The sequence below is a fragment of the Lactuca serriola genome, chromosome 6, assembly GCF_051521515.1.
Source record: "Lactuca serriola cultivar US96UC23 chromosome 6, Lser_US96UC23_V15, whole genome shotgun sequence".
Classification (NCBI taxonomy): domain Eukaryota; kingdom Viridiplantae; phylum Streptophyta; class Magnoliopsida; order Asterales; family Asteraceae; genus Lactuca; species Lactuca serriola.
In genome coordinates, this window is record NC_136413.1 from 106,005,616 (window position 1) to 106,077,704 (window position 72,089).

Below are 72,089 nucleotides of genomic sequence, written 5' to 3' on the forward strand. Positions count from 1 at the left end.
TATGATTATGGTTATGACAAATTCGCATGGATAGGAACACATGCACCATAAAATCTAAGTGTCATAAGGTTTCTCTCCTTCATGAAAACGATTGTGAGGAAACGCTTTCACTAAGAGAGATTTTAAGGAGATAGCGATTATGTAAATTACATTCTCAAATTCGATTAGGATTACGACATCCCTCTTTATTGTTCGAATTGTGAGATTTGGCAATTAGTCTGAACATTTGGGACTTAGTAATATAAGTTCTTAATTAGTTTTGTAAGTCCCTAATTTGCCTGTGTATCAATAAGATCAAATAGAAGAGAAGGAGAAGAAGAATAATATGAATCTCTGTATGAATTGATTCGAATTACAGTTCCAGATACAAAAGATTCACACACACAAAATGCTCTCTAGTTTCTCTCTTCTCTCGTTCATCAATCTATTCCTCACACCCTTACACCTATATTTATACATAATAAACATGGGCTTGGTGGACATGGGCCGTAAATGGGTTTACGACCGTAAACACCCACTGATCGTAAACCTGACCGTAAACTCCAAAAATATTACAAAAAAATTCATTTTCCTAGAAAAGTAAAGTATAAACCATATTTCTGACCCAACAATCTCCCCATTGGTTTATAGCTTTCTTTTTCTTAAATGACCCAACAAACTCCCCCTAAAAAGTAGCTGGCTTTTCTTGTTAATCTTCAGTTGGAGATTGGCTTCAGCGTTTATCTTTGATGACTTCACAGCTTCAAGATGAACTTGATGAATCTTCAGTAAATGACTTCATCTTGAGTGGTTGGGCTTTTCTTTAGAATTTGGCTTTGAACGCACGTCGGGTGAGGAGGCTTGATGTACTGATTCTTGAAAGATAGAGCTTTCAGCTTGAGAATCTTCAGAGAGAACAAATCTTCTGGATCGCTTCAGCAGGTTTAAGATAGCAACAGACTGATTGAGGAGGCTTCAATGCAATCCGTCACATAATCTTCAATTTCAGCTTCACCTTGCTTCTGGGGTTGAAAGATTGAATTTGAAAGAATAATCTTCATTTCTTGCTCCTTCAAATGAGAATTCTTCGATGATCACGGATGAAGCATTGGCTCAGAAATCTTCAATACAAACTCCACGAGTCTTATCTATACCTGAAATCACTTTTCAAGACAAAACAAAACTAAAAGAAAACTTAAAACATAAACAAAACAGAAATAACACTGTTTTTGGATTTTTTTAATTTTCTGATTTTTCTTTGATTTTCGAATTTTTCTGTTTTTTTTTTATTTTTATTTTTTTAATTCTCCCCCTAACATTTAAATTAGAAGAAACTATGAACAAATTTAACAAAAATAAAATGATATCTAACTTTAAGAGTGATTTGGGATCAAAGTTTTTAGACAGCCTTTATCCGTTTATCAGTACCTCTCCCTTCATGAATAGATCTGGTCAATCGCCGGTATTGTGGTCCACTTAAACACGAGAGATTGTGACAAAATTAGGACATACTATAAGTGACAAGACAATGTGATCCTAAGTTCCTAAATAATATTCCTTAAGGACCATTCAGCTGACGACGACCAAAGATATTGTTGTCCACCTAAATTGAGCAGCGAGATCTACAAACAATCTGTATGTGTTCAATTTTAGTTGTACTAGAACGTGTTTCCCGCTTCCTGATATGCCCCAGCCATCAAGGACTTCCAGAGTACTCCTTACATCGGGTGAGCAGACAATCATTAGGGGATAGGATAGATTCAGATTGTTATTACTTATAGTTTTAGAGGGATTGAGAAGTAGAAGGTTGCATATGCTATGTTCCAGGTCGGATTGGTAGTCACATAAAGGAGACAGCATATGGCTAACAGATAAGAAGAATTTCATAGATATAATATGCAAAGAAATAGAGTTGCATATGTTACAGTCCAGGTCGGATCTCCCGATCACATAGAGGAGGCAACATATGTCTAACAGATAGAAAGAAAGAAAATAACCTTCTACAGACCTAATTTATCAGAATTCACCAGAATCCGCACATCGAGGAAAAGTAAATCCACAGTTCTAGATACGGGTTATATAATATGACCGGTAGATTCTCATGCATATCTCCCTGCTCAACCTATCCGAGCATCGTATTGTCAGGCTAAACGGATCTAAGTAGTTCAATATTTGTCAAGTCCTTGAATTCCTTAAGTTCAAATCTTCCTAGTCAAGTCCATTTAGAATCTTTCGTGCCTACCGACGCATCGAACACAGAGCCTAGACAATTCAAATTCAGTCCCTTACACAGATTCAGATTGCCTGTTATCACATGATTATATCACTTCCCAAAACATCTCCTGCAAGCACATTCCATAACACCATATTTTTGATTTTCTGATTTTCTAATGTTTTTGGATTTTTTTATTAAAATTTTCTAATTTTTGTTTTGTTTTTATTTCTCCCCCTAAATTTGTGCATAGGAGAGAAACAAAAGTAAATGCGCAAATTTAAACTATCCTAAAACAAAAATTAGTCTTTAAAGCGAATCAGCTTAAGAATAACTCAGGAGTATAGAGAAGAAAACGCAAACCATAATTCACCAATTGAATATGCATTCAGAAGGTCTGAGAATAGCAAGCATAATCTCAGAACAGATCTGAAAATTCTTCATATCATTAAGCACTAACCCCATTTGTGATCTCTACTTTTCTTCCTTTCCCGCAAAAGGACACATACTCTCAATCAAGGTCAAAATGTTGCACAGTTGAGAGATGCCTCCTATCATGTGCCTGGAACAGCCACTATCAACAAACTGAAATATGATGATATGCCTCTATAGCTGCACGGAAACAGAGCGGGATCAGTTGGTTTTTGGAACCTAGTCCATTTTGAAATTGGGCCGACCTTTGTCATCAACGCACGATACCCTCTCCCATGACATATCCTGCTTATCACAAACAGAAAATGTAGAAATATTAGAGTCATTAGTTGATTTGGGAGATTGAGCTTTCGGAACCCATTTGTAGTTGGGTTTGACCCATTTCTTTTTCGATCCGATGGGTGGCTCAGTACTTGATTTTGATCTTGATGTCGGCCGTTGATATGACTTTGATTTTGGCTTCACAGGAGCATCTCTTGGATTTGGCTTCTTGTCCGACATTCCCTTCTTGCCCTTGGGATTCGGATTCTTGGCCTTCTGCGCGTTCCAGTCATCATGGTCTGAACGTGACCTTGAGGGGTTTATTTTGAAGTATCTCCCTCTTGGCGCCTTCTGCCAGCCTTGTGCGTAGTAGGGAACATATGCGCGATTAGGACAATTTCTGGCAATGTGTCCAGGTGTTCCACAGTGAAAACATGTCTTTTTCTTCACTGTGAAGTTGTCTCTTCCTGCCCCTGGTGGCGTATCCTTACCTTGTCTCTGATTTTTCCCACATGCACACTTGCAATAAGCACTTTATTGCGCTGGAATTGGAGGCCTGTATTTCTCAATGACAGGTTTGTTAGGAGTAACATAATTCGAAGCAACATATTCTGAGTTCAAGGAGCCATTGGTTTGTCCAGTAGTGTTCTCCTTGTTCTCATCTTCTGCTACTTTACCTGCACATGAAGTAGAAACATTAGTATTTTCAACATTAATAAATCCTCCTGAAACAAAACCAGATGGATTGCCATAAACCATGAATGGTTCGTTGGCAATCTCCTCTTTAGACAAAGGTTGATACTAATATGTATGATTAAAAGGAGGAGGTACATTATCGTATCCTAAACCTTTTTGTTGGTTTTGTTTGAACTGCAGGCAATGGTCAATCACATTGGAAACTACCTCGCTTGATACATCAAACTTTTTAAAATCAAAATTGGCAGTTTCAAATTTCCCTTTTAATGTATCAAGCTCAGTAAGTAACTCAGCATTCTGTCTCTTGATGTAGTCATAATTTTCACATTTATTACTAGTCTTCCTGAAGTTTCCTAAAGTCCTTAGTTTTTGCTTCTAATTCACCGTTTCAGAGGTTTCTGTCCTTTCCTGAGCTGATATCTTTCATATCTTAGGTCCTCAACTTCTCTTTTTAATAAATCAATTTGTTCCCGAAGAAATTTAATCGTAATTTCACAAGCTGGAGTACATGTAACTTCAGTGACCGGAATGTTTTCAGAACTCATTGTTTTTCTACACTTCAAAGCATCAAGTTCTTGAATTACATCAGCAAGACTAAGATGATTGAGATCTTTTGTCTTCTTGATGATAGCCACATTCATATCCCACGATTTCGGAAGTGAATTCAATAGCTTTTTGTTTATCTCAGATTTGGACAAGAAGATCCCAGCTATATTCATCTCAGTAGTAAGTGTAGTAAATCATTTCAACTGAGTTTCAAGGGTTTCTCTAGGGATATAATCGAAAATGTTGAAATTTTGTCTTAACATATCCTGACGACTCTCTTTCATGTTTTCAACTCCCTCGTAGACCTTAAAATCAATTAAAAAGCACAACTAGAAGCCAAAATCAAACTTAAAAGTCAAACCCTTTGATTATAAACCTCAAAAGTCAACCTTAAAAGTCAAATTTAAAAAGTTAAACTCAAAAGTCAAACCGAAAAGCTAAATTTGAAAATTTAAAAGTTAAACGAAAAAGTCAAAGTTTAAAGTCAAAGGTCAAATTTGGAAGTCAACGTCAAAATTTAAGGTCAAAAGTTAAAAAATAAAAGTCAAAAGTTAAAATTTATTAATTTTAATTTAATTTATTTTATTTATTATTTATTATTATTATTATTATTATTATATATATTAATTATATATATATATATATATATATATATATATTTATATTATTTTTTTATTTTGGATGAAAAAAAGAATTTAAAACTAAAATAAATTGAATTTTGGGCTGAAAGTGACAAATTTGCGAAATAATGAACCGAACAGGACTGTTTTTGAATTAAATTTCGAAGGAGGATATCATCTTGCAGTGTAGTTGAGTTGGATAAGGTGCTGAGTTGATTTGAGGGGAGACCCGGTTTCGAATCCCAGCACCCCCAATTCTGTTTCTATTTTTGAATGCGATGCGAAGCTGGTTGCGATGGCCGAGGTGCAAGGATGAGCTGCGAGGCCGTAAACCACCGAGTCTGAGGCCGCAAACTCCGAGCCGCAAACTCCGAGCCGCAAACTCCGGATCGTGAACCTCGGGTCGTGAACTCCGAAACCCTAGCCGCCGGCCGCAAACTCTGACCAAAAACATCGATTTTTCAACTTTGAAGCTCCAAAACTCGATCAAAAACCCTTTTTATGAAAAACCCGAAGAACAAACCCCCTTTATTTTTCAGAGATCTATCCAAAAACGCAAGAATATTTCGAAAATAAGATCAAATAATGCTCCAAATCTGACAAATTGACTGATACAACCAAGCTCTGATACCAATTGTAAGTCCCTAATTTGCCTGTGTATCAATCATATCAAATAGAAGAGAAGGAGAAGAAGAATAATATGAATCTCTGTATGAATTGATTAGAATTAAAGTTCCAGATACAAAAGATTCACACACACAAAATGCTCTCTAGTTTCTCTCTTCTCTCGTTCATCAATCTATTCCTCACACCCTTACACCTATATTTATACATAATAAACATGGGCTTGGTGGACATGGGCCGTAAATGGGTTTACGGCCGTAAACACCCACTGACCGTAAACCTGACCGTAAACTCCAAAAATAATACAGAAAAATTCATTTGCCTAGAAAAGTAAAGTATAAACCATATTTTAACCCAACAAGTTTAGACACACATGTGAGTTGTATAAGGAAAGGTGTGTGAGTTTGAGAAACTTAGATAAAGGCTTATCGAAGCACATCGTATTGGAAATATGAACTTTGGAAGTCAATAAGTATTGTCTTCTAGAAGTCCAACTGTTTTCTAAATATGTGTCAAAGCTAGTGGGAGTATAAATGTTATGCTGGAATGGATATAATCATCATGTTAGTGGGAGCATGATTATTATTATTTTGTAAGTTCGCAATATTAATTATAGAAAAACAAAAGTTTCACTTTGCAAAGTTGCAGGGGTTAAAAAGTTGTTTTTGCTATAATTAAGGGAGAAAATATTATACTTATTTTCCAATCTAAAAGCTTAGATCGAGAAATTTTAATTGAATTTAGTCAAGGATATATTTATTAATTGCATTCTTAAAGTTCGATTATGATTACGGTATCCCTCTTCATAGTTCGAATTTTGAGAACACGGCAAATAGAAATATTATGACAATATTATAGCAAGAAACTGGTAAAGTATCACATTTTTCATCATGAATTGTATCCATACGTTTCGGGTATAGGATCGATTGCATATGCTGTAATATTCAACAGTTCTAAAATCTTCCAAATGCCTAGGGCATTTAGAGGGAAAAAGGGAATATAACCGGATTTGACTAAAATAATTAAACAACTGTCAAGGACAATCTAAGGTTCTCCAAGGATTGGTCGCTTGCATACAATTTGAAGTATAGTCATGGATGGACCATATTGACATTATTATGAATAGATAAGATTTTATTTAGAATGAGTTGTCATATGGCAAATATGGAAATGTTTCCTTATTGGGAGTTGGACGTTAAGTATCTATGTCTAGATCAGAAACTCTCTTAATTAATAATTTACTTAAATTAAGTATTCATATTATCAAACAACATATTTTATTTGTCATTATCACATAATAACATTGTTCACACGTCCGCACAATAGATGTTAATCCATATTTGAACCTATATATATATATATATATATATATATATATATATATATATATATATATATATCCCTGTTCTATTTAGAGACATAATAGAGTGACACATAGCAAAAGAAAAATAAAATATGCATTAATCATTAGGCCTAATATGATGACACATGTCAAAAGGGGAATAAAACTATTCTTTTATTAGAACAGGGATATATATATATATATATATATATATATAGGTTCAAATATGGATTAACATCTATTGTGCGGACAATGTTATTCTATGATAATGACAAATAAAATATGTTGTTTGATAATATGAATACTTAATTTTAGATAACTATTGTCATTATCACACATTCTCACTAATTAAATCGTCTATAAGGTTATTATAGACTTTTTTATTATTATTCTAATTTTGTCGGAATGTTGTCAGAATGTTTATTGAGTTGTATTCTGTTAGAATGAAAATGAGTGAAAAATGATGTGTAAGAATAAAAATGAATAAAAATTAGTGAGAATGCAAGAAAATGAAGATATTTGTGTAAGGTTGAATGTATTCACATTACTCTACAACTTATTCTTTTAGTAATTCTCATAGAATAATATTGTCCTCATGTCCGCACAATAGTTGTCCATCCACATTATAACCTAGCCCTATATATGTGTGTGTGTGTCTATATATATATATATATATATATATATATATATATATATATATATATATATATATATATATATGATCATTTGAGAACTTATAGTTTCCCGAGAACCCAAGAACTAAACAAGGACCGTTAGATAAAATTAATTGAAGGTTAGGATGCTTTGTGACATTTTTGTAAATACCTAGTTGAAAAAATACACGGGGGCATCTTTTTGAAATCAAACAGGGGAATTTTAGAGATAACATAATCCATACCTCCTTATCAGATTGAATCACGTCACCCTACCATCTCTTTCTTCATCCCGTCTCTCTCTTCCTTTCATCCCACCTCTGACCATCCACACTCTCTAATCTCCAGCTCGTCGACGATGAATCGAAGAAACATCATATTGAAAATATGATTTGGATCGACATTGTCACACCCCGACTGTCGGGGGAAACACCAGGTGGTGTAACGTCATTCCTTGTACATACCTTTATTGATGGTTGAAAGTTACATTATTGTTTTTCTAGTACTTATTACATAATATCCGACTATTGTATACTTCTTAATGAACAGAAAGGGTAATGGTAACCTGTTCGAATAACATACCAGTTTTATCAAGTTCCTGAAAACACATGCATTTTAAAAATACGTCAACATAAAGTTGGTGAGTCCACAGGTTTTGACTCCATATAAAAATAATACATTTTCCAAGTTCAAAAGATAGTTTTGAAAGTATCATTTTGACTCTCTAACGTTTAATAGATGTATTAGGTATAATAGCTTACTTATCAATTAAGTGATATACCTAAAAATTCCATGTACCTAGGGTATAAGTAGGCAGAAACTTATACTTAACATTAATACTTGTATAACGAAAAAGTATAATGTTTCAAACAATTTGCTACCAGAGTCTGTAACCGCTGCTATGACATACAAAAACTCTGATATATCCCACTCATGCTTTTCATGAGGACAACCCACTAATGATTTCCATGAGGATTTCCACAACATATACACAATATCGTACACTTCATCGATGCCAAAATAATAAACAAATAAAAGGACAGTTCGTCGCTCGCTTATGTTGGGTTGTAGCTAGCAACCACGAGTGGGGTTGTCAACCTGTATATTATTCATAAACGACTTCCTCGCTCACACGGGATTAATGGTTACAGGTCAGAGGACTTTCACTAAGATCCCCAATCTTAGTTGATGAATACAATAGCTCATGTAGACTTTGTCGGTTTCCTATAACTCTAACAACAAAAGCATTTTCATGTCTAAAACTATAAGTTACTAGACTATGCTTTTAAACATTACTCCTAAGTTCATAATACTTTAGGCAGTACAACAACTATAACTCGAGGAAAAACCATAGTTTATCTTAACATAAAACCAATAATAACAACATATAACATACCTGGTTTTATCTTGATATAAAACCAACAGTAACAACATACTTATCAATTGGCATATAGAACTTCCGAGTATAATTCTGGAACTATATTGCACACAACATATATATAGAGTCCTAAGTACAACTCAAGATCTACATTAGTATACTTCTATAACAATAGCATGCTAACAAGTTTATGATAGTTGTATAGATACAAAATAATTATATCCTGACTAACGAACATACTATCATATAAATATAGTATTAACTTGTATTCAATATTTAGCATGCGTTTTCCCCTGAAAACATTAAAAAGTGGGGTCGTGAAACTCACCGTAGTAGCGTGATTTTATGTAATCTAACTAGAAATGGTCAGCGGTTCGAGATCGTCGGGCTCGGGATGCAAAATGGCCTCAACAAACGAGAGAGAAGGAAGAGATTTAGGCGTAATAATCCTTGGGGTCGAAATGGCTATTTATAGGATGATTTTTGGCCTCTTACGACATGAACCAAGCATGCTCATGTCGTGAGCTCGATCCTTCTCATTTCGTAGACCTGCCATTTGGTCCCTAGCTTCGGATGGTGTCCCTTTGACTCCTCACGTCGTGAGAAATCCTTGCTCACGTCGTGAGGTTTTGACTTATCACTCCGTAGCCTTGCCATGCATGTTCTAGCCTTGAATAGTGGCGTGTTGACTCCTCACATCATGAGCTCAGTCAGATTAGGGTTTCTGACATGTGTCATGCTCTCAGACAGCTGTATCTTCGGAAGGTCGTAACTTTTGCATACAAACTCTGTTTAGCTAATTCGAATTCTATTTTTAATTCCTCTTATTATATAGATTTATAGTGTTAGGGTTTATCATAACTTCTTCACGCGAAGTCAGATTCAGACGTTCTCTATATTTTTGGAATCTTATGGACGTATTCTTTGAGTTGTATCATAAAGTATGTATGAAAGTTCATATCTGTATTAGATTTTATCATGGACTACATAGTAAGTTTATCACTTTATTAGTTTAACAAAATCACATTACATGATTGGCATAATCACATGTGATTGTTATCTGACCTATTGGACTGGTGTTACAGACATATTGATCAGAAGTATTGTTATGCAATTGAGAGGTGATGAAGAAGATGTTGAAATTGATAAAAGATCGAAAAGTGTTGTTATGAAATCGAGAGATGATGAAGAAGTTGTTGAAATCGATGAGTTTTGCACCTGTGTGATTTTTATGAGAATGTGTCACGATCCTGGAGTATTACCTAATTCAATTACATATGATTTGATGTGGAGAATTACCTAATTCGATCACTCCACGCTCCTTTGTTGGATGTCTATCTTCTTTCTTCTGGTCGTCATGCATTCATCACGTAGATCTCTGTATCTCTCCTCTATCGATCCGGTTTGATGAACACTTCTTCTCCTTCCTCCATATTGAATGCCTGTAAGAGTTTATCTTAAATTTTTATGTGTTTTCAACTATTCTATTTCAAATCAGAATTTAGTTAGTATAGCTTGTATTTTTCTTAGCTAAGGTATCTGTTTATTGATTTCTGATTTCAATTTGTTTTGAGTTTTTTTATCTCATTAAGGTATGTGTTCATGAGTCTATTATAGAATATTTTGCCATGTATTAAAGTGTTCCAGAAGTTATTTCTTGACAATATTGTTATTCTAATTTATAAATCTGATCAACGACTAAAGATGTCAACTATTCAAAATGTGTAATGTAATCAAACTATTCTTGTTTCATTTTTCATTTTGTTTTCATCTACAAGGGTAAAAAATCTTGTTAACAATGTCAAGGCGACTTTACCAAATTGTGATCCTAGCAATCAGTCACAACTGCATGAAACTGTATCAGAAAGCTTAGTTTTGGGAGAACAACTAGGCTGGCTAGATGATCTGTTAGGTGATTATGAACCAGGTTTAAAATTTAAGTCTCATCGTAGGGCATCTAGTGATTTTGGAACTGTTTTGAATGGAGTTGTTGAGTTTGAAAAAGATGATAAAAATGAAAGTCAATCTTCTTTTTCTTCTTCTTCATTGGAATCTGGTTGCATATATAGACCTAACTCACTTAGGAGCAAGGACAAGGTATCATCCATTCAAGAAACTGATGAACTTAATATGGAGGCTAAACCATTTAAAAGGTTAGAATCATTACTTTGTGAATTCTTTTTTATTGTCTTAGCAAATTATTTAAACAGTTAAGCTAAGTTTCTAATACTGATTCTATTAGGCACTCTGCACAAAGGTCACGAGTGCGTAAACTCATGTATATAGCAGAACTAGAAACAATTATTGGAAAAATTCAGGTAAAAGTAAAACCATCATTTAGAATCTATTTTCTTTCAATGTTTTTATATTTATCTTATAATATATTATGATGTAAAATATCGTGTCAGAATTGGGTATTAAAGTTGATTCTCTTGTAAAACAACATGTTTATTTGTCAGTGGAGAACAAGCAACTAAAGCACAAGTTTTCCAGAGAGCAACAAGAAAAATTTCCCATGGAACATAAGTTGTTCATCTTTCATAATTCATGCTTCATCAGTTCATCCTTCATATTTTAGTATGTACATTTTGTCCCCATATCTTGTACTATTTGGCTTTTCTTCAGTGGACTTTCCATCCTTTCATATTCAAAAGCAAAAAAAAATCTACACATTTCGAATTTGGGTTAGATTCCTCACGTTTCTAGTTATTAGTGGCATTATGTACATTCATATTATTACATTTTACTCTACTATACGGGATGGCCCAAACTACCATTTTCGTGAGGTATTTATTATTTAACTTGTATTTTATTTACTTTATTTGTTACTAAATAATAATCATCAAAATATTTAAAAATATAGTTAAATAGAGTATTAATTTCACTCATATGGTTGAAATTTTCTTTCACAATTTCAAGGCTTACATCATGCAACACTGCCTCATCCACATAATCTTCTTGAAGTTTTTGTAATTAGTAAGTTTTATTCTTACTCCTTTTTCGCAAAAGTATATATATTTTTTAAATATCATCTAAACTTACAGTTCGTCGGGGTGTTCTTTATGGCTGTTGTGATTTGATATTCTCATCTCACATGAGCTATTCTCATGTATTTATTAGAACATAAAGATTGACCACTTCTTTGTTATGTATAATAGTTAACTTGAATTACATTGGTTCACACCATAACAACTTTCTAGCATTTGAATTACATGTGCTTCACATGTAAATCACATATGAATTACATGTGATACTCTAGTTTTTTTTTATATAAAAAGTTCAACGTTGTAATTACATGTGATTCACATGTAAATAACATATGAATTACATGTAAATCACATGTAATTCACATATGAATCAAATGTGATTCACATATGAATCAAATGTGATTCACATATGAATTACATGTGATTCACATGTAATTCACATATGAATTACATGTGATTCACATGTAAATTACATGTAATTCACATATGAATCACATGTGATTCACATGTAAATCATATATGAATCACATGTAAATCACATGTCATTCACATATGAATTACATGTGATTCACATATGAATCACATGTAATTCATACATACATGTAATTCAACATATGATTCATATGTAAATCACATATAAATTACATATGATTCACATGTAAAACATGTAATTCACATATGAATCACATGTGATTCACATATAAATAACATGTGATACACATACAAATCACATGTAATTCACATATGAATTACATGTGATTCACATGTAAATCACATATGTAGTTTTGTGAGTGTTTTTGCATCAATCAATTTCTTTTTAATTTTCTTGTATATTTGGAAGAAATTTTGGTGAATAATGAAGAGCTGAAAAATGATAAATTGAAGAAAATATGAAAATATTGACACGAAGAAAACGCTTTGAAATTTGTAGCATTTTTTGTTTTTTATATTTTATTTTGTATCGAAAAAATACTTATTGTATTGTGTTTTATAGATTGGTAAATAAAATGAGTTTTCTTATGATTTCCTTACAAATATTATAGTATAAGAAATATGCACATATGCATTTGAAAAAATATGCATATATGCACCTAAAATGTTGATTTTTTTTGGTTAAAAAAGCTAGAGTTTTTTTTCAAATATTCTAGTTTTTTTGTTAAGTTACTAATTTTTAAATACTTACTTTTTAAAAAAATGCAGTTTTTTTTTTTAAAAAATGCATCTTTTTTTGAAAAAAGTTGCAATTTTTTTAAATGTAGTTTTTTTTGAAAAAATTGCAGTTTTGTTTAAAAATTACAGTTTTGTTTAAAAAATGCAGTTTTGCAGCTTTTTTAAAAAACGTTTTTTTTTCAATTTTATTTAAAAATTCATGTTTTTTGAAAAAGGTAAAAAATCTTCGTTTTTTTTTAAATCCGATATTTGATTTATTATGTTAGTTTTTAGAACATTTTATTAATATTTTCAACAACAAAAAAAAATTAAACATTAAATGAGATCGATAAGATGACGATTCTGCCCTTAATATGTTAATTTTGATCTAACGTTCCACCTTTAATTCTCGGGTTCTCGGGAAACTATGAGTTCTCAGCCGATCTCACCCATATATATATATATATATATATATATATATATATATATATATATATATATATATATAATTTGGAGGTAAGTCGTTGAATAACAATATTGCATTAAAAATAAATGTAAATGTAATAACAAGTTTAATATTAAATCAACTCCTCTTAGATGTCGTTAAAAAAATCCCCAAGATTTCTTTGGACCAATGTCATCAACACTATTAATTTAAGCTTTCATACTTGCAAAAGTGTAATGTCTTCATTCAATAATCAATGTTATATATTATTAATACAAATTAAAATTTTGACATAAATATAACAATGATATGATCCATTCAACCTCATACTCTTTATGATCTTATCCTGATCTTGTTAGGCTATAAATTGATCTAATCAAGACTTTCTTGAATAATTTAACTTTATTCCTAATTTCCAATATAAACTACTACTCCATGCCCAGTAAGATCTTACCAGTTATACTGGAAGCTTATGATCATAAAGGAACGTAACCAAATCTTCATTCCACACATGGTCACATCTCTCTAGCACCTGCATTAAAAAGAAATAGTAGACATATAAAACAACAATTGATCTTCTTAAATACTAAAGAAAAACCACAAAAAAAATCGTCAATGCTTTGAAAGGTTCTTGTTTCCTGAAATAAAACCCTACACCTCATTGAGGCATTTCATCGAATAGGTTAAGTGCAAGTTTTAACAATATAACCGACTTGTGGAAAACATACCTTTAGCATGAGGCTTCCTTCACCATTAATTTCAAACATGTGCAAAAAAAGGAATCTTCGGGTAGTTAGAAAATCTAATCTCAAATTTCAAACTTGTTGGCTTTTAACCAAGAAGAAATTAAAAACTACAAGAAAATAATATGAAGAATGATTCATTTTATCCACCCATTGCATCAAAGACAACAATAAACCACAAATTGGCACCTAATTCTATCAAGGTTTTGGCTACATCTTGTAGTTGTGGATTCATGGAAGCCAATTTCAAAGAAATCTTTCCTTCTTTATCCACCCTTTGCATCAAAGACAACCACAAACTATGCATAATGAATAAGATTTTAAACATTCCTCAAGTCAGTTGGCATATTACTTTTCAAGAGTTCCATCGCGTCAACAAACTGTAGAACCTATACAGAACATGGTTTTAAACCAAAATCTTAGTTAGAACATGTTACTTTACCAATCCACTCATTAATACACAGGAAAAGAAAAAAAAGAAATAGCTACTAATTCACAACTTCCATTAAAAGATGAACATCATTAGAGTTGTGTACACACATATACATGTACTAAATCCTACATATGACTATTACTCAATAAGAACTTGTGAAATAGAGGTAAACCCCCATTTTTTGCAGCATATAATAAAAATTTGAGAGCTTAGATACATGTAAGAAGCGATCTACTCCCCTGTGATACACCTTCTTTTTAGCTCGTGAAGAGGAGATTGACTTCCCCTTTGAAATCCAAGCGGGTGTATGGTTTCATTTAAAATGGAAACAAAAAAAGGCATCTTCTCTAATAAATGAAGGTTTTTTTGCCACTTGTCACACTCTCATTCAGTTTGCCAAATGTCATTTTGTGGCTATTTTGAATTTGTTTTTTTCTACATGTCATTTTATGAGTTTTTCTATTTTATTAAATTCCACATAATATTTTAATGTAATAATTGTAATAAAATTAGTAATAAATAGATATCAATTTCTGAACTTACCTTTTTATTTCAAAATTCCTAAAATTAAAGCTCATTAGTTTCTTTTATTTATTTAAATTATTTGTTTAAATTTAAAAGATAAAAAACATTTTCATTATAATAATTCATTATTTTTCTTATTTTCTTATAAATTCAAAGTTCTCAAATATTTTGACCTTTATGTTTAACTTAAAAAAAAAACAAATTAACCCATGTAATACATGAGTCTCACAACTAGTTTATTTTAAAATTGACTTCCCTTGATACTTTTTGAAACAAGTTTGAACTCCTTAATAGAGGATGTTTGAAGGTGAAATGAAGTGTACATTGAATATATATGATGTTTTCATATGAATGACCAATGTAGAGGAGATTTGAATGTGAAAGATGCCCCTAAAAGTGTGTGTTTGATTGTGAACCATTAATATGTTGAATGTGTGTTTTCACAAATATTACATGGTAGTTCCCGTGGTTGACAGGTATTAAGGTCAACTTCAGCAATCTCAACACCATAAAAACTTGAATTGAATATTTTAATAGATGATTTTGCTTATGATAGTTCATTCTATGAACACGAAAATTACAAAACATATATTCACAAATTAGAAAGACATGGAGACGTATATGAACAAAGAAACACACAGAGGCATTGATTTCACATACTAATGATGGAAGTGTTAATTTCACATATCGACTATGGAAGCGTTGATTTCACAGAGGCATTAATTTCTATTCCCAATTTCAACCCCATGCCTTTTTCCGATAAGACTTAGGAGTCGATTTAGTGAAGACGGTTGCAATACAAAAATCGGCAGGAAATTGAGGATCGATGAGCAACAAGGAAGAGAAATTCATCAAAACGGAGCCCTAATCGAAACATAGAAGGAGATGGAACGGAAAAACAAACAGGAAATCGAGGTTTGATGATTAAGAAGGAAGATAAAAAAATGTGGAAGCTATGAAAAATCGGAGGAGATGGGGGAGGCGACAGACATCAATTTCAAACAACATAAGGAAAAACCAAACGCCAAACATGAAATGCGGTTAGGCTGGGAATGGTTGGTATGGAGCCGGCTCAATACATCATACTGTTCATGACTCCTTTGTCCAAAATTAATATATATTATTAAAATACTAACATCTCCCTACCTAATAAAAGAGTAGCATATTTGCCACATGTCAATCAATTAGAGCTACACATTAATTATTTGTCACTTGTTATTCTAAGGTTTTTCCTCATTAATTAAATTTCAACTAATTCACTCCTCCATTTTACACATATTCAACAAAAAATTTATTTGTAATATCTATTGCCTAATTTATTAAATTATTAATTCTTTTTATCATTCCTCAATAATTACCTTATAATTTAATTAAAATTATTTTTACCTTTCTAATCCGTGGTGCCCACGGGTTATAAACTAGTAAAAATATAAACTATTTAATAGTATATTAAAACAATATTTGATATTAAAAAATCATGATTGAAATTAAATATAATCATATAAATAATTTTGTGTAACGACGTGAAAATTTAAAACAATTTTTCATTTTTAAAAATGTGTACTCTTCATAACGTATTGTATAAAAATCTGTTTTATTTAATTACAAAGCACAACTCCATTATTAATCCAGGATCCTTCTAACTCTTTCTCTGGTGTGTACAATCAAGCCGGTGTCGTCCCACGATCCTGAGAAGAAAACCTGAAACACATAACACATAACACGGTAAGCACGAAGCTTAGTGAGTTCTCCAAAATACCATATACAACACCTATTAGCCACTCGAGGCTATAACTCTGTTTGTGTAACGACCCAATTTTTCACGTCCAAAAATTTCATTTTCGATTAAGTGATTTGCAAAACATTTATAACATAATATCAACCGATCATATCATTTCATAAAAACATGTCTTGTGTCTGAAAACCAAATCGTAAAAACATAATAATGTCAGAGTACAAATCCCAGAATAACTCATAGTGCGGAAAGCAATGTGTGTGTATGATGTGTCGCTACCGCACCAGCTCCTTCCCCTTCGCTGAAGAGGTACCTGAAACCAAATCTATAAACTGTAAGCACGAAGCTTAGTGAGTTCCCCCATCGTACCACATACCATATAATCACATAACATACATACTATCGGGCAATTTTGGGGTGCCGACCTACCCGTACGACAATTATGGGGTGTCGTCCTACCTGTGTCAAGCCATTCTGGGGTGCTGACCTGCCCGTCGGTCCTAACAACCGACCCTCAGGGACTATTCCACCCCCTACTGCTACTATCACATATATCATAACATAAACATATTATTAGACATATCTTAGGTGTCTGACCTACCCTTCGGTCCTAACGACCGAACTCGGGGACTATTCCCCTCCTACTACCACTATCACATATAACATATCATGCCAACATATAAACATATCATCATGTACTGTCAGACATATCTGGGGTGTCTGACCTACCCTTCGGTCCTAACAACCGAACTCTACTACTATCACATATAACATATCATGCCAGCATATAACATATCAGGTAGTAGCAAACCTAGATGAATATCAAAAAGACAATCATCTAACATACGACTCCTACTGGTGGGCCGAAATTGTGGCTGTAGACCCACCACTACTGGAATGTAACTCACCACGTAGTAGCTGCTGAACTGTGTGGGAATCGTCTGACTGCTGCCGCTGCTGCTCCGGAAATCCTCCGGCTATAATTCCCACAAAACACTTAGTCATACACTGCTAACTGTTCTTAGGGTAAAATGACCATTTTACCCCTAACCAAGTCAAAGTCAAAGTCAACTTCCAGTTAACCTGACTCGCCGAGTTGGCTCGCCAAGTCCCTATCCTTCCATTTGTCCTTATACTCGTCTCTACTCGTCGAGTTAGGCGATGACTGAGTTTTCCTTCTAAATGAACATTGACTGAATCCTCATCCGACTCGCTGAGTTGTATGAACAACTCGTCGAGTTCATCTTTAACTGATACACAGGTCATGTCCTTGACTCGCCGAGTTGTATGAACAACTCGTCGAGTTCATCTTTAACTGATACACAGGTCATGTCCTTGACTCGCCGAGTTGTATGAACAACTCGTCGAGTTCATCTTCATCCTTGGAATATTGCCTTGGACTCGTCGAGTCCGTTCATGCACTCGCCGAGTCCCATGAACTTCCAGAACAATGACTTAGTCCAGAACGTTGGGTCACTCCCCGGGACCCTCCGTAAAACCTTTCCACACTCAACTGGGTCCTTTTGACCCTCAACTGATATGGGACAGAACCCTTGGACTCGTTGAGTCGGTCACATCCACTCACTAAATCTTCGATTTCTGATGTACAACTCTTGATCAAAAGATAGATCTATGCTTCTACAATCAATCTAGCACGTAAAGTTACAACCATTACATGCTTGCATGGGACTTTGAGCTCAAAAGGTCCTAAAACGAGCTCTTATAATGCATGGGCCTTCTTTGAGTGCATGTCACGCCCCCGAACCAGACGGCGGAAACGTCCGAGGGCTCTTGTTGTTGGATCAGTGTCAAGTCCATAACTATTTTGGTATGTACTTGACCCGATGGTGCATGGTCCTTTTGGGTTGCCTTCACCAAAGCAACTTGATAAGATGAATTATGGAGAGAAATGATTAATTATGATTTATTAATATATTATGAGAATAATATATTAAAGGAGAAATCGTATTGTTTAATTAATATTAGTCAAGAATTAATAAGAATTAAGTTTGTGGCTAAAAGACATTAATTAAACTTAAGGGACTAGAACTGTCAATTGTGTGATTCTTGAATATTGGGCTAATGGACTCCATATTAGAGGTGTGGACGAATTCTATGGGGAAACCCATTAGAAATCGTCCTAGGCCTCTAAGGAGGGAGTCCATGGGTTGCTTAGGGCCTAAGCATCCAAATTAGGGTTTCCTTGTTAGATAACCCTAATAGCCTCACTATTTAAAGGACCCTTGAGACTAAAAAACGTGGTGAACTTATTCCTTAGGGTTTCCACACGTTTTGGGCAGCCTCCCCTCTCCTTATTCTTCATCCTCTTACTCTTGGTGTTTGTGAATCATTAGAGGAGTGACATTTGTGACTCTAAGCTTTCTAAAATCATTACAAGGAGGATTTGAGATTGTTATTGCTACATAACAATCAAGGTAAGATCTAAAACTCATTCTTATGTTAATATGATTAATTGTATGCTAGATCTAGGGTTTAAAGTCTTGGATGAATAGCAGACAATCCCATTTCAATATAGAAATGTAACAAAGTTGATAGTTCAAACCCATTTCTGAAAATTGAACACAAATCAAACAAAATCAGGGGAATAAGCTTACCATCACCTCCTGGCTACGGATCCACCAGGTCCAGCATTGCTTCTAGCTCATCCACCATCGACCTTTTTGGCAGCCCTAACCATGATATCAGCCCCCTACTACAATCAAAACCATTTCCTCACAAAATACACATTACAAAACTCATCATGTCAATGGTATAAAAATTGCAATTTACCTCAATGGCGTCAACAATAAGAAGCAGCACAATGACCTTCTCAGAGAACTTTTGCCTCTCCTCTGCATCGACAACACGTACTGCACCTGAATGACAAAAAAAACATCACTTAAAATATGATTCATCTTCACCTTCTTCTTAATTAAAATATGAACTTTAACTTGAACTTTTTATCTTAGACATTTCATCAAACAAGTTATGTGCATCAAAAAATTCATCTATATTTTAAATCCCTTCATAAATTTCTTCACCCAAACTTATTTCAAAACATAAAAATAGGATTGAATACTTGAACTTTTCACAGAAATCAAAAATCAATCCAATTATTAATTCATCCTTTGAATATTGTTGATCTAGTACTCGATGGAAACTTGAAGGGTTCTTCAAGAACTTCTCAAATATCCAACGCTGAGACTGAAGCAATCAGTTAGCCAATTGTTTTCAGGTTGAAGGAGAGTGGAATTATTGAAGAATGCATACCTGATTAGGATTCGTGTTCATCATGAGGGAATCGGCGAAAACCCTAAATCTGCTCCAATGTGCGATAAATATGATTTTATATACCATACCATCCGATCCTATGTGACATACATATGCGATTGACCTCCGAAATATAGCATACATCATATTCGAATATCTGATGTGATAGATGAAAAAGCCTCGATATTGGGGGATTATTGGAGGTGTATGTTTGATCCATAGAAGATCAAGACAGTGTTCTGGTGTTGTTGGTGAGGTCCGTGAGGAAGATAAATAGTGTTGCTCCATTGATCGTCGTGGTGAGGAGAGAAAGAAAGGTGGAGAGGTGGCTTGGAGAAGCGGCAGTGAGTTTGTGAGGATGAAAAGATGAGTGCTCTATTCCTTTGTGCCATTTGATTTCACGAAAAAAAGAGTGGACCATTTGATTTCACCAAAAAAAAGAGCAGACCATGGAGGGATTAGGAGTGCGACATTAAAAATAGAATTTTAAGTAGATATAGTGGCATATAAATACATGTACCACTAAAAAATGATATAGTGGCACAAAACAAAATGTGCCACTAAAGCCTTGTGCCACTAAATGTAATTTTATTTGTAGTGAGGGAAAAATGAATATACATTACAGCCCCACCTAAGCTTAGGTATTAAACCTCTTGAAAATACATTGTTTACTATATAAAGATTACGGTTAATGGATTCACGATTAATACTTCAAGATGTAAATTCAAGATCGACACAATAGGGTTTAGGGTTTAGGGTTTAGGTTTATGTTTAGGGTTTAGGGTTTAAGGTTAAGGTTTAGGGTTTAGGGTTTAGGATTTAAGGTTAAGGTTTAGGGTTTAGGGTTTAGGGTTTAGGGTTTAGATTTAGTGTTTAGGGCTTAACTTTAGTGTTTAGGGTTTAAATTTAGGGTTTAGGTTTAGGTTTAGGGTTTAGTAATGTTCACTTGGATGAAGTAATAAACGACAATTGAGGGAAAAAAACGGAGATGATAAAATGATAATGAAAGAAAGAAATGTTATGGAGAATGATATATTTACCAAGTGAAACCAAACCGGGTATATTTAGCATGTTAAAAAGACATATTTTAGAGGTTTAGTACCTAAGGTTAGGTGGGGCTGTAATGTATATTCCCTATCCCCATATATATATATATATATATATATATATATATATATATATATATATATATATATATATATATATATATATATATATATATTGTAACATCCGGATTTCCAGGTATATTATTTATTCATTTAATTTTTGGAGTTTGTGGAAGAACTCGGCGAGTTGGCGCAAAGACTCGCCGAGTAGGGACACGGATGTTCATTCTAGTTCATGTCTGGACTCGCCGAGTCCATCCGTGGACTCGGCGAGTCCACGCTGTTTAGTAAAGCCCTAATTTCCGGGGCTTGGGACCTATTTAAAGGCCCTTATGGCCATCCATTGCGGCTACCACACCCCAGAGAGAGTCCTAGATCGCTTGTGAGGAGAAGAGAGCCCCGGTGTTGATCATTGTTGGTGAAATTTGACGGAGAAGTTGTCCAAGGCAAAAGAAGGCTGAAGGAAGTGCAAATCTAGTGTCTTCAGAGATCAAAGGCTTCATATTAAGGTATTCCTTCGGACCTTCTCCAGTATTGGGTGTTGATTCATAGAGTTAGGGTTTTTAACCCTTTAGAAGAAGAGTATGTAGAGTATTTAGTCCCCTTTTTCGAGTATGTGCTTTGGATCTGGACTCAAAGAGGTCCAGAGACCTTAACCCTTGGAGCTTTATGAGCCATTTTGGAAGTCATGAACATAGAATGACATTTTTGGGGCTAAATCGCCATTTTGGACCATTTCTATGTTATATGTGTGTCAAGGTCCAAACTTTACGTGATTATCATGCTTGGGGAGGCCAGATCTATGATTGTATGGGATGGATCTGACCTCAGAAGTTGTTTTGAGAGTGTGCATGGCATGAACTCGCCGAGTCCCAAGAACAGACTCGGCGAGTAGTATGAAGGTTGCCCATTAATCATTTAGTGAGTGGACTGCCGAGTTGGGGGGTGACTCGGTGAGTCAGAAGGGGATTAGAGGACTGAAGTTCAAGGCTGTACTCGCCGAGTGTTCTTGAAACTCGGCGAGTTGAGTCAGGGTGGCCCCGCGATTCATGCCTGATGTGACTCGTCGAGTTTAGGGAGGGACTCGACGTTCCAAGCACGACAAAGAGTTAGGAGTCATGTGTGTACTCGTCGAGTCACCGGAGTGCACTCGGCGAGTTGGGTCAAAGTTTGACCGTTGACTTTTGTTGACTTTTAGGGTTTGGTCAACAATGGAGTCCTTGAGTCAAGAGGGGGGTAAAATAGTCTTTTACCCTTCTGAGGGTGACAATAGAGAGTCGATTCTAGCCTCGAGTGTTATATTTATGAGGATATTTACTTTCTGTGAATAGGCGGAGGCTAGGCAATACTTCTACCGAGTCAGGGATTTACGAGAGTCTGAGGTGAGTCTTCTCACTATACTTTACCTTGAGTAGGTAATCAGAGTTATGTGATACAGTGTTTGTATGCTATATGTGTTATGTGTTGCACTGCATTATTCTCTGTGATTTATGTTGTGCATGTTTACAGAGTTAGAACCTGAAGGTTCACAGAGATAGAACCTGCGGGTTCACAGAGTTTGGGTGCACGGACCCACAACGCTATTGCCTCGAGTGGCTAATACGTGTTATATATGGTATTTTGGGGAACTCACTAAGGTTCGTTCTTACAGTGTTATGTGTTATGTGTTTCAGGTACTAGTGAGGATCGCGGGAAGGCGCCGACCTGATCAGTACACACACGGGATTTTTATGTTATGAGATCTTGGGATTGATATATGTTATGAATTGAGTTTTAAACAATGATGTTTTTATGAGTAATGAATTAATTATGTTTTTATAAAATGCGAAAAATTGTTTTGAAATTTACGGTGTTACAAGTTGGTATCAGAGCCTTGGTTTGAGGGATTCGAGTACACCTTCGGGCGTATTTGAACTCAAACTGAGGATTTGAGAAATATTTTCAAAAGAGAACCAAGTTTTCTAAAAAGAGTAAAAGTTTTTTTTTGGAAAATGTAGAGCAGAGTCGTGTGTACGATCAGTCAGCGCCCGAACGGTGATTTCCCAAAATACCTTTATGTTATATGCTTATGATATTGATATGATTTATTCTTGTGCTAGAGTGGGCTAGGTATTCCTATTAGGACTAGAGTGGCCTGATTTGTGATGCCTTAGCCTAGGGGGAGGTGAGCTGCTATGAGATGCTTGAGAGTGAGTGGGTAGCAGTGAGGAGCTTATGAGAGATCTGTTAGAGAATGGATTATGCATAATAGAGTACTTGGGACTTGGGATCCTAGGAGGAGGACTTGGGGTGTATACTAACGCTGTGTGGATGGTAGTATTGGGCCCGTACTACTGAAAACACCGATACGGTGTACAGTTCAAGTAAGAATCTTCGGGATGCCAAGGATCAAGGAGGGATGAGTTATCGAGTGCGAGTATGCTCGAGTGAGTTTCTAATATATCGTATGTTGTATTTCAGAGGTAGATCATGGTGAGGACATGTCATGTACCAGAGAGCAGCGAGACTAGTGATGAGGAGATCCGCCGGATCATCCATGAGGAGGTGGCTGCGGTCATCAGGGCAAAGATACCAGAGATGTTCGGGTCTATTAAGACCACGCTGATTGAGACTTTTGACGAGCGTTATGCCGCTCTTTTTGAGGCTGCTATTGCAGCGGCCACCGCAGCCGTCGCTGCTGCTAGGCCGCAAGGGGGTGACTCGTTGTTGTTCAGGGAGTTCAGCAACACGAAGCCACCAGAGTTTGATGAGACGCAAGATCCGATTGCAGCGATGAGATGGGTATATGACATTGAGGGGTGTTTCTATACATGCTCGTGCCCGGAGCACTTGAGGGTTCGGTTTGCGCTGAACCAGCTTCGCCTGGGGGCGAAGGACTGGTGGAAGTTCACGACAGCACACTATTCTCCAGCAGAGCTTGCTGCGGTGACCTGGGAGAGGTTCGCCGCCATGTTTCATGATGAGTACGTTCCCCCAGTGGAACGGGATCAGTTGGCACAGGAGTTTTTGACCCTCAAGCAGGGTACGAAGTCTGTTACGGTTATTACCAGGATGTTTCATGAGAGGGCGATGTTCTGCCCTGAGCACGTGTCTACTGAACAGGCACGCATGAACCGTTATTTGAGTATTTTGAGGAGAGATATTCGAGAGTTCGTGGCGAACTCCTCGTACCGGACATTTTCCGAGCTTCAGGCAAATGCCCGGAAGAGGGAGATTGAGCTAGAGACTCAGGCTAGGGAGGAGGTGGAGTCTCAGGGGAGGGATCGGCGACCGGTACAGTCCCAGCCGGCAGCCAAGCGGGCCAAGCCCGCTGATTCCAGAGTAGGGAGCCAGAAGGGTCGCACTTGTGGAAAGTGCGGCAAGGGTCATGATGGAGTTTGTAGAGCTGGATCTTGCTACAAGTGTGGCAAGGAGGGGCATATGGCCAAGGACTGCCCCAAGGGGTTTGCAGTGTGTTTTCACTGCAATCAGACCGGACACTGGAAGGTCGAGTGTCCGCTACTGCGAGGGTCAGCACAGGGAGCTTCTCAGGGGTCTGCCCCTTCTGCTGTTAGAGCTTCTGATAGTCGGCCGGTGAAGACCGAGACGCCGAAGGCTCGGGGGAGAGCCTTCCAGTTGACTGCGGAAGAGGTCCGCGCAGCGCCCGATGTCGTGGCTGGTATGTATTCTTTCACGTATTTATTTTAATTTTTGAGATTTTGTGCTTATATTATGATATGCGTAGGTACTTTTCTTGTGAGTTATGTACCTGCTTTGGTGTTATTTGACTCGGGTGCGAGTTGATCTTTTGTATCGTTGGCTTTTAGTCAGCACATCAGTATTAGTCGAGAGGCATTAAGTCGACCTCTGAGAGTCTCCATCGCCGACGAGAGAGCAGTGTATGCCACGGAGGTGATTCGAGGATGTGTACTCGAGATTTTCGGTGTAGAGTTTCCTATTGATTTGGTCCCGATTGCGATGGGGGACGTCTGTGTCATCGTAGGCATGGATTGGTTGAGCAGGTTTGGAGCAATTATCGATTGCGAGCGGCAGCTGGTGACTATACGAGACCCAAGTGGGGGAGTTCTTACGGTGTACGGCGAGGGTACCCGTCCCGATTCAGCGTTTTGTTCGGCTGCTAGAGCAAGGCAGAGTCTACAACAGGGCTGTAGTGGTTTTGTAGCGTATGTGATGGATACGAGAGTTGGTGTAGAGAGACCGAGTTCGGTTGAGGAGGTTCCGATAGTACGTGAATTCCCGGATGTCTTTCCCGAGGAGTTACCGGGTGTGCCTCCCGAGAGGCAGGTTGAGTTTCGTATTGATTTGATTCCAGGGGCAGCACCTATTGCCAAGGCGCCCTATCTCCTTGCACCTCCAGAGATGTAGGAGTTATCCTCGCAGCTTCAGGAGCTGTTGGGGAAGGGGTTTATACGGCCGAGCAGCTCACCGTGGGAAGCACCAATCCTTTTCGTGAAGAAAAAGGATGGTTCGCACCGAATGTGCATAGATTATCGAGAGTTGAACAAGTTAACGTTCAAGAACCGTTACCCTTTGCCGAGGATCGACGATTTGTTCAATCAGCTGCATGGAGCGTCTTGGTTTTCCAAGATTGATCTGAGATCTGGATATCATCAGATGAGGGTGCACAAGGAGGATATCCAGAAGACCGCATTCAGGACTCATTATGGGCGTTACGAGTTCGTGGTGATGCCATTCGGGCTCACTAATGCGCCTGCAACGTTCATGGATCTCATGAACAGGGTATGCAGACCGATGCTGGATCGATCAGTGATTGTGTTCATTGACGACATTTTGGTGTATTCGAGATCCAGGGAGCAGCATGAGGAGCATTTTCGAGAAATCCTCAGTATGCTGAGATCGGAGAGGCTTTACGCCAAATTCTCCAAGTGCGATTTTTGATTACGGGAGGTGCAGTTCCTTGGTCGCCTCGTTAACCAAAAGGGGATTTTGGTCGATCTGGCCAAGATCGAGGCGATGATGAGTTGGGAAGTGCCGAGATCTCCTTCTGAGATTAGGAGTTTTCTAGGGTTGGCCAGCTATTATCGGAGGTTCATCAGGGATTTCTCCAAGATTGTTGTTCCTCTCACCAGGTTGACCCGGAAGTGTGTGGTGTTCAGTTGGGGCCCAGAGCAGCAGGCCTCGTTTGAGACTCTTCGCCAGAGATTGTGCGAAGCCCCGGTGTTGGCTCTTCTAGAGGGAATGGAGGACTTCGTGGTGTATTGTGACACATCGATATCTGGGTTGGGCGCAGTGTTGATGCAGAGGGGGCATGTGATCGCGTACGCATCAAGGCAGCTGAAGCCCCATGAGGCAAGGTATCCCACCCATGATCTAGAGTTGGGGGCTGTGGTGTTCGCCCTCAAGATTTGGCGCCATTATCTGTATGGGGTTCGGTGTATGATATACACGGACCACAAGAGTTTGAAGTATTTGATGGATCAGCCAAACCTGAACATGCGTCAGAGGAGATGGTTGGATGTAGTAAAGGATTATGATTGCGAGATCTTGTACCACCCGGGCAAGGCTAATGTGGTAGTCGACGCCCTGAGCCGTAGGGCAGAGAACGCCCCGATTCGGGATATTTGTATGAGATTGACGGTGATGACTCCGGTGTTGGACACCATCAGAGGGGCTCACGCTGAGGCAGTGAGACCAGAGAACCGTTAGAGAGAGCGAGTTATCGGTCATGTGTCAGAGTTCGTGACCGATAGCAAAGGGCTTATGACCCTCCAGGGTCGGATTTGGGTACCGTTTGTTGGAGGAACGTGTACCATCTTAATGGAGGAGGCGCATAGATCGAGATTCTCGATCCATCCCGGGGCCACTAAGATGTTTCTGGATCTTAAAAGGGAGTATTGGTGGCCCTGTATGAAGAGAGATGTAGCGTGGTTTGTTGAGAGGTGTCTAACCTGTCGTAGGGTTAAAGCCGAACATCAGAGACCGCATGGTAAGTTGCAGCCACTGGAAGTCCCAAAGTGGAAATGGGAGCAGATATCCATGGATTTTATCACCAAATTGCCGAGAACGGAGAGGGGTGTCGATACGATTTGGGTGATAATAGACCGCTTGACAAAGAGCGCTCACTTTCTCGCCATTAGTGAGAGTTCTTCCGCGGAGAAGTTAGCAAAGATATATGTGAGAGAGGTGGTATCGCGGCATTGGGTGCCAATCTCGATTGTGTCATATTGAGATGTGCGTTTCACTTCCAAATTTTGGAAGAAATTCCATGAGGAGTTGGGTACGAGGCTGCATTTTAGTACCGCATACCACCCACAGACTGACGGTCAGAGCGAGCGGACGATTCAGACGCTCAAGGACATGCTCCGAGCATGTGTGTTGGATTTTGGCGGAAGTTGGGACACGTATTTTCCCTTAGCGGAGTTCTCCTACAACAACAGCCATCATTCAAGCATTGGTATGCCGCCCTTTGAGCTGTTGTATGGGAGGAGGTGTCGGACTCCCATTTGTTGGGGAGAGGTGGGGCAACGAGTGATGGGAAGCACAAAGATCGTGCTTCAGAAGACTGAACAGATTTAGCAGGTCCGGCAGAGATTGCTGACCGCTCAGAGTCGCCAGAAGAGTTATGCGGATAGGCAACGATCCGAGCTCGAGTTTCAGGTTGGTGACTTCGTGCTCCTGAAGGTGTCTCCTTGGAAAGGAGTGATCCGATTCAGGAAGAGGGGCAAGTTGGGGCCCCGGTTTATTGGGCCATTCAGAGTGATCGCGAGGGTGGGCAGGGTAGCGTATCGTTTGGAGTTACCCGCGGAGTTGGACCAGATTCATGATACCTTCCATGTGTCGCAGCTGAGAAAGTGTATAGCCGACGAGTCGGCGGTGGTGCCATTAGAGGATATTCAGGTGGATGTGGGCCTGAACTACATTGAGAAGTCGGTGGCGATTCGGGATCGAAAGATCAAGGTTCTGAGGAACAAGGAAGTGCCTCTGGTGCAGGTCCAGTGGCAGCATCGGAAAGGGTCAGAGTTGACTTGGGAGCCGGAGCGTGAGATGCGTGAGCAGCATCCGGAGTTGTTTTCAGAGTGAGACTTCGAGGGCGAAATCTGATTCTAGTGGGGGAGAATTGTAACATCCGGATTCCCAGGTATATTATTTATTCATTTAATTTTTGGAGTTTGTGGAGGAACTCGGTGAGTTGGCGCAAAGACTCGCCGAGTAGGGACGCGGATGTTCATTCTAGTTCATGTCTGGACTCGCCGAGTCCATCCGTGGACTCGCCGAGTCCATCCGTGGACTCGGCGAGCCCACGCTGTTTAGTAAAGCCCTAATTTCCAGGGCTTGGGACCTATTTAAAGGCCCTTATGGCCGTCCATTGCGGCTACCACACCCCAGAGAGAGTCCTAGATCGCTTGTGAGGAGAAGAGAGCCCCTTTGTTGATCATTGTTGGTGAAATTTGAAGGAGAAGGTGTCCAAGGCAAAAGAAGGCTGAAGGAAGTGCAAATCTAGTGTCTTCAGAGATCAAAGGCTTCATATTAAGGTATTCCTTCGGAACTTCTCTAGTATTGGGTGTTGATTCATAGAGTTAGGGTTTTTAACCCTTTAGAAGAAGAATATGTAGAGTATTTAGTCCCCTTTTTCGAGTATGTGCTTTGGATCTGGACTCAAAGAGGTCCAGAGACCTTAACCCTTGGAGCTTTATGAGCCATTTTGGAAGTCATGAACATAGAATGACATTTTTGGGGCTAAATCGCCATTTTGGACCATTTCTATGTTATATGTGTGTCAAGGTCCAAACTTTACGTGATTATCATGCTTGGGGAGGCCAGATCTATGATTGTATGGGATGGATCTGACCTCAGAAGTTGTTTTGAGAGTGTGCATGGCATGAACTCGCCGAGTCCCAAGAACAGACTCGACGAGTAGTATGAAGGTTGCCCATTAATCATTTAGTGAGTGGACTGCCGAGTTGGGGGATGACTCAGTGAGTCAGAAGGGGATTAGAGGACTGAAGTTCAAGGCTGTACTCGCTGAGTTGTTCTTGAAACTCGACGAGTTGAGTCGAGGTGGCCCCGCGATTCATGCCTGATGTGACTCGTCGAGTTTAGGGAGGGACTCGATGTTCCAAGCGGGACAAAGAGTTAGGAGTCATGTGTGTACTCGCCGAGTCACCGGAGTGCACTCGGCGAGTTGGGTCAAAGTTTGACCGTTGACTTTTGTTGACTTTTAGGGTTTGGTCAACAATGGAGTCCTTGAGTCAAGAGGGGGGGTAAAATAGTCTTTTACCCTTCTGAGGGTGACAATAGAGAGTCGAGTCTAGCCTCGAGTGTTATATTTATGAGGATATTTACTTTGTGTGAATAGGCGGAGGCTAGGCAATACTTTTACCGAGTCAGGGATTTACGAGAGTCTGAGGTGAGTCTTCTCACTATACTTTACCTTGAGTAGGTAATCAGAGTTATGTGATACAGTGTTTGTATGCTATATATGTGTTATGTGTTGCACTGCATTATTCTATGTGATTTATGTTGTGCATGTTTACAGAGTTAGAACCTGAAGGTTCACAGAGATAGAACCTGAGGGTTCACAGAGTTTGGGTGCATGGACCCACAGCACTATAGCCTCGGGTGGCTAATACGTGTTATATATGGTATTTTAGGGAACTCACTAAGCTTCGTGCTTACAGTGTTATGTGTTATGTGTTTCAGGTACTAGTGAGGATCGCGGGAAGGCGCCGACCTGATCAGCACACACACGGGATTTTTATGTTATGAGATCTTGGGATTGATATATGTTATGAATTGAGTTTTAAACAATGATGTTTTTATGAGTAATGAATGAATTATGTTTTTATAAAATGCGAAAAATTGTTTTGAAATTTACGGTGTTACATATATATATATATATATATATATATATATATATATAGAGAGAGAGAGAGAGAGAGAGGTGGGTTCAATTGAGAAAATAAAAAAGATTGAGAATGGGGGGAATCATTCTCAGCCACTCATTTAATCTAAGCATAAAAAGACACGGTGGCAAACTTGTAAATATGTTAATAACCTTCAATCTCAAATACGTAACTATAGAGAATTCGATAACAGTTCGTTCATCATCAAAATTTCTCCACCAACCTTCAACAGTTATCCAATGTTAATCAATCATCGATATTTGTGGCTGGGAGGTTCGCCGTTCAAGACAGATTCGCAACCCAAATTCATCAATTTCATCGATTTCTTTGTTGAATACTCCGAATGTTCGTAGCTTGCAAGCATCTGTTAAAGTTCATAACGAACTTGGAACTGGAATTTCCCAGATTCGCAAACGAAATCAGTTGGAATCGGGATTTCTTCGTTGTTCATGAAATTGGAATCGGAGTTCTGCACTCGCAGTCACAGTCGACATTGAAGGACTCAGAATCGGTACTCACAGGTTCCCAATCGGATTTTCGGAAATCAAAATCAAAATGAGAAATCGATCAGACATATGATGTCGCATCTGAAGTCGAAATCGGAAGTATATGATGATTTTGGAATTGATAACTTGATGTTTTTAACATTTTTAAAATAGTTAACTTGTATGCACTCCAACTGTTTGATGAAATGCATAAACTAAATTACCACGTTATATTCACATATGAATATGTTTTCTCACTTGAATCAGTATATGATTATTAAAAAGACAAAACAAATATGCAATTTTGTATGTTATTCATATGTGAATAACATATAAAAATTATATATATTTGTCAAAATACTTTCTAATATTCATAAGTGAATATATTCACAAGTGAATATACCTTGTAATATTCATATGTGAATATACTGTATAATATTCATAAGTGAATATATCATCTAATATTCACAAGTGAATATACTATGTAATATTCACATGTGATATACCATGTAATACTATGTAATATTCACATATGAAATATCATTTAATATTCATAAGTGAATATATCATCTAATATTCACAAGTAAATATACTATGTTAATATTCACAAGTGAATACATCGTCCAATATTTAAATATGAATATACTATGTTTATTATATGCTATATTCATATATGAATGATACTTAAATTGTAAAAAAAAAAATCATACTTTTTATTCATAAATGAATAACGAATGTACTGTAATAAAACCTGATGCATTTTTATTCACTTATGAATAACGATAACTGAAAATATTAAAAAAAAAATTATTTTATCTTAAAACTATATCAATATGGATGTCTATTTGTAGAGAATAAAAATCATGAATTTTGGTATATTTAAAATCATTTTTTGATAAAAATAGCTTCTAAAAATTAAAAAAAAAAACGAAAAAAACTATGTTTTTGTATTATATTAAGGTAATGATTAGCATAGTTTAAGGAAATATGTTTTGTTGGAAAAACACATGTCTATTCATTTCCCATTTTCGCTGGTACGACGGAGGCTTTTGCGGCAAAAATAAATGAGTGGCTGAGAATGATTCCCCATTCTCAACCTTTTTTTTCTCAATTGAACCCTCCCACATATATATATATATATATATATATATATATATATATATATATATATATATATATATATATATATATATATATATATTACTGAAATCGTCCCTGTGGTTTGGTCAAAATTGCACGTTTGGTCCCTAACTTTTTTTTTGCACTCGGATCGTCCCTGTGGTTTGATTATGTTGCGTTTTTCATCCCTATGGTTTGGTAAAAATTGCATGTTTGGTCCCTAACTTTATGTATGTAAGGGACGAAAAATGCAACAAAATCAAACCACAGGGACAAAAAAAACGCAACAAAATCAAACCACACGGACGATCCGAGTGCAAAAAAAAAAATTTAAGGACCAAACGTGCAATTTTGACCAAACCACAGGGACGATTTCAGTAATTTACTCATATATATATATATATATATATATATATATATATATATATATATATATATATATATATATATATATATATATATATAGGCTCGTGAGCCCACTAAATTGTTCACAAGTCGAGCTTGAGCTTCATTTTAAGGCTCGAATCGAGCTCGAGCTTCCTCAAAATTAAACGAGCCGAACTCGAGCTTGGTCAGGCTCGGGCTCGGCTCGGCTCGTTTACACCCCTAAGAGTATAGATCCGAAATCTAAGTGTAAAAGGGTAGTTGATGGCATGCCCTAAATTACACATATTTAAATAGAGAAAACAAGAGAGGACGACAACGAAGGGAGTTGGTTTTCGGCAATGATACGAGGTGGTTTCCCAAATTGAGAAATAGGATATATATATATATATATATATATATATATATATATATATATATATATATATATGTTACGCCCCTGGATCTAGATCTCGTGACAGGACCTATAATTGTACTTTCTACAGTCGTGTGTATTACTAACACCTAATCTCCTATTGAGAGGAGACTAGGTTAAACTATTCTAAGAGATTAAAAGCAATTGACTTCAAGCATAATTTTATTTCATGAACAACTACCCTTTAAATAGGGATAAACAAAAGACTCTAATAAGGAAACAAAGATCACCCAAATCGACTCAAATACTAAATGATCCTAATTACCAAATGTAAAAACTGAAACAAGATAATTCCCTAAAATAAGATATTTTCCAAAAATTAAAAATACTTATTATCCATATGATTCATAACATTACTCCCCTCCTCCTCATTGAGCTTGTCCTCAAGCTCAATAGTCACCCATTAGCGTCATCTTCCTCATTGTTCATCATGATGCAAAAGAGCTTGGCACATTTATGCCCAATAGAGAATATTTCATCACAGTTGAAGCACAAGCCTTTTGCCCGCCTCTCTGCCATTTCTACAGACGTTAGTTTTTTCCAGGCCAAATTTAGTGTTTCAGCTTTGTAGGTTCCAGCTCCTCCTTTTCCTGCTGACTCTCGTTTTTGGCTTGCAGTCGAGGTTTGGTTTCCTGTAGGCCTGACACCTATTGGTTCTCCTGCTTCTGCCACCCTGAGCCAACTTGTCTGGCTAGATTCATGGCATAATATAGAGTTATGGGTCTCGCAAATTCAACCTCATATCTTATCATGTTTATTAGCCCCGCACAAAAGTGCCAAATGCTTTGCTCCGGTGTGACACCGGTCGTTCGCCCTAGCAGCAACTCAAAGCCTTCACAATAGTCCTCTACTGTACCTGTTTGCCTTAATCGAGTTAACTTTCCTAACGGGTTCATGCTCATCGGGGGTCCAAATCTGATTTTGCACTCTTCTGAGAACTCAAACCAATTCAAGCGGGTCTTCATTCTTCAGAGGTTATGGTACCACCCACTAGCCCGACCTTGTAGTGAAAAGGTGGCCTGCCTAACCCAAGCTTCAGTAGGGGTCTGTTGTTCTTCAAAGAAGTCTTCACATCTTTGAAGCCATTCGACTGGATTACCATTCCCATCATAGGTGGGAAACTCCATCTTGGCGAATCTCGGTACTCTTCCCCCACGGTATCCCATATCTTCCGTCTCTTCCCAGTTTTTTGGTGCCCCCTGATCCATTCTGTTTGACCCTTCTGGTTTGAGGGAGTCCCAATGGTGTTTGAAAGGTTGATGTTCACCTGTCCGCCATGATTCAAAAGCCTTGCTTGATCCTCTTCCTGCTCCTTCCTGGATCACACCCTTACCTCTTCCAGTAAAGCCTCCTTGGTACAAAAACTTACTGTTTGGATTGGCACCAAAGGTGGCGCCACGTCCTCTTCCACGCACCTGTTCCGATGAGTCGTCAAATCTATCAGACTCGAACATGTTGTCCACGCTTTCATCTTCTTCTTCTTGTCTGTTGGATTTGTTTTGGGTTAGGGTTTGCAATCTCTCTTCCATCGCTGCTTGCTTGGTCTGCAAGGCTGTCATAGCCGCCTTTAAATCATTGGTACTTGTCTTCAAATCATTGTTGCTTTGTGTTTGTTGGATCATGAACGCTTCCAATTTCTTCATCAGCTCTTCTTGTTGTGTCGACATCACGAGCGGCTCTGATACCAAATTTGTTACGCCCCGGGATCTAGATCTCGTGACAAGACCTGTACTTGTACTTCCTACAGTCGTGAGTATTACTAACACCTAATATCCTATTGAGAGGAGACTAGGTTAAACTATTCTAAGAGATTAAAAGCAATTGACTTCAAGCATAATTTTATTTCATGAACAACTACCCTTTAAATAGGGATAAACAAAAGACTCTAATAAGGAAACAAAGATCACCCAAATCGACTCAAATACTAAATGATCCTAATTACCAAATGTAAAAACTGAAACAAGATAATTCCCTAAAATAAGATATTTTCCAAAAATTAAAACTACTTATTATCCATATGATTCATAACAATACACACACACACACACACACACCCACACATGCGCGCACGAAAATGCTATAAGTTTTTAAATTTATAATTAATCTAATTTAGGGTACGCCAACAACAACTCCCTTCGCTATCGTCCTCTATTGTATTCTCTGTTGCAATATGTGATTTAAGGCATGCCATCAACAACCCTTTTACATCTAGATTTCAGATTTATACTCCATTCGCAGATCTACATTTCAACAACTTTTCTCTCTTCTCCGGTGGTAATAAACGGTGTGGTTGCAAAAACTGAGAAAGAATATAGGACACAAATCTAGGGTTTCGATTCTATATCTCAGTCCCTTTGGATTTTGCATCGATGTAGGGATTTCATGACCAATTTTAGGTTTTGGAATTTCATCTCGAAAATCAGTATTGATTAAAGGTTTTAGATTAGGATTTGGTGTTGATTATAGGTTCTAGATTCTAGTTCTAGCATCAAATTTGGGTTTGAATTTTAGATTTTGGTTATAATATCAAATTTGGTGTTGACAAGTGGTTATTGGTGAAAATGTCTACAGTAAAAGGAGATAGTTGTTGATAGAAGATAGTTGCCCGAATTGAGAAAATGGACAAGGAATAAAGAGAAAATGAGAGAGAGATATGAAAATGATATAAGTTTTTAAAATTTATAATTAATTGAATTTAACTGATAAGTTAAAAATAAATGAAAAAAATAAAAAATAAAAAAATGGCAATATAGTCTTTAAAAAAATGAGGGCCTAAAATGATAAATTTAAAATAAAAAATGGCAATATAGTCTTTAAAAAAAACGAGGGCCTAAAATGATAAATTTAAAAGAAACGACAGACTAAACATGCTTTTGGGGCACTTAAATGAAAATCACTAACGGCTAACGGCGATAGGGACTAACCGTGCAAGGAAATAGAAACACATAGATTGTCCGAATTATTTTTTAAAAATAAAGACTAAACGTGCTTTTTGGTACCCAACCGATGGACGATTCGTGTAATTTACTCTAAAAGCTATTACTTTAACAGGTACGTAGTTTTTGAACTAGCCTTAATTTCATGGATTTTGACTTGAAACAAGTCCGTCCATATATGAGATGAGATTGTTATTTTTATTACTAAAAATTTCAGAAAAGCAAAAACGGAATTCACCCCTAGATTACACACACACATACACAGTACAGAAAGGACACATATCTAATCTAACAATGAGCTGAAGATGGTGAGATGTTATACACAGCCAAATATTGAGATGAAACGAGATATTAAGTTTCTATTTGCATAAGGAAGTTAACAAGAAGTAAACGTAACGTGAGCCTAGAGTCTAGAAAGAAACCCCTCTTCAATTTATGAACGAGGCTTACAAGTGTCATCCTTCTTCGTTTATACGGGCACCCTTTTGCCACGGTAGCGGTCCAAGAACTGTAAGCAATCAAAGATGATAGTCAAATATGACCACAATAGGAGAAGGAATCCAATGGAATGACATTTCTTTTAATTTATTTAGGCCATAGGGTGGTTTGGCTTCTTTTTTCATTCCATCAATAAAAATAAAATAAAAAATCATAATATAACCCACTTAATTTACTATGCTTCCTTTTTTTTTATTGATTCATGATTTTTGTTATATTACAATCTTATATACAAATTTTAGTGAATCAATTAGCTTTCCTTATATTTAAATTTGTAATTAAAAGAAATTCATTGATTATAATCAAATATAATTTATAAAGTAGAATTAAACTATACGTTGTATTTTACTAAAAATTTAGATGATTCATTCCATTCCTACAGCTACAGACCAACCAAATATGATTTTGTGGAATGAGCAAAGCAAAGCTGGACTCCATCTTGTAAAATGCAACTAGAGTAAGCATGTGTTTTATTATTCAACTTCTAACAAATAAGATAAGGAATTAGGAATTAACATACCGATCTAATAGACGGATACTGAAACACCCAACCAATAACCGGTATTTTCTGCACAAAAACTGCTAGTGTGGGCCAGAAGCCACTGCATATAATTCCATCAAAACATTTATATGTATATCTGTGAATTGTTAAATGAAAATAACACCAACATACATGTGTGTATTATTATGCCCATCTACTCTAATTTCATTCTATCACAGCATAAGCATTGTACGTTGAAAAAATTGCTTTGTATTTGAACAATATTGATATATTGATTGATACTATATATGCTCTAATAGGATGAAATGGAATAATAACAAAGTATGTTTTGTTTGCATTAAACTGTATCAAGCAAACCTGAAGAGTATGATGAAGCCATAAGTTTCTAAAGCCATTCCTATTACAGGCCACCCAATGATAACAAACAAGAAGCCCACACCAAAAGAGATTGTGCCCTGTGCAACCAATCAAGCATAAGCTAAGGGAGGGTTTGGTTTATTGAATTTTTTTTCACAAGGAATTGAATCTGTTAAATGTATTGGAATCATACGGAATTGATTTTTAGCAATATAACTTGCTAACATTTTAATCCATATACAAATATTATTTGTTGATTCTAGGAATGCTAAAATCCATCAAACATGGTGGAATTTTAAGGACTCCAATCCATCCATCTGGCAACCAGATTTAAGAACCAAACACACACCTTAACTAGAATTATGAAAGGGAAGTTGGAGCACCTTTAGGTTGTTTCTCTTCATGAAGAACTGCAAGGAGGACTTGATTCCAATGGTAATGATCACCCCTGAGATGAATAGGATCTGGTTCAGTACCCCACAAATGACTTTAATGTTAGAAGTTGCCAACTCAACCTCATCAGCAATAAGTATGTATGTATATATGCAGACAAAGATACAAGAGAATCCAAGGACTCAAAGACACTAACATTTCCAATGGCAAGTAGTCCCTTGTCGAAGAAGAAAATGATCCCCAGAAATGAGAAGAAAACGCCAAATCCAGTTAATCCCAGTCCAATTTCTGTTTCATTTAAGATAAAAAACGCTTTAGTAAACTTACAATAATAATCAAACTTATCAGTGTTTTTGTAAACAAGATACCAATGGAACTATTTAGGCTGCGTTTGTTACACAGGAGAAGAGTGACTTCTAGGGTTATCCTTGATGATGGGGATGAGGGCATTAATGTCTTTTGCACAGACAAAAGATCAATAGTAATAAGTTGCAAATTTTCACCCCATTGCCATGATTGTACGATTGAGCTAAAACTAGAGAACTAGTCATATTTGTTGGCATTCAATCTCATTGATATGAAAAATTCAGTGTAAGCTTTGATGTTGCTATTCTCCTGTCCCTATTCATATTTGTTAGCTCCAGATAGTATTGTTGACAGGGTTTTGGACCAAAGTTTTTAAAGGTATTTAAACAGTTTGTAAATCCAGCTTAAACTTTAATGTAAATCTTCTCTAGTCTTCACAACTTTCTGCCAAAAATATAATAAGTAGAATCTGAACTCTGTTATCACCAATAACCTAACTTAATTCGCTTACTTTATGAAGTAATTGACTCATCTTCCTCCAATTTCTTTTAACAAAAGAAAACCAAAAGCCTATAGCAACTCCAAACTTCCTATTACAAGTTTACAACAAGATCAACACTCTTACATTCATTTGCTTAGTGTCCGTAATAGGATTTACAGATTTACAAGAAACAAGGACAGATGGACTCAGGACCAATGTTTTGCATTATAACAAAATCAAAGTTTGGTAGCATGTCATCTGACACTGCATATATGAGCAAATGTAGTAAATTTGGGATTATAACATGCCAATTATAATATCACACAACAGTTCATGACTAAAACATATTTAGAAAAGCTAAACAACGAAACCAATATAGCACAGCAGTGTAAGATCATAAATCCAGAAAAAGGAAAATATAAATGAAAGAAGGTCTAAAACTCACTTTTCCAGTCGTTCATCTCTAGGCCAGCCATGATGCTTAAGCAGATACAAAATTCTCCAACTTCCAAAACCGATCCTCAAAAACTGAACCAAAAGAAAAATACATTTTACTCAATAAACTTAACGTAAACTACAAAACGACTTAATTATACTACATTAACAAAAATGAAAACGTTTTGGTTCTTAAATCTCAACTGATTTAGGTCAGCCAGTCAGTATGGGGGTTTAATGGCCAAATTTCAGCAGAGTTAAGATCCGGAATAGTTTAAACTTCCTAAATCGAAGGATTTACTAAGCATATGAACTAAAAGTATATGCATACTCGAGAAACGATTTGACATCCAATTCGAAAGTAAAAAGTCAAAAACAGATATATAATTTATTTCAATTCAGAACTCGTAGATATAAAAAGAAAGAGGATAAACCTGCTATACAGAGCGAAGAGAAGATAGGAGCTCGAGCAAAACGGAGATATAATAAAGCTATGGCTGAATTGCTGCTTTAGCGTGTGTGACAATTGGGGAAGAAATCGGTTTTGCATCAATGTTCTGTTTTTGAAGTTTAAGCTGAATGAGTAATAGCTATTCTAGTCCCTTTACGTTTGATATTTAGACAACTTTAGTCCTTGAGGTTTATTTTCTTAATTTATGGCACTAGGATTTTCAAGAATCTTGGTTGATAAGTCATCGAATACGTGGGTCATGATAAGTATTTACTAAATTTTATTTTGGAGGAAATCAAAACTATATTGTCCATTCATTAATTTTCAGCTTATTGGGACGTTTTGAATATTCAAGAAAATCGTACTTAAAAGATCAATAAATAGTAAGGCAAACCAAAACTCATAATGCAATAATAAAAATAAATCTATCCGGCCAAATCTCAAATGATGGAACTATATTGCCCAATCAAAAAAGACGTTTGCAATTTTGATACCATTAAAATAGTAAAAATTATGTAAGCATTTATTTTTATGTTTGATTTTTATATTAAATTTATGTTTATTTTATGTTCAAATATGTTAAATTTTTTATTATTTGAAATAACAAAAGATGAAAACAGATAGAAAATACAAATCTATTCATGTTTTTTAATTTTCTAAAATAAACAATGAAAACTCGGTAACTTTTAACCAAATACATTTTTAAAATTTCTAATAAAATACGTAAATGAAAACTACGTTACTTTTTCTGAATTTTTTTTCCAAAAAACATAATAATAATTTTCTACAACCAAATGCATACAATCACTTTAAGTTTTTTCTTTTTAATTTTATATGTATCTTCTTAATTTATAATTTTGAATTGTATGGATTTTTCTTCATTTTGTATTTTTAACTTTGATTTCACTTTAAAATTAATTTTATTTTGTGTTAAGTAAATTTTAAATGATTTAAAAGTCAAGATAGTTATGTGTTTTTCTATTTCAAATAGTCACTTTTGTGTTGCAACAAAAATGACCCTCGGATTTTAACCCATAATGTTGATCCGTGTTGAATTGGCGATTGTTGATGATTGGGAACTCTATGAATCAACCATGTTTTCTTTACATTAAAGCATCTATTGAAGTCTATAGAGTTCAATGGATTCTTATATCATCCATTAAATGCATATTTAACTCTATTTTAACACCCACAATACATTAAAAACATATTTAATGACCACTTTATACACATTCAATCCTAATCACCATTTTATTTTTTCTATTGAACCCCCCTATTGAAGAGTTGAATGATCATTCAAATCTTCCATTCAACTCTACTTCATTCTATCACCCACACTCTACTCTACTAAACACTCATTCAATCCTAGTCAACACCTTATTCAACTCGTATACAAACTTCACTTAGGATGCCCTTAACCAAGCAACCTTATTATTTGTTGCTTCCAAAGGTTCGTTCTATGTTTCCTCTCGATGGGTGTTGATGATGTGCTTAGAAGTTTAGCTGATATAGTTTAAAGTGCTTGTTTAACTTACTAATTGTTTGTACTTATCATGCCATTTTAATTGTTTTTTTTTATAAAATGGAATTCAACTTAAATGAACGGAAATGCGAAACAATCTGTATGTAAAGTGTTATCGATGGGTTTGTATAAATAGAAACTGTCATATACATATAACTACTGCAAGACAGTTTGGAGCTTAAGTACAATCTACAATAAATGTATAAAGTAGTATATTATCATGTTACAAGATTCACCACTTCAAAGGCTCCATAGGCTTCAAACTTTGATCTTGATTAGAACCCAAGTCACTTGACTTTTGCTTCTTTACTTCACTCTTCTTCTTGCCAGAAGATCTCATAGAAGATCCTTCAACTGAGAAAGCAAGATCCAAGTGAAAACAGAGGGACAAAATCCAATAAAAAAAATAATTGAAAAAAAAAGCAGTTTTCCCATTAAAAGTTGTGTGAACAAAATATTAAAAAAAAGTTATTTGAAGAAATGGAAAGAAAAAATAAATGGGGACATTTGAGGAGTTAAGTTAACGAGGAAAACCCTATTTCTCTGATATTCACTATCAAGTTATTCTTTCTACGTTAAGTTTAAAAAAAAATACTTATATATAGCTTTACCAGATTAACGACTGTTTTTTTCTCACAAAATATTTAAGAAAAATGACAGCACCCTTGGACAAACAAGGGCAATTTATTTTAAAAAATGGGACTTTATGAGGTAAATGCCATTTCTTAGGCTTTCTCTATGAAGTCATTCTTTTGGCATTAAGTAAAAAAACAGTCATATATATTTTACCATATTAAGTCCTATCCTTATTAAGTCTATTAAGTAAAAAAGAAACACGACCTAAGACAGTTTAGTGTCCCTTATGATGGGCATTTTAGACATTGGACTAATAGTAATAATGCAACAGCAAGGACATGAATGTATACCTTGCCATTCCCACACAACCTTAGGTTCACCCTTTAACATTTTTGGGTACCGGTCTAAACGAGAATCTTCTTGAACCAATTCCTCAACCTATAAAGAGACAAACAAGCATTTGAAAAAAAAAATAATAATAAAAATAATAATGCATGTGGTTTAAATGATACATTACAAAAACTCAATTAAACATCCTATGTTCCTACTTCCTAACATCACTTTTTGTTTAGTTGTCTCTTCTACGTGATTTCTAATTTTTGGGCTAAATGCAAGAAATAGAAATGTACCTTGGAAAAATTATTATTATTACAGCATTGTACCTTCATTTGTTCTTATTACATCATTGTACTTTCATATTTATAGCAATTGGTGAGCTCCTACCTTTTAAGTACAATTCCCTAATAACAAATAATGTGGATCTACAATGTTGCAATAAGAAAAACTGAAAGGAGAATGTTATAATAAAAAAATATGGTAAGTATATCTGAGAGAGAGAGAGAGAGAGAAGAATACCTTTTTCCATAACATGGGATTCCTTCTTTCTTTGGGTGTAAGGACATTATCTCTTAACCATGAAGCAACTATCCATGGTTCACCTTCTCCTTCACCATTTATGCTCCTTGAAACTAAAGCAGCCTCTTCAAGTGTGTCACACACCTATTTCATTGTGGTTTTACAAATTTCAATATACAAAAATCTTAGCTAGTAAGTAAATGACTAAATGTAATAACAAACTGAGCATTGTTCTGATATATATACTTATAACAAACAACACTTCCATAAAGAGAGACGGGACCTAATGTCAGAATATTTTAATAAAGAAATGACTGTTTTTTATGGGGCTAAAGCCTAAATGCAATAAATAGCAACAACATACATCCTACTTCCATTTCTTTCTATTACAGCATTATAGTACTTTCATTTTCTTCTTATAAAGGCATTTTCTTTTGAAACAACTACTCAATCATAGCATTTTTTAGACATTATACTTTTGAAAAATCTACCCAATTATAGCAGTAAAAGGGTTATGTATTTGTATATGATGATGATAAATGGGTAAAATTCTGCAAACTACAATGTTGTAATAAGAAAAGTTTAAACTAGAACGCTATAACAAACGAATCAATGGGAAGTAAAGTACATAATAGCCATTTCTTGCATTTAACTCGATATAATAAGACTACAGGCTTAATATCTCCAACAACTGAATCATGATTAGTGAATAAAAAAGTTACGGTTGATTGCACCTGTTCGTAAAGCTCTTCAGCCCTAACTGACAAGTAATGTCTCTGGTGAACTCTTAACAGCATCCATACACACCCTACGAGCTGCAAAAATCTAAGTAATGTCATAAACTTGAAAATGTAAGACACAATTAGCTTTCATTACATACCAATACACAAAATGGTATTAGGAACAAAGCATGCTCCAAAAGCCATAGTCGAACGGAGCAGCTTAGGGGCTTATAGTGTTCCACTAGCAACTCCGGACACTTAAACTCCTTAATTCTACATCAAGAAATAAATAAATAAATAAATAACAGATGGGTGCCTTCAACTTAATATTAAATAAATATAGCCTACCCAATGTTACTATCTCTCATCTCCAACAAATTATCAACAATATCCATTGCTCTGTTCTTTGCAAACAGATAGGTGGCGTTGCCCTTTCCAAAATCCTCTGCCAGCAGCTTCACTTTATCCATATTATTCCACAACTCATCCCCGCGAAACTGTAATCAAATCGCAAATTAGTGTTTTATAGGTCACCAAAATTTTGCTACAAAGAAGAAAACTTGACATGCATTAATATTGCACTACTTGGATACGAACAAGAAACGCACCCAGACTTTGTTGATTCCTTTGCACAAGTACTCAGAATATGATTCACAGACATGAGATTCTACCATTTTTGCCTGCATCAATATCATGTTATGTTTACATATTAAACATTTCAGAAGCAAAGTTACAGATATAAGATCTTTTTTCTCTTCAACCCTTACGTGATGATCAAAAAGTACCCCCAAGATAAGTGTTCACTCACGAGATTCTTAGCCATTTCATTTATACTTCCATCTTCTAGACATGATCTCCCATGTCTTGTATAACCACTTGTGCATTCCAATTTGCCTTCATAACATATGCCATGGCTTGGACAAGGATCACAAACCTCTGTAAAAATAAAAAATAGTAAAAGCATAAGATGAGTATGGAATAGTTGCATCTTTAAGCTTAGCTTTTTCATGAAGACAAATTTTGCACGATGCAGATATGCAGTTGAAAGAATATTGGAGAAATTAATAATCGTTAAGAGAGGTTTAACCTAAGTTTCTACAAAAGGGTTATTCTTCTAGCAACCCCTCAGCTATCCCACACCACCACAACAGCATCATGTACAGTGACCCCCCACTAGGAGTGGTGGCTGCCCCCATTGGAATTGAAACTCCCACATTGCGGTTGCCGGGACTCAAACCCTTACCTGTTTGTGCAAGATTTAACTCCCAAACAATTGATATAAACTTTGAAAGAACCTTTCAGCATGCAAAAAAACCGAAGCCCAAAAAGATTTTGGGTAACTCCCATTGTTTGAAACCACACAGAAATGCAGAGGTAGCACATTTGATAAATGTTGATGGAAAAACATGAACAACATCTTGTCTCGTGCGCTACCCTTAGATCACTCATGCATTTTAAGCTAAGCGTATAACCAACTTAAATGCCCAAAATTTCAAGGAATGAAGTGCATTATGCACTCTTCAACTTTATACTTGAACCTGGATACCAATTAAAACGATTAACGTAAAGTCAATATACTTCTCCTATCTAGCGCTCCATCCACTCTGAGAAGAGATTACAAATCGACTTTATTGAGATGAATTCTAAACCTTCGACAAAAATATGCTAACTACACTGGAGCTAGCAACTAGAAAAATGCCGGTGGGAAATTGGCTACGAACCCCATAGAAGTGACACCAAAACTCAAATATAGCTTTCTTTTCTATGGAATCGATGGAATGAAGCATTAAGACAAACAGCTAATTAAATAAATAAAAAACGTTTACTCGTTGCTCACCAGAAAGATAATAATCCGATTCCGAATCAGTATCGCAAAACGGCTTTGGCTGACGATTGAAAAACTTGACGACAAGGTTGCAGGCTGCTGCAACAGAGACGGCGATAGATACGACGGCGACGAGCTTAAATATCTCCGTCTTGGACGGTAGTAAGCTTGGTGGCGGTTCAATTGAAGATAAAACTCGCATGGGAGAAGGAGGAAGTGAAGAAGGGGATGAGTATTTAGGGTTTCTGATTCGCCTTTTAGGAGTAGAAGCCATTGTGATCTTGATCGCTGTAACTTGCCTTCGAGAGTTAGTTTTTACAAATATATTAATTCACATATATATATATATATATATATATATATATATATATATATATATATATATATATATATATATATATATATATATATATATATATATATTATGAACAGTAACACCGATTTTTCAGGCTGGGTTTTGGGTTTTAGTCTTGAGCCGATAAGCTGAGTGACCGCTAATATCCTTCGATCCGTCTTCTACACTTGTGTTATCCTCACATCTCTCTTCCCCTTTTTCCTATACCAAAGTAGATTAACCTCGAATAATCGTCTTCATATGTCGATTACTTCTCTTTTCTCTACCAAACTTCTGTCATGATCCTGTGCACCGCGTTACGCATTCCTGATGGTTGCTGGAAAATCCAATTTTTGGTGGTGTTATGTTACAACGGTGACTCGAGCATTTGGAGAATTTTTATGGAGTGCACGGGAAAAAGAAGAGGGTGTTTATTACCGATTACCGTTAAGTTAAAGTTTGGATAAAATCCTTATAAATCAGTTTAGTTTATAGAAATAAAATAAGTTAAATAAATTAATTTTAATAAGCATCTCCCATTTGCTTAATGCTTATTTCCACCACAAATAAGTTAATAAGCAATAAGCTAATCCAAACACCCCCTTAGAGCATTTAGATCTCAATGGAGCACTTGAGGTTCTTGGAATGTGACAAAGGAACGTAACATCTGAGATCACTTTGGATCATCAGACAAAGGAACGGATCAAGTGACAAAGAAACAAATATTACAAAAAGGGGTTTGGAGCAACTTGGAACACTTAGAGCAACTTGGAGTAACATGGAGCAACGTGGAACATCATGTTGCGCCATGTAGAAGGAAGTTGTGCCATCCTTGGGATGTTACGCCAAATGATAGCATGATGTGCCATCATGTATGAAGTTACGCCAAGGTGATGTTAAGCCAAGGAGATGTTAGGACATGAAGATGATGTTGCTCCATCAAGAAGCGAATTTACGCCATGGAGGAGATGTTGCGCCATCATGGACCATCTTGGTACATGATGCACCATCTTGATTCCTTTGTTGTTCCATGTTGATTTACTTATACTTAGATGATGATCATGCTCAAGAATATACACCATGTTGTGCCACCATGATGGATGTTGGACCATTAGTGTTTATGATGCGCCACCTATGCATCATGATGCTCCACTGTGGTCAAGGTGGTCCATCATGTGTGTTACTGATGCTCATGGATTGTATGACATGGAAGAATGTTCTAGAAAATGTTGCATAGCGGAATATGATTGGTTGTCACCATTCATGGTCCTATGGGCCAATAGGCTAGGCCCATTAGGGTTTTAGGACTGGTCCCTCAAGTATAAATAGAGATGCATGTTACATCATTTTATATCTTGAATTCTAAAGTGTTAGGCGAACCTCTGTGAAATTTGTACTTGTAACCTCTGGTTGAGAGCTCTTAAATAAAGAATACTCCTCTCTTTCCCGTGGACGTTGGTCATATTGACCGAACCACGAAAATATTGTGTCTTGTGTGATTTTGGTTTTGCTAGTTATCCACTTTAATTCCTAACAAACGGTATCAGAGTTGCGGTTTGTATTTGTAACGCCTCAACAATCAAAGCAAAATTTTCATTTTTAATTCACAAAACGTTATTCATAAATCCAAGTCATCATGCAATTATAGATTTTTATTAAAGCAATATTAGAGTATCCCAAAATCCACAAAACATCGTAAGTCAGCGAATTTGTACAATCATGCCTCCAGTCAATAAGACGAATAAGACCCTCCGGTCAATAACACAAATAAGACCCTCCGGTCACACATAAATTACCACACAGGTAAGTATAGTGAGAAGACTCACCTCAACCGTTACGCGAGTAATCCTATATTGTCGCTGCTGCTGCGAAATGGCTCCCGAACTGAGCTAAACAACCCAACTCCATAATCAATAACTAAGCAAGGCTAAACCCCAACACTAGGCCCAAAGATGGCCCAACTAACCAGGCACATTAATAACCCAAACCCATTGGGCCCACCAAGGTGATAGGTTTCGAGCAAAACATCAATCCTATGGTGTATATGCAAACCCTAATAGCTTTTGGATCTAGTTTGTCTAATGAACATGCAATTGAAAATCCAAAAGCTATAAACCCTAGATCTAGCATACAATTAATCATATTAATATAAAATAGGGTTTAGATCTGACCTTTGATTGTTATATAGCAATAACAATCAATCCTTAGCTTCAGAAAGCTTAGTGCCTCAAGTGTTGCACCTCTAATGGAGTCACAAACACCACTAAGCAACAAGATGAAGAAGAGAAGAGAGGGGAGGCACCAAAAACGGCTAGAAACCCTAATCCAAGTGTTAGCCACGTTTTTGGTGCATAGAGGGCCTTTATATACATGTAGTCTATTAGGGTTTACAACTAGGAAACCCTAATATGGTTGTTTAAGCCCTAAGCAACCCATGGACTCCTTTAACATATCCCTTGGACGAATTCCTTATGGGCTTCCCATAGAATTCGTCCAACCTATATTATTTAGGTAATCCATAGCCCAATTGCAATTATCTTATAATTACAAATCCAGTCCTCTAAGTTTAATTAATTTCTTTTAGCCACAAAATTAATTCTTGACTAATATTAATTAAACAATATGATTTATCCTTTAATATATTATTCTCATAATATATTAATAAATCATAATTAAACCTTTCTCTCCTTAATTCATCCTACATATTGCTATGGTGAAGGCAACCCAAAAGGACCATGCTCATAATCGGGTCAAGTACATACCAAAATAGTTATAGACTTAGACACTAATCCAACAGTCTCCCACTTGGATAAGTCTAATAACTATTTTCCGTATGACTTTAGAACTTGATCAGCAATCGTAGCTTTCAAAAGCCGCTGTCAACTCTGATCTTATCAGATAAAGTGTCCTTTAGATAAGGGATTATATATTCCTCCATTCTCAAGATATCGTATAGACATAAGACATGAATTTTAATCATTCTCTCTATACTGTTTCCCGACTTCCGATTTATGACGACTAACAACAGACTACAATTGAACACATCAACTTAGTCTCGGCTTGGCCAAGCGCTTAGGTGTCATCACTAGATCATCGAGGGGCCCACATATATCGCTTTTATCCCACTTTGGGTAAAAGGAATGGATAAACTTCGACTCATATGCTCGCTTGCATTCACTCATCGAATCACACACAACAATAAGTTTTATAACACCAAGTTACTTGTGCGTTTACTTATCATCAATGTGCAACCGACCAGCAAATAACAACTCACACGTCTCGGTTCAAGAATATACAATATTATCGACTCACAATCACTCGTGATAAAATCCATGAAGTGATTCTTGTGAGCGTGGGTTTAATCCAATACTATAATCTTATTAAAGCACTCATGAACTCTACAACAAACTTGTGCTATGTCTAAACTCTTCAGATAATCTACAGACTCTTCATGACAGTCTTCCTTCATACCTACTTCTAACATATGACCGACTGTGGAGGTTCGAATAACCCAGTTATTCTGGAAGTCAAAACATGCAAACCGAAACACAACAATAATACTTAATCCTATTTGGCCCCAAACTTGTAGGAGTAAATAAAACACTTTTGTTTAAACACCATATTGATTACTTATTATTCATTGTTTACTATTTCAGAAAATTAACTTATTACTCAAATTACAACAATAGTTGTCCCATGCACAAAGCATGCACACTATGTTTCCTATGGTCATTACTTTGTGAAATAGATCAATTGAAAACTTTTCCAATGACACTCATTTCACAATTCTCAATCCTTATCATTAGTGTTAGAACACAAGGTTCTTGCCACTACTAGAATATGTTAGATTCTAACATTTTATGCAACGATCCTTTCGCAAAGTCATAGCACAAAAGTCACCAAGACTTGGCCAATGAAATTACAAAGTACTCTATCGGAAATTGTTACAAGACAATTCCATAGACGTGAAGTCTCACATTCAAAGTACATTCCTTTGAACATCCTTCTTGCCTAAAATTTTCTAATCTAGACATAGACTCTCAATATCCAACTCCCAATATGGAAACATTTCCATATTTGCCATATGACAACTCATTCTTAATAGAATCTTATCTATTCATAATAATGTCGATATGGCCCATCCAATAGCATACTTCCAACTACTCACAAGCGACCAATCCTCAACGAACTTTGGATCGTCCTTTGATAGTTGTTTAATTATTTTAGTCAAAACCGATTATAGTCCTTTTTCCCTCTTAATGCTCTAGACATTTGGAAGATTTTAGAATGGTCAAATATTATAGCATTTGCAATCGATCCTATACCCAAAGCATATGGGACACGATGCATAATGTCTTACATAAAGATATGATACTTTATCAATCTTCTGCCATAATATTTTATGTGCCACGTTGTCACAATTCGAACTATGAAGAGGGATGTCGTAATCATAATCGAAATTTGAGAACACACTATGTATCCTTTGACTATATTTATTAAAATTTCTCAATCTACGCTTTAGATTTTGAAACGAAGTATAATAATATTTTCTCCCTTAATTATAGCAAAACAAATTTTCAACCCATGCAACTTTGCAAATTGAATCTTTGTTTTTCTATAATTAATATTGCTAACTTGCAATACTTGCTATAATAATCATACAAGCATAACACTTATGCTCCCACTATCATGATGATTATTATCATATAAGCATAACACTTATGTTCCCACTAGCTTTGACATGTATTCAGAAAACAGCTGAACTTCCAGAAAACAATGCGTATTGAATTTCTGAAGTTCATATTTCTAATACCAGATGCTTCGATAAGCCTTTATCTAAGATTCTTAAACTTATACACCTTTGCCTTAGATAACTCATATGTGTGTCTAAACAATTTAGTGATATAAGTCCTAAATGTTAGACTAATTGCCAAATCTCACAATTCGAACTATGGAAAGGGATGTCGTAACCATAATCGAATTTGAGAATACAATTTTCACAATTACTATCTTCTTAAAATCTCTCTCAATGAAAGCATTTCCTCACAGTCATTTTCATGAAGGAGGGAATCTTATGACACTTAGATTTTATGGTGTATGTGTTCCTATCCATGTGAATTTGCCAAAACCAAGTTTGCGACAAATCCAAACTCATATGGACTGAACTTTCTTAATCTTGATTTCTTGCCAAAACCAACTTAATTGTTGACACTTTTTCAAAACTACTTGTATTCTCAGGAAATCAGTGAAACAGGAAAACCAACAGCATTTTGAGGATGGGACGTTAAATCGTCAAACAGTTCATTTTGTCATCATAATGTAATTGATTTGAAACATGTAATCATATACCTTGGTGTAACTTTTTCAATTATATTTATGATGGTTGTATTTACTTTGAGCACTATTATACTCGTTGTTGTGATACTACACATGAAGTCCTCCACCCTCGGACGTTTCCTCCATCCTTGGTTTGGGGGTGTGACAGATTTGTATCAGAGCATTATTTATAGTGAACTAAGTATATCGAACTACATAAGATATACAAACTATAAATGCATTGGGACTAAGGTCTCTGATTTAACATTTTCAAATGACTATACTTTTAGAAATAAATTGTTTCTTGTTAAAAGTATACATGCATGCATACATACTAAGGTCAGCATAATTCTAGAAATAAACAAAAGTAGCGATTGTTGAATGGAACAAGTAGGCTTGGGGATGTATAGTCAGGTCTGGGAATGACATAGCCTGATCATCTATTTCTGACCCAGAAGTGATTAGCATATGCCCAGGAATGGTTGTGGTGTTGCAACAAGTCTAAAAACTTATCAGGAAACATTGAAAGGCATAAGTCAAACATTAAAATACTATAGGAGTATTTTGTGATACTATAACTAACTTATGTGAAAACTAAAGACCCCTATTAGTAGGCCTATAATGACTAAGTGCATGCGTTAAGGTTATACATAATCAAAGATATTATAGACTCAGAATCTATGACTATTGCTCTACTTCCTGTTCCTTGTTTGGTTGTTTTCACACCCCGAAAACCGAAGGCGGAAACATTTCCAGGGTTGACTCCACGTTGAGTATCAAATCCAATGCACATAGTAATTAAAGTAAACAACCATTACATTACATATTTAAAAGTTTACATTGTTTCAAAAGTAAAGTTGTACAAGTGATACGTAGTATATATATGAACAAAGTGAGACGAGTCTTCTGCGTACTCCGTCTTCGACAAAAGAGATCATCGGGTACTTGTCTAATGCATACCTGAGAATACAAGCAGCTTGAATATCAGCATAACGCTGGTGAGTTCATAAGCGGTTTTGTTTTTATGAAAAATGTACAAGTTCCTTTCTATTTCTGAAAATGTTACACACCAAGAAAATCCCATATTTTCTTAAAAGTTGGTTATTGAATTCCCAAAATGTAATGTAAAGATGTACATTGAAAACATGTTTACCCTTGTGAAATGTAAAGTTTAGTTATCTGGTTTGTTACACTTTTCTAGTTATGTACAAATGTTCCCCAGGAAAATCCCATATTTTCCTGAATGTTGATTACCAATTGTGAAAGATGTATACTGAAAACCTGATTATCCTTGTGAAATGTATTAGTTTTAACACATATATAAAACTAATATATACAAAGTAAATTAATTACTTTATTCATTATTACTATTAAGTAAATCTCTGTTATCCTAATTGCGAGTTCCATAACCATACGATAGACTAGATATGGCAATAAGTAGTCCACATCACCTTATGACTTTCGTCACCCTTGAACCTTTTCGATTCGGCTGTAGCTAGCAGCCAGGTGTGGGGTAGTCAGCCCCGTATAGATTTATTGTTAGGTCATAATTTTGTGGTTTGAGCTAGGCATTCATCTTGTATAGGTCTTGGTAGGGTCTTGGGGTTTGTTATGTTGGTTGTAGTTTGTTAGCGAGTGTGTGCGGCCATACACGCGTGTGCGGCTATACACGTGTGTGCGGCTGCACACTCTGTGTGCGGCCATACACGCGTGTGCGGTTGTACACACGTGTGCGGTTGTACACACGTGTGCGGCTGGTGGTCCTATAAATAGAATGTGTCTGTGTCAGTTGTAGAGAGACATCAGTGACGTATGTGTGTGTTTTCCCAAGGTGTACCTGACATTTATATGATATAGATGTGTGCATGCTGGGATTAATTCTTCTTCTACTCCTTCTACACTCTATTTGATGTTTTCCTTAATTGATCACTGATTTGGATCCATAGTTTTTGGGACTTACAATTGGTATCAGAGCCAATTCAGTGTCAATTTTGAAGGAAATTTGAAGGTGTGCGGTTAGAGTTTGAAGGTGTGCGGTTGGAGTGTACAGTTGAGTGTGCGGCTGAGTGTGCGGTTGAGTGTGCGGTTAGAGTGTGCGGTTGAGTGTGCGTCTGAGTGTACGATTGGAGTGTGCGGTGGGTGTGTGCGGTTGGGACCCAGGCTTGTAATGACCTGGGTACCCAAATCTAAATAATCCCGCTCATTGTGCAGGAACAACTGTGGAGGAATGTCGTCAAACCTTGGTACGTCGACAGCGGTTATTCCAGGCACATTGACAGGAGACATCTTGTAACAGCCCGAAATTCCAGGTATCTTTATTGATTTGATTATTTTGTGTTTTGAGAGGGAACTCGGCGAGTTGGAGCTCAGACTCGCCGAGTAGGGTCGCGATTCTGGACGCGGGATTCATTTGGACTCGGCGAGTCCAGGATATGGACTCGGCGAGTCTGCGCTGTTTAATGAAACCCTAATTTCTCGGGTTTGGGACCTATTTATAGGGCCTTATGGCCGTCATTTGTGCTTACCAGTCCCTTGAGTGAAACCCTAATCGAGTGTGAGTGTTTGGAGCATAGGAGGAGGCTATTATTGATCTTGGAGGTGTCATTTTGCAAGGAAAGAGGAAATCAGCCAAGGGGAAAGCAAGAGGAGCCATCTTCTGAGGATTTGGAGTCCAGAGCATCTCCATTGGGGTAATATTTCGAGCTATTCTCTTCTATGTTGGTGTTTTCATTGATTTAGGGTTTATTGAACCCTTTTGTGGCTAGATCTTGTGCTCCCTTGGACCCCTAAGAGATTTAGACTATAGATCTGGACCCCTAAAGGTCCAGAGTGTCCCTTTGCCCAAGCTTTTTGGGAATCAATGGAAGTTTTGGGTTGGAACCCTTATGCTTTAGACCAAAATGTTCATTATAAGCCATGGGGTGTGTTATGGACACCAAGATAGGGACTTTACGTGGTGAATCAGTCTTGAAAGGCTAGATCTATGAATTGATGGAACGGATCTGACCTTAGAAGCGAGTTTGAGTAATTGCATGGGATGGACTCGCCGAGTCCGATGAGCAGACTCGGCGAGTAGCTTGAAGATTGCCTTGGATCGGCCAGTGAGTGATCCAGTCGAGTCACGGGTTGACTCGGTGAGTCAGGACGAGTTAGAGAGGGTCGACAGGTGGTCTGAGTTGAGTTGAGTCGGGGTGGCCCCGCGACTCTCCCAGGTGGAACTCGTCGAGTCAGGGGAAGTACTCGACGAGTAAGAAGGGAATCCTATGGAGTTGGCGGATACGTCTAGACTCGCCGAGTTGCCCTTGTGCACTCGCCGAGTCCGGTCAAGTTGACCGTTGACCGTTGACCAGAGTTGACCTATGTTTGACTTCTTAGGGATAGTCAAACTTAGAAGATTAAAGTGTTAATAAGAGATGTATGATGTTATAGGGAGATTGTAGCTCGGCGGATCGAGCACGAGTGACTTCGGGATTTGCTAGCTTTCGATATTTACGAGGTGAGTCTTCTCACTATACTGTACCCGGAAAGGTTTGACTGTGTGACCGGAAGGTCGGATACGATATGAGATATATGTGCTATATGTGATAAGTTAATTGTTATACGTGCTATGTGTGTTATGTGGGCCGGAAGGCATTATGTTATGGGCCGGAAGGCATTATGTTAAGGGCCGGAAGGCGATTATGTTATGGGCCGGAAGGCGTTGTGATGTGGACCGTAAGGTTGGCGTGGGTAGGACCGGAAGGTTTACCCAGCAGGGACGGAAGTCCCCTGAGACACATGGACCGGAAGGTCAGGGCCTGGAAAGGCGTATGTGCGTAAGTTGTATTTTGGGGAACTCACTAAGCAATTATGCTTACAGTTGTTGTGTATGTGTTTCAGGTACTAACGAGGACCGTGGGAAGGCGCCGACGTGATCTGTACACACTGATAGATGTTTTGGGATCTTGGGATTCATATGATTTGTATTCTGTTATGACACATGGAATGTTTATGCCTTGTTTTGAATGAAAGTACTTTATGTTGAAATGAAAATTTTGTTTGCAAAATTACGTTGTTACAAATTGGTATCAGAGCCTTGGTTTGAGGGATTCGGGTGCACCTTCGGGCGTAACTGAACTCAAACCGAGGATTTGAGGAAAACTTTTAAAATAAAGGCATAAACTTTTATAAATAATTTTGTGGTAAACAAGAAAGAAGCAGTGTGTACGATCAGTCAGCGCCCGAACGGTAAAGATCCCCAAAATACCTTACAATGTTATGTTAAAAGATAAGATATGATATGAATTGTTATGCATGCTAGAAGGCTAGGTATTCATGATAGGACTAGAGTGGCCTGATTTGTGATGCCTTAGTCTAGGGAGGTTTGCCAATATGAGATGCTTTGATAGCGTGCGGGTAGATAGTGCGTAACAAAGTAGAGTACTCACTATCCGGGGTTTGGGGAGGAAGACTTGGGATGAATGCTGATGCGGTGTAGTCGGTAGTATTGGGCCCGTACTACCGAAGACACCGGGTCAGGGGGAAACCCAAGTAAGAATCCCTAGATATCGGAGACTGAGTAGGGTTGCGTTATCGAGTGCGATTATACTCGATGGGGTCTCTGATAGTTTTATGTTGTATTTCAGAGACATCATGGTTGGACCACACCACAGACCGAGTACGAGCGGTGTGAGTGACGAGGAGATTCGTCAGATGATTCATGAGGAGGTGGCTGCAGCGATCCGGGCTGAGATTCCGAAGATGTTTGGGTCTAATAAGACCACCTTGATGGAGACTTTTGATGAGCGGTACGCCGCATTGACTGAGGCTGCAGCCGCTGCAGCTACCGCAGCTGTGGCCGCTGCCAGGCCGCAGGGGGGTGACTCGTTGCTGTTTCGGGAGTTCAGCAACACGAAGCCACCTGAGTTTGATGGGACGCAGGATCTGATTGCTGCGATGAGGTGGATCGCTGACATTGAGGGGTGCTTCTACACTTGTTCATGTCCGGAGCATCTGAGGGTACGGTTCGCTTTGAACCAGCTCCGTCTGGGAGCGAAGGATTGGTGGAAGTTCGTGACGGCGAACTTCACTTTGGCAGAGATTTCAGCAGTGACATGGGAGAGGTTTACCTCTATGTTCAGAGACGAGTACGTTCCCCCGGTGGAGAGGGAACGATTGGTTCAGGAGTTCTTGACCCTCAAGCAGGGTACTGATTCGGTTACGGTGATCATGCGAAAGTTTCATGAGAGGGCGATGTTCTGCCCCGAGCTGGTGTCCACAGAGCAGGCTCGGATGAGCCGGTACATGGGTGTTTTGAGGAGGGATATCCGGGAGTTTGTGTCAAACTCCACCTATCATACCTTTACTGAGCTTCAGGCGAATGCCAGGAAGCGCGAGATCGAGTTAGAGACCCAGGCCAGGGAGGAGGCCGAGTCTCAGCGGGTGGACCGGGGGCCCGCTCAGTCTCAGCCGGCAGCCAAGCGGACTAAGTCCGCCGATTCGAGGACGGGAGGTCCGAAGGGCCGCACTTGCGGAAAGTGCGGAAAGAGTCACGAGGGGACATGTCGATCTGGTGCTTGCTACAAGTGTGGCAAGGAGGGGCACATCGCTAGGGATTGCCCCAAGGGTTTACGGTTTGCTTTCATTGCAACCAGACCGGCCATCGGAAGGCCGAGTGCCCTCAGCTTCTTTAGGGATCTGCACATGCTGCCAGGGTTTCTGAGACTCGACCGGTGAAGGTCGAGGCCCCGAGGGCTCGTGGGAGAGCCTTTCAGCTGACTGCGGAGGAGGTCCGCGCTGCGCCCGATGTTGTGGCAGGTATGCTTTATTTCATGTATTTATTTTGATGTTGAGATGTTATGCTTATGTTATGTTATGCGTAGGTACGTTCCTTGTGAACTCTGTGCCTACTTTAGTGCTATTTGACTCGGGTGCGAGTCGGTCTTTTGTATCTTTGGCCTTTAGTCAGCATATCAGCGTTGGTCGTGAGCCGTTGAGTCGGCCTCTGAGAGTTTCTATAGCTGACGAGAGGGTGATTTGTGCCACGGAGGTTCTCCGGGGATGTGTGTTAGAGATTTTCGGGGTCGAGTTTCCGATTGATCTGATTCCTATTGCGATGGGTGATGTCTGTGTCATTGTGGGCATGGACTGGTTGAGCCGATTCGGCGCTGTCATCGACTGTGAGCGTCAGCTGGTGACTATACGAGACCCTAGTGGGGGAGTTCTTTCGGTGTACGGCGAGGGTACCCATTCAGGATCAGCTTTTTGTTCGGCCGCTAGGGCGAGGCAGTGTTTACAGCAGGGCTGTAAGGGTTTTGTGGCGTATGTGATGGATACGCGGGAGGCTTCTGAGAGACCGAGATCAGTTGAGGAGGTTCCAGTGGTGCGTGAGTTTCCAGATGTTTTTCCCGAGGAGCTGCCGGGAGTACCTCCTGTGAGGCAAGTGGAGTTTGGTATTGATCTGGTTCCGGGGGCCGCGCCTATCGCTAAGGTGCCTTATCGTCTTGCACCTCCAGAGATGCAAGAGTTGTCCTCGCAACTTCAAGAGTTGCTGGGAAAGGGATTCATTCGGCCAAGCAGCTCGTCGTGGGGAGCACCTATTCTATTCGTCAAAAAGAAGGATGGTTCACACCGGATGTGCATTGATTACCGGGAGTTGAACAAGTTGACGGTCAAGAACCGTTACCCGTTACCGAGGATCAATGATTTATTCGATCAGTTGCAGGGAGCATCTTGGTTTTCCAAGATCGATCTGAGGTCGGGGTATCATCAGGTGAGGGTATGGGATGAGGACATCCAGAAGACAGCGTTTAGGACGCGATATGGGCATTATGAGTTTGTGGTGATGCCTTTTGGGCTCACCAATGCCCCGGCTGTGTTCATGGATCTCATGAACAGGGTATGCAGGACGATGCTGGATCGGTCGGTGATTGTTTTCATCGATGATATTCTGGTGTATTCGAGATCTAGAGAGCAGCATGAGGAGCATTTGAGGGAGGTCCTTGGGGTGTTGAGATCGGAGAAGCTTTATGCAAAGTTCTCCAAGTGTGATTTTTGGTTGCGGGAGGTCCAGTTCCTAGGACACCTCGTTAACCAGGAAGGGATTCTGGTCGATCCGGCCAAGGTTGAGGCGGTGATGAGTTGGGAAGTGCCGAAGTCACCATCTGAGATCAGGAGTTTCCTCGGGTTGGCAGGGTATTATCGGAGATTTATCAAGGATTTCTCCAAGATCGCAGTGCCGCTCACCAGATTGACCCGGAAGGGTGTTGCATTCTCATGGGGTCCCGAGCAGCAGACCTCCTTTGAGACACTTCGCTAAATGTTGTGCGAAGCCCCGGTATTAGCTCTCCCGGAAGGGATGGAGGATTTTGTAGTATATTGTGATGCATCGATTTTGGGGCTGGGTGCAGTGTTGATGCAGAGGGGTCATGTGATAGCTTATGCGTCGAGGCAGCTGAAGCCTCATGAGACGAGATATCCCACGCATGATTTAGAGTTGGGGGCAGTAGTGTTCGCTCTCAAGATTTGGCGTCACTACTTGTATGGGGTTCGATGTACGATATACACGGACCATAAGAGCTTGAAGTATTTGATGGACCAGCCCAACCTAAATATGCGTCAGAGGAGGTGGTTGGATGTGGTCAAGGATTATGATTGTGAGATCCTGTACCACCCAGGCAAGGCTAATGTGGTAGCCGATGCGTTGAGCCGCAGGGCGAAGAGCACTCCACTGCGAGAAGTATGTTTGAGATTGACCGTGATAGCTCCAGTATTGGATGCTATTCGTGGGGCGCAGGCCGAGGTTGTACGACCGGAGATGCAGAAGAGAGAGCGGGTCGTTGGTTTGGTTTCAGAGTTCGTTACGGATGGACGAGGGCTTATGACGTTTCAGGGTCGGATTTGGGTACCGTTCGTGGGTGGTACGTGTATTACTTTGATGGAAGAGGCTCATCGGTCGAAGTTTTCAATCCATTCGGGGGCTACGGAGATGTATTTGGATTTGAGAAAAGAATATTGGTGGCCCTGTATGAAGAGGGACGTCGCATGGTTCGTTGAGAGGTGCTTGACCTGCCGCAGGGTTAAGGCCGAGCACCAGAGACCGCATGGCAAGTTGCAGCCATTGGAGGTTCCCGAATGGAAATGGGAACAGATCACTATGGATTTCATCACCAAATTGCCAAGGACTGCCAGAGGAGTTGATGCAATTTGGGTGATTGTGGATAGGTTGACGAAGAGCGCTCACTTCCTTGCCATCAGTGAGAGTTCTTCAGCGGAGAAGTTGGCGGAGATATATGTGAGAGAAGTGGTATCTCGGCATGGGGTGCCGATCTCGATTGTTTCAGACCGTGATGTGCGCTTCACTTCCAGATTCTGGAAGAAATTCCATGAGGAGCTGGGTACTAAATTGCATTTTAGTACCGCATATCATCCCCAGACAGACGGCCAGAGCGAGCGGACGATTCAGACGCTGGAAGACATGCTTCGAGCGTGTGTGTTAGATTTCGGGGGTAGCTGGGATGCGTATTTACCTTTGGCAGAGTTTTCCTACAACAACAGCCATCATTCGAGCATTGGTATGCCACCTTTTGAGCTGCTGTATGGTAGGAGGTGTCGGACCCCCATTTGCTGGGGAGAGGTTGGGCAGAGAGTGATGGGCAGTACAGAGATCGTGCTTCAGACGACAGGGCAGATTCAGCAGGTCAGACAGAGGTTATTGACCGCCCAGAGCCGACAGAAGAGTTATGCAGACAGACGCCGGTCCGAGCTTGAGTTTCAGGTCGGCGACTTCGTTCTCCTGAAAGTTTCTCCTTGGAAAAGAGTGATTCGATTCAGGAAGAGGGGCAAGTTGGGGCCCCGGTATATTGGGCCATTTCGTGTGATTACAAGGGTAGGCCGGGTAGCCTATCGTTTGGAGTTGCCAGCCGAGTTGGGGCAGATCCACGACACTTTTCACGTGTCGCAGTTGAGGAAGTGTATAGCCGATGAGTCGGCAGTGGTTCCATTAGAGGATATTCATGTGGATGCGAGTCTGAATTATGCTGAGAAGCCTGTGGCCATCAGGGATCGGAAGATCAAGGTTTTGAGGAACAAGGAGGTACCTCTGGTGTTGGTTCAGTGGCAACACCGGAAGGGATCAGAGATGACCTGGGAGCCGGAGCGCGAGATGCGGGAGCAGCATCCGGAGCTATTTTCAGAGCGAGACTTCGAGGGCGAAGTCTAGTTCTAGTGGGGGAGAATTGTAACAGCCCGGAATTCCAGGTATCTTTATTGATTTGATTATTTTGTGTTTTGAGAGGGGACTCGGCGAGTTGGAGCTCAGACTCGCCGAGTAGGGTCGCGATTCTGGACGCGGGATTCGGTTGGACTCGGCGAGTCCAGGATATGGACTCGGCGAGTCTGCGCTGTTTAATGAAACCCTAATTTCTCGGGTTTGGGACCTATTTATAGGGCCTTATGGCCGTCATTTGTGCTCACCAGTCCCTTGAGTGAAACCCTAATCGAGTGTGAGCGTTTGGAGCATAGGAGGAGGCTATTATTGATCTTGGAGGTGTCATTTTGCAAGGAAAGAGGAAATCAGCCAAGGGGAAAGCAAGAGGAGCCATCTTCTGAGGATTTGGAGTCCAGAGCATCTCCATTGGGGTAATATTTCGAGCTATTCTCTTCTATGTTGGTGTTTTCATTGATTTAGGGTTTATTGAACCCTTTTGTGGCTAGATCTTGTGCTCCCTTGGACCCCTAAGAGATTTAGACTATAGATCTGGACCCCTAAAGGTCCAGAGTGTCCCTTTGCCCAAGCTTTTTGGGAATCAATGGAAGTTTTGGGTTGGAACCCTTATGCTTTAGACCAAAATGTTCATTATAAGCCATGGGGTGTGTTATGGACACCAAGATAGGGACTTTACGTGGTGAATCAGTCTTGAAAGGCTAGATCTATGAATTAATGGAACGAATCTGACCTTAGAAGCGAGTTTGAGTAATTGCATGGCATGGACTCGCCGAGTCCGATGAGCAGACTCGGCGAGTAGCTTGAAGATTGCCTTGGATCGGCCAGTGAGTGATCCAGTCGAGTCACGGGTTGACTCAGTGAGTCAGGACGAGTTAGAGAGGGTCGACAGGTGGTCTGAGTTGAGTTGAGTCGGGGTGGCCCCGCGACTCTCCCAGGTGGAACTCGTCGAGTCAGGGGAAGTACTCGACGAGTAAGAAGGGAATCCTATGGAGTTGGCGGATACGTCTAGACTCGCCGAGTTGCCCTTGTGCACTCGCCGAGTCCGGTCAAGTTGACCGTTGACCGTTGACCAGAGTTGACCTATGTTTGACTTCTTAGGGATAGTCAAACTTAGAAGATTAAAGTGTTAATAAGAGATGTATGATGTTATAGGGAGATTGTAGCTCGGCGGATCGAGCACGAGTGACTTCGGGATTTGCTAGCTTTCGATATTTACGAGGTGAGTCTTCTCACTATACTGTACCCGGAAAGGTTTGACTGTGTGACCGGAAGGTCGGATACGATATGAGATATATGTGCTATATGTGATAAGTTAATTGTTATACGTGCTATGTGTGTTATGTGGGCTGGAAGGCATTATGTTATGGGCCGGAAGGCATTATGTTAAGGGCCGGAAGGCGATTATGTTATGGGCCGGAAGGCGTTGTGATGTGGACCGTAAGGTTGGCGTGGGTAGGACCGGAAGGTTTACCCAGCAGGGACGGAAGTCCCCTGAGACACATGGACCGGAAGGTCAGGGCCTGGAAAGGCGTATGTGCGTAAGTTGTATTTTGGGGAACTCACTAAGCAATTATGCTTACAGTTGTTGTGTATGAGTTTCAGGTACTAGCGAGGACTGTGGGAAGGCGCCGGCGTGATCTGTACACACTGATAGATGTTTTGGGATCTTGGGATTCATATGATTTGTATTCTGTTATGACACATGGAATGTTTATGCCTTGTTTTGAATGAAAGTACTTTATGTTGAAATGAAAAATTTGTTTGCAAAATTACGTTGTTACACATCTCCCAACTGCACGTCATTCAGAATTTTAATGGGGGCTATGTTTCCTTCACGGGAGGAGATGGAGGGAAGATAACTAAAAAAGGAATAGTTGTAAATGGAGTGCTGAGTTTGAGAACGTCATCTACGCTCCTGAGTTAAAGTATAGCTTGTTGAGTGTCTCACATATTAGCTTATAGACTACGGATAATGATATACGGTTAAGCAGTGAAGACCTCGATGCAATAGTATTTACAGAGTGTTCCATCAAGTTGTACCTGACGTTTTTCTGATATAAACGTTTGTAAGCTCGATTTCTTTTCATCTTCTTATTCTATTGTTGCTTGATCATTGACAAAAGGAGTTAGTGGTGTTCTCAAAGTGACGTCTCCAACTTTTGATCAGATGGCCGACACCTTTCAACCGATATGGATACAACTTCAAGGATTCCTCCCCTTCCATTTGCTATTCCAACTTCATTGCCATTTGATGAGTGATCAGATACTGACACAAACCTCCCAGCCTCCTGTGAAAACAAGATGACTTGATAAGAGGCAGGGAGATCTTATCCAAGAACAAGTACCACGAGTCCAACAACCCTCCAAAGCTGCTACACCAACTCAACCGACCCTAAAAGGACCAAGTAATGTTAGATCTTCGTTTGAAGTCGGGAGTTCTTCTGCTACTGGGGGTTCTTCTCCTCCACAACCTGCGCATGATGTTGCCTCTTTGAGGCTTGCCAGGTTTCTTGCTCAACAAGATTCAGATCCTTTACCTCGTGGCAAATGAATATCAATAGGTGAAGGAAGTTCATGGGGAGCAGGCCCATCTATCTCCGAGCCCAAGGAGGAGATCACTGATGAAGAAGACCTGAGTCCATGCTAGCTCAAACCAAGGGGGAGATTGTTAGGTCATAATTTTGTGGTTTGAGCTAGGCATTCATCTTGTATAGGTCTTGGTAGGGTCTTGGGGTTTGTTATGTTGGTTGTAGTTTGTTAGCGAGTGTGTGCGGCTATACACGTGTGTGTGGCTGCACATTCTGTGTACGGCCATACACGCGTGTGCGGCTGTACACACGTGTGCGGTTGTACACACGTGTGTGGCTGGTGGTCCTATAAATAGAATGTGTCTGTGTCAGTTGTAGAGAGACGTCAGTGACGTATGTGTGTGTTTTCCCAAGGTGTACCTGACATTTATATGATATAGATGTGTGCATGCGGGGATTAATTCTTCTTCTACTCCTTCTACACTCTATTTGATGTTTTCCTTAATTGATCACTGATTTGGATCCATAGTTTTTGGGACTTACATCTATACACTCAAGTCACGCTCCCTATCTAAGAGATTCTGGTTACGGGTGCGGTCCTCCACTCGTGTATCTCTGTGGAGTGTTCACCGAGGACGTGTCTCCAATTATATAGGATTAACAAATTTACTAGTAATAATATGATGATCCTCCACTCGCGTATCTCTGTGGAGTGTTACCGAGAACAAACAGTGTACTAACTTTTATGTTAAAGGTTCAAATGTCATGCTTTTAACTGATAAAATATGGAAAACCATTTGTGAAATAAATAAAACATAATAGTTTATAACCCATTTCACAAATAATATGTTTACGTGATCTGCATGTTCAAACGGTTATCAGTTGCAAATATCAATGTTAAAAGCATATGAAATATGAAACAAACACATGTAAAACAAGTTTTTGAGTACAAGTATCCCTTGTACTTTGCTTGTATTCCCCCCCTGAAAACAATGAAAAATAGTGAAAAAGGGTAGGGGTATGAACTCACCAGACGAGAAAACGCGACGTTTGGAATGCTAAGCGTTGGTTCGGGGCTTGTTAACACGCGAGGTTCCTATGTAATATGAAATAATATCCAAATGTATCTAATTAGATTTTAAACCACTAATTAGATAGGATAATACACTCCAATGAGCGAAAACACTTCAAAACAAGTATTTGGAGTGACCTGGGTGACATCTACGGACGTGTGGGACTTGGGAAATGAGTTTGCTCTTCAAGAGTAAACTCCTTATGGAGTTTACGGCCCTATACACCACACACACATGAGTTCACGGCCGTGAACTCATGTTTGGGGGTTTTATGGTGCTAAATGGCTTGAAAACACTTGGGAAATGTTGGGATGAATTTATCTAAGGCTTTGGAATGGAGTAAACTCACTTAAGGATCATTTATTGGAGTTTACCGCAGTAAACATGGAGTTTACGGCCGTAAACTCCCCCATGCTCAATCCTTGATTTATTTGGTGATGCTAGGACAATCACATGTGATTCAAACTATTTTTCCAAGCCTTGGGATGAATTTTGGGCACCATTTAACATGTATTTATGAGTTTACGGCCCTGGAACTATTTCTTGGGGAGTTATGGCCATAAACTCTTAAATGGAAGGATTTCATCATGTTTAAGGTCCCCAAACTAATTTTGGTTGGTTCTAGGATTTATTCCAAGGCTAATGGTGTGTTTACATGGCCTTTTAACACTTGAAAATGAGTTTAATCTCCATGAATGAGGAGTTTACGACCCAAGCATGTTCTTGGGTAGTAAACTCAAGTTTGCTCCTCAAAATTCATGTTTAGGGTGTTCTAAGTCCGAATTGGTAAGCCATATAGTCGTATCTAAGTCCCAAAGTTGGTTTGGAGGGGTTTAAAGGCATAAAAACCCATTTTATTTGAGTTTACGGCCCAAGCATGCTCCTTGGCCGTAAACTCATGAAGATGGTCCTTTTCCAAAGTTTAAACACGAATTTGAAGGCCTAAGAGGTTGAACAACAAGTTAGGGATGTTACCTCAAAGATTTGGAGCCTTAAATCAATGTTTTGGACCTTGAATCTTTGGTTGAGGAGAGAGGTTAGAGAGAGAGAGAGAGTAGTGAGAGAGGGCCAAAAGCTTCAAATGGAAGCTTAGATCACTTTAAATAGTGTCTAAGATTTGGACACGGTGGAATTCTACGCGATACCGATGCTAGACGTGGCTTTCGGTCGCACCCGATCAAGTTGTCGTAACCCGATATGGTTGATTCTAAAAAGTTCCCGATTACTAGAATGAGATGTTAAAATGAGTTCTAAATGTGTTTGGACACCCATTAAGTCATAATAGCAATCTCAATTAAATGACTTAACTTAAAAATGAAATTGGAAACGAATTTGGAAATGACGAATGGATTAACGAAAGGGGTTACGAAAAGGATTACAAATGATGATACGAACTTCGGGTTGTTACATTATCCCCCCGTTAGAGGGAATTTCATCCCAAAATTCAAAATTAAGATACAAATCATGGATTTGGAAAGAGATGCGGATACTTCTGTTTCATCGAGTCTTCACGCTCCCAAGTGAATTCCGGTCCCCGCTTGGCATTCCAGCAAACCTTCACTATCAGGATGCGGCTTTGCTTTGTGCGTTTGATCTCTCGATCCATGATTTCGATTGGTTCCTTGTAACGACCCGTCTTCGGTATGATAATTCCTTGGTATTTCTTTTGTAGTTTTGCAAGAGGGACTCGGCGAGTTCATAGCCTGACTCGCCGAGTAGGGTCGGGATTTCGAGCACGTGTTAGCTGGCGACTCGGCGAGTCCATATTCCGGACTCGGCGAGTCTGTCCGTCTGGGAGAAACCCTAAATCCCCGGGTTGCCCACTATTTAAGCCACCTTATAGCCCCCAATCTCGCCTCCTTCACCCTCAAAAGCTGTGAGAAAACCCTAATTCGTTCTTGAGTGATTCTAAGTGATTTTGTGTGCTATTGTGAAGGCTTGAAGAAGGAGAAGAAGAAAGGAGCAAGGAGAAGGATTTCAGAGCAGAGATTCAAGGGAAAGCAAGAGCTCTTTGAGGTATTCTTCTGTTTTCCCTCTCTTTTATGCCTTAAAACCCTTTCTAGATCTTGTTAATGCCTTTCTCAAAGCTTTATGTTGATATGGAAGCTCTCTTATGCCGAGATAACCTTAGATCTGTTCATTTAGGAGTTGTAGAGCCCAAATCTATTGCCTTTATGGAGCTATTTTTCATATTAACCCTAGATCTACCCCTTTTAAGCATCTTTTAGCCTTTATTCCCTTGTTCATGCGTTTGTACACGTAAAGTTGGAAACTTTACGTGGTAAATCAGCTTATTGGACTCAGATCTATCATTTGTATGTATTGGATTCGAACAGAATCGAGTGTAGAATAGTTGCATGGTGGTGACTCGGCGAGTCGGAAGAACGACTCGGCGAGTCTAGTCGCGAGTCCCCGATTTCTTCCTTTTAAGCGGTGTCGAGTGGGACCAGTGAGTAGTGGAGTGGACTCAACGAGTTTGAGGGTAGACTCAGTAATGGAGGGACTCGGCGAGTTGTTCATACAACTCGGCGAGTCCAAGGCAAACTTCTTAAGCTCAAGAACAACTCGTCGAGTTGTTCATAGGACTCGGCGAGTCGGATGAAGATTGTCTGAATTCTTGGATCGGGAGAGCACTCGTCGAGTCGATGCCATACTCGACGAGTAGCAGCGTGTAGAGTCGAGGAGTGAGAATAAGGACTCGGCGAGTTGGCGGCCCAACTCGGCGAGTCAGGTCAACTGTGGGTTGACTTTGACTGAGAGTTGACCTTGACCAATAGTTGACTTTGACCAAGGGTAAAAGAGTCATTTTTACCTAGTGCAGTGTTTAGTATTTGATTGAGTGTATTTATGGACTTGCAGCCGGGGAGATACCGGAGCAGCAGCAGTTAGCCCTCAGAGTTATTCACTCAGCAGCCAGTTCACGAGGTGAGTTTCCCTTCAGTAGGAACGGGTCTACGGCCACAATGCCGGCCCGTTTAATTATCAGTATTCCCGGACTTTGGTCTGATGCAGTAGCTAGAGTGCTTGATGTCTTTGTGATTCAAGCATGTTTGTGTTATGTGTTCCGGACTCTGTTCCGATGCAGTATGCAGTTTATGTGTTATAATAGTTGTTATGTTTTATGCTATGCCATGATCAGTTAGTTCCGGACTTCGGTCCGATGCAGTTAGTTCCGGACTTCGGTCCGATGCAGTTAGTTCCGGACTTCGGTCCGATGCAGTCAGTTCCGGACTCTAGTCCGATACAGGGGACAAGGTCCCACTCAGTTCCGGACTTTGGTCCGATGCAGCTAGTTCTAGACTTCGGTCTGATGCAGTGGGCAAGGCCCAGTATGTGCTTATGTGTATTGTATGGTATGTGGTAGTTTGGGGGAGCTCACTAAGCTTCGTGCTTACAGTTTTAGTTTTGGTTTCAGGTACTTCCGCTAGCAGAGGGAAGAGCTCGGGATGATGGCATCGCACACACCACAGCTTCAGCTTTTATCCTGGGAGTTGATTTAGTTTTTGATTTTTATATGACATGGATATGATACAGTTTCCGCACAATGTTGTTTTTATTATGTTTGGGATACATCACGTATGGTTTTTATGATATGACACTCAGATTATGGTTTTTGGTTATATTGAAAAATGAATTTTTTTGGGTCGTATTTTTGGGTTGTTACATTCCTCCACGATGTTGAGGTTTTCATTGATCTTGATCTCGTCTAAGGAAATCACTAGGGGTTCATCGGATAAGCACTTCTTGAGATTTGAAACATGAAAGACGGGATGGATGTTACTGAGCTCATGGGGTAAACGAAGTTTATAGGCTACCGGACCGATCCTGGCGAGGATCTCGAAGGGTCCAATGTACCTCGGATTAAGTTTACCACGCTTTCCAAAGCGTACCATGCCTTTCCAGGGCGAGACCTTCAACAGGACACGGTCTCCAGCCTGGAACTCCAGAGGTTTCCGGTGATTATTTGCATAACTCTTTTGGCGATCTCGTGAAGCTTTCAATCATTCCCAGATTTGGATGATCTTCTCGGTGGTTTCGCGGATGATTTCAGGACCAGTGAGAGCACCGTCGGGGACTCGACTCTTGGGTAGCTGTGTGTCCCCTACCTCGGCCCAGCACAGAGGGGATCTACACTTGTGACCGTAGAGGGCTTCAAACGGGGCAACCTTGATCCTGGTGTGGTAACTGTTGTTGTACGAGAACTCGATCAAAGGTAGATGTGTGTCCCATGACTTTTCGAAATCGATTACACATGCTTTAACCATGTCTTCCAGGGTTTGGATCGTTCTCTCACTCTGTCCATCGGTCTGAGGATGATACGCCGTACTCATGTCTAGTTTGGTTCCAAGAGCCTTCTGGAGAGACTGCCAAAATCTGGAGGTAAACCTGCTATCTCAATCAGAGATAATGGACGCAGGTACACCGTGTAGTCGGACTACCTCTTGGATGTAAATTCGTGCAAGTCTTTCCATCTTGAATGATTCTTTGATCGGAATGAAGTGAGCGGACTTTGTCAAACGATCGACAATTACCCAAATGGTATCGTACCCACTCGGACACTTGGGTAACTTGGAGATGAAATCTATGGTAATCATCTCCCATTACCATTCGGGTATCTCGGGCTGCTGGAGCAGACCCAAGGGTTTCTGGTACTCGACTTTCACCTTGGCGCAAGTCAGACACTTGCCCACAAACATTGCTATCTCAGCTTTCATGTTTGGCCACCAATATTGTTTCTTGAGATCCAGGTACATCTTATACGAACCTGGGTGAACAGAGTATCTGGTCTTGTGTGCTTCCTCCATGACAATCTCCCTGAATCCTCCGGACTTTGGAATCCAGATTCAATCCATGAAACAGTAGACTCCGTCACCTCTGATCTCAAGTTTCTTATCCATTCCCCTCAAGACTTCGATTGACACATTCTCTGGTTTGAGGGCTTCTAACTGGGCTTCTCGGATTTGCATGGGTAAGTGGGAATGGATGGTCATCGTCAGGGTCTTCACTTTTCGGCTTGAACTCTCCTTTCGGCTAAGGGCACTGCTACCACATTGGCCTTGCCGGGATGGTAACAGATTTCACACTCATAATCACTGAGTAGTTCTACCCATCGCCGTTGCCTCATGTTTAAGTCTTTCTGATCAAAGATGTGCTGCAGGCTCTTATGATCTGTGAAGATCGTACACTTGGTCCCGTAGAGATAATGTCTCTAAATCTTCAGTGCAAAGACTACGACTCCTAACTCCAAGTTGTGCGTAGTATAGTTGACCTCGTGTGCTTTCAGCTGTCTAGAGGCATATGCAATCACCTTTCCTCTTTGCATAAGCACACAGCCTAAGCCCTGATTAGATGCGTCACAATAAACAACGAAGTCCTCTGTTCCTTCGGGCAAGGACAGGACCGGTGCGCTGCACAGGGCTTGCTTTAACGTTTGGAATGCAGTTTCTTGCTTCTCACTCCAACAAAAGGGTACACCTTTCTGTGTCAGAGTGGTTAAAGGTTTGGCGATCTTGGAAAAATTCTGGATAAATCTTCGATAATAGCCGGCGAGACCCAAGAATTGACGGATTTCTGTGGGTGTCTTCGGTGCCGACCAATTTTCTATCGCTTTAATCTTGGATGGATCCACGTGAATACCCTCCTCGCTTACCACATGACCGAGGAAGGTTACCTTCCGAATCCAGAATTCACACTTGGAAAATTTCGCGTACAGCTTCTCGGATCTGAGGGTTTCCAACACCGACCTCAAGTGTTGTTTGTGGTCTTCTTCGCTTGTGGAGTAGACAAGTATGTCATCAATGAACACAATGACGAACTTGTCCAGAAAAGGACGACACACCCGGTTCATTAAGTCCATGAACGCTGCGGTGTGTTGGTTAGACTGAAGGGCATCACTATGAACTCGTAGTGTCCATACCGAGTCCAGAAAGCTGTCTTGGAAACATCAATCTCATGAACTCGTAGCTGATGGTACCCTGACCGAAGGTCTATCTTGGAGAAGTAACTGGCTCCCTGGAGTTGATCAAAGAGGTCATCTATTCGCAGAAGGGGATATCGGTTTTTGACGGTCAACTTGTTCAGCTCACGGTAGTCGATACACATCCGGAAGGATCCATCTTTCTTCTTTACAAACAATACCGGAGCTCCCCAGGGTGAGGAAATCGGTCTAATGAATCCTTTACTGAGCAACTCATTGAGTTGGCTGGATAACTCCTGCATTTCTGCTGGAGCTAAGCGATACGGAAATTTCTTTACAGGGGTAGCTCCAGGAATTTGGTCAATGCGGAACTCGACCTGACGTTCGGGAGGAATTCCTGGTAGCTCTTTGGGAAGCACATCAGGAAAGTTACAGACTTCGGGGATGCTCGCGAGGTCTTTAACTTCATGTTTCTCATTGATTACATCGGATAAGAATGCCTGACACTCCTTACGCAGGAGTTTCTGAGCTTTGATGCAGGAAATGATGCGAAGATTGGAGCTGAGTTTATCGACATAGATAATGAGATTCTTACCCGAAGGAAGGTTGAGACGAATGGCTTTTTCGAAACAGAGGAAATCAGCATGATTGGGACTCAACCAATCCATGCCAATGATGACATCGAAGCTCTTTATGGAAACCGGCATAAGATCGATGGGAAATGAATGGTCATTCAAGGTAAGGGTACAACCTATGAACACATCGCTGGCGCTTTCTTTCTCACCGTTAGCCATCTCGACGGTAAACGTTTCGGTTAATGGTTGGGGATTAGATTTAAGATTATGTTTGAACGCATGACTAACAAAGCTTCTTTCAGCACCCGAATCAAAAAGAATACTAGCATATGAGTTGTCGAGAAGGAACGTAACCGAAACAACGGTGGGATCGACGACTGCCTCCTCCCGTCCCATGACTAGGACTCTTCCAGAGTTGTCAGCTGTAGTCTTTTTGGGGCAGTTCCTCTTGAAATTCCCAACCTCTCCATAATTATAGCAGGCTTGACCAACACCTGCTCCAGAAGATTGATTTGCAGATTGGGCTGGTGCCTTGCAGAATCGGACCGTGTGCCCCTTCTTACCACAATTAGTGCATGATAGATCACAGCAGGGGCCGAGGTTGTGGTGGTATTTGCACTTGTCACACAGAGGAAGATTACCAGCATACCTGCTAGTAGGAGTTTGAGCTGTAGATCCCACAACAAAAGCAACAACAACGGGGGTAGTAGCAGCATGGACTGCTACAGTCTGTTGTTTCTTTGAGGATCCCTGGGAAGATTGAGCCTTCTTCTTCTTCTTCAAGAACTTCCTTTTCTCACCACTCCTCTTGGTCCGTTCAGGAGTGGTGGTTGTTTCCTCAACATCATCACTATCGTCAATCAAGGTCTGGGCTAAACTCTTGGCGCTATCATACGTATCCGGCCGAGCAGCTAAGACATTTCCCTTGGTTGGCTGGGTCAGCCTCCAAATAAACCTCTCTATCTTCTTACTTTCAAGAGTAACCAATCCTGGGCAGAGGAGTGCAAGATCATCGAATCTAGAAGTGTACGTAGCAATATCGGAACCTTTCATCTTCAGGTTCCAGAGCTCGTGCTCTAATTTCTGCATTTCGCCTCGAGGGCAGTACTCAGCTATGAGGAGTTCTTTCATGGCTTCCCAACCCATGGAATTGGCTACAAGTAGGGTCAAGGATTTGACTCGGCCATTCCACCAAGTCAGGGCTTTATCGAGAAAGGTACAAGCTGCGAACTTTACTTTATCTGATTCCGAATAGGCACATATTTCAAAAATGGATTGGATTTTCTCGAACCATCAGGAAAGGGAAATGACACCTCCAGTGCCATCGAAGGATGTAGGCTTTGCATTCATGAAGTCTTTATAGGAACCCTCCTTTCGGTGTCCCTGATTGCTTTCTTGGTTGTGAGTTTGAGTACCACCTCCCGAACCACCGGTGTTCAATTGGGACAGAGCAGCTGCCACCGCGGCGGTAACAGCTGTCTGAAATACCACGGGGTCAATTTCAGGAGGAGGTGGTGGCGGAGGGTTGTTGGTCCTTGAGTTGGGTCTCTTTCTTGGAGGCATCTTGATCTAATAAGATCAAGAAAGAGAGGATGATAAGTCCTCTGAATCGAATCGAGAGATATGACAGATATATATATATTCTGAATAAGCGATAAAGCAGGAAAGAGTTATCAAAGCAGGTAAACTATCGTTAACAGAATGATCAAGGATCTATGCGTGAACGAGGATTTCTACAAAGGATTGGCTCGAGAAATACTCCCATAGTATTTCATGATTCGCTACGACACTGGCTCGATGTTTGTGGTATTAGGGTAAGTTTTAGGCATGCCGCATACCACAGTCACTCCCAAGCACATGTTGGCCGTGTCTCGAATGAATATAGTTGGCCAGGCTATAGTGATCCTAGACACGACTACATAACTGCCCAGGTTTAACCGCAGTAGACAACACCCATTTACTTATGTTTTGTTCTACTTGTAGTTACGGATCTCGATGGTTCGTTATACTTGTATATTTTTGAAAATACTTATATTTTGAAGGATACTTTTAGTTCAGAGCACTTAGGCCCTTTAGTGTTTATATTTTTATACCATGTAAGGTTTGGTATACTTTATTCACTATAAACAAGGGCTCTGATACCAATCTGTCACACCCCGAAAACCGAAGGCGGAAACATTTCCGGGGTTGACTCCACATTGCGTATCAAATCCAATGCACATAGTAATTAAAGTAAACAACCATTACATTACATATTTAAAAGTTTACATTGTTTCAAAAGTAAAGTTGTACATGTGATACATAGTATATATATGAAAAAAGTGAGACGAGTCTTCTACGCACTCCGTCTTCGACAAAAGAGATCATCGGGTACCTGTCTAATGCGGACCTGAGAATACAAGCAGCTTGAAAATCAGCATAACGCTGGTTTGTTCATAAGTGGCTTTGTTTTTGTGAAAAATGTACAAGTTCCTTTCCGTTTCTGAAAATGTTACACACCAAGAAAATCCCATATTTTCTTAAAAGTTGGTTATTGAATTCCCAAAATATAATGTAAAGATGTACATTGAAAACATGTTTACCCTTGTGAAATGTAAAGTTTAGTTATCTGGTTTGTTACACTTTTCTGGTTATGTACAAATGTTCCCCAGGAAAATCCCATATTTTCCTGAATGTTGGTTACCAATTGTGAAAGATGTATACTGAAAACCTGATTATCCTTGTGAAATGTATTAGTTTTAACACATATATAAAACTAATATATACAAAGTAAATTAGTTACTTTATTCATTATTACTATTAAGTAAATCTCTGTTATCCTAATAGCGAGTTCCATAACCATATGATAGACTAGATATGGCAATAAGTAGTCCACATCA

General features: G+C 39.0%; 2 protein-coding genes and 1 long non-coding RNA gene across 4 annotated transcripts; all 3 read right to left on the reverse strand.

Moving 5' to 3' along the window:
- Window positions 1-16,569: 16,569 nt before the first annotated feature.
- LOC145058615 (uncharacterized) lies at window positions 16,570-20,391 on the reverse strand. 2 transcript variants are annotated; one of them, XR_013686440.1, is made up of 4 exons: window positions 20,031-20,391; window positions 19,551-19,636; window positions 19,376-19,470; window positions 16,570-17,073 (listed from the first exon to the last, which is right to left on the reverse strand). It is a non-coding gene; the product is annotated as an uncharacterized LOC145058615 (long non-coding RNA). The 2 variants fall into 2 exon arrangements; XR_013686439.1 differs by having other exon boundaries at window positions 19,376-19,473.
- Window positions 20,392-35,516: 15,125 nt separating this feature from the next.
- Window positions 35,517-38,877, reverse strand: LOC145056635 (vesicle transport protein GOT1-like). Its single transcript, XM_079004334.1, has 7 exons — window positions 38,746-38,877; window positions 38,322-38,404; window positions 37,286-37,377; window positions 37,080-37,160; window positions 36,697-36,794; window positions 36,358-36,439; window positions 35,517-35,847 (listed from the first exon to the last, which is right to left on the reverse strand). Exons 2-7 carry the CDS (start codon window positions 38,350-38,352, stop codon window positions 35,809-35,811), a joined length of 423 nt encoding a protein of 140 aa, XP_078860460.1. The 5' UTR covers window positions 38,353-38,404; window positions 38,746-38,877; the 3' UTR covers window positions 35,517-35,808.
- A 1,506-nt stretch (window positions 38,878-40,383) lies between these two features.
- Window positions 40,384-44,605, reverse strand: LOC145056636 (Man1-Src1p-carboxy-terminal domain protein). Its single transcript, XM_079004335.1, has 9 exons — window positions 44,275-44,605; window positions 43,246-43,373; window positions 43,046-43,117; window positions 42,786-42,934; window positions 42,596-42,710; window positions 42,450-42,530; window positions 41,716-41,859; window positions 41,211-41,298; window positions 40,384-40,638 (listed from the first exon to the last, which is right to left on the reverse strand). Exons 1-9 carry the CDS (start codon window positions 44,534-44,536, stop codon window positions 40,517-40,519), a joined length of 1,161 nt encoding a protein of 386 aa, XP_078860461.1. The 5' UTR covers window positions 44,537-44,605; the 3' UTR covers window positions 40,384-40,516.
- Between the last annotated feature and the right edge of the window lie 27,484 nt (window positions 44,606-72,089).

Excerpts from the sequence above, each read along its gene's own strand:
- LOC145056636 (XM_079004335.1), bottom strand. The coding sequence starts at position 44,536 with ATGGCTTCTACTCCTAAAAGGCGAATCAGAAACCCTAAATACTCATCC. Across the intron at positions 42,935-43,045 it reads AAGGAATCAACAAAGTCTGG|TTTCGCGGGGATGAGTTGTG; the intron begins GTGCGTTTCTTG and ends ATTTGATTACAG. Across the intron at positions 40,639-41,210 it reads GGTTGTGTGGGAATGGCAAG|TTGAAGGATCTTCTATGAGA; the intron begins GTATACATTCAT and ends TTGCTTTCTCAG.
- LOC145056635 (XM_079004334.1), bottom strand. The coding sequence starts at position 38,352 with ATGGCTGGCCTAGAGATGAACGACTGGAAAA. Across the intron at positions 36,795-37,079 it reads TGAAGAGAAACAACCTAAAG|GGCACAATCTCTTTTGGTGT; the intron begins GTGCTCCAACTT and ends TTGGTTGCACAG. Across the intron at positions 35,848-36,357 it reads AGTATCCGTCTATTAGATCG|TTCTTGGACCGCTACCGTGG; the intron begins GTATGTTAATTC and ends GATTGCTTACAG.